At 33.0% G+C, this 72,089-nt stretch overlaps 1 protein-coding gene and 1 pseudogene across 1 annotated transcript; both read right to left on the reverse strand.

The window, feature by feature from the left end:
• Positions 1-5,758: 5,758 nt before the first annotated feature.
• LOC113002327 (uncharacterized) lies at positions 5,759-20,600 on the reverse strand (annotated as a pseudogene).
• A 25,890-nt stretch (positions 20,601-46,490) lies between these two features.
• On the reverse strand, positions 46,491-46,970 carry LOC106799587 (uncharacterized). The gene has a single exon (XM_014778482.1). The coding sequence runs from the start codon at positions 46,968-46,970 to the stop codon at positions 46,491-46,493; it is 480 nt and encodes a 159-aa protein (XP_014633968.1).
• Positions 46,971-72,089: the final 25,119 nt, after the last annotated feature.

A 72,089-nucleotide genomic window follows, 5' to 3' on the forward strand; every position in this document is an offset into this window, starting at 1 on the left:
ATAAAAATACTTTACAAATAGTATGTGTTGCAAACATAAGAACTTTCTAATATATCAGATATAATGTAGAAAGACACATTTTAATTTTCTTTTGGAAAAACACTTAATTTGATCTATTTACCTTTAAACTTTTGTTTATAACAATATGGCTTATCTACATATCTATGTACTATATTGAGTCCAAAAAATAAAATCTACATTAAAACTCCACATAAGCAGTTCATAGATTTAAGATATGTAAAACTAAAAGTGATATGAACTTTACTTGGAATATTTAGTTGTTCTCTCTTTGGTAGACAATTCCATTTGCTATCAATTTTCAAGTGGCAGTCCATACCACATCCGGTTTTGTCATTGTATTCATGAATAACATTGTAACAAAAATCTCCTCAATTGATTTCCAAAACCCATCTCGTTGGCTTCTTTAATTGCATCAATATACTCTCTATCATCCATTAGTAACCCTAAAGCATAACATGTATCTTGAAAATAGACAGATTTTTCCATTGACAGTTTTGATACTGTCGTAATCAACACAATCCTGCTGCATTGTGAGTATTCTCATGTAGTATAACTTGCCTACACCAGCAAGAATATAAGAAAGTCTCCCAATAGAATAACCTTTTTTCCTTGACTACCACATTTTTTGTTGATTCAAACATACAAATCTGGTAGGCAACTCAGCATAAGTCAGATCTTTACCCTCAACATATATTTTATTGGTCTCAAACCAAGCTAAAAGCATGGTTTTAACTTCTGTATTAGCATCAACAACATTATTTATTTGGTCATCATCATTGAAAAAAACCAATTGTTCATTGGGAAGATGAAAATTTAATCATTACATTGTTGGCCACCTCTCATGAATATCATATGAAAAAATTCTCCAAGCGACTTCGCATGGTGATAGGTATCTGCAATCATAGTACCTGTTGATCTCATCAACCACGATACAATTTTCAATAATACCTTTTGAATTCGTTATCTCAATTGTAGCCCGATCTAGACCATTGGTAACATATTTGAATAGGTACTTGGTTGAGTTTGATTTATTGCAATATTTTGTAATGATATGGCCTTTATACTTCATAAGTAGCAATGGATAATAAGGAATAACATTCCTATTATCCAAAGTTACACCATTTTTTTGCACAAACATTCTCATGTCTCGACGTCGGTGGCATGGATATCCATCATCATCAATTGTGGTGGAGTTTTCAAATTTCTTAGGAAAGTATTTAGAACATTTTCTCTCTTTTGTGCAAGGAGACTTCAAGTTAGCTAATCCATATGGCCCATGCATCATGTAAGTTGCAACTGCTTTCAACAATTTGGGATATAAATCAGGATTAGGCACCTCAGCTGAGATGATTTTATCAATATCACTTCTATTATGCAACTGGTTTTCACCATCCAACTGTAGTAATATATATGAATGTGGAAGTCTTCTTTTTTGAAACTCAATAATGTACATGCCTGAATATACTGAAGTTAAATTCTTAGTAATAATAAGCTAAAATATGGAATTTGCAATTATAAACAAATTGAATTACCAAAATTGTCGGTGAATAATTACCTGCATTAAATTTTTCAAATATGATTTTGTTTCTTAAAATCTAACATCAACTCATATAGCTTCATCTTAAACACCCTACAAACAATATCAGGTCTATCGGATGGCATGAGACCTTTTTGATGCATAAAATCACGTATCTCACTCCAGCTTTTGTTGCATGTAATTGTTATGAATAAATATGGATATCCAAACTTCTTACAAATTGATATTGCATCTTGACAACTATGAAACATGTACCTCATTCCACCAATAAAGGATGATGGTCAGATAACACATTTGTCAATAGAAGAAGGATCTATTTCTCCTCTTGAGATTGCTTCTTGCAATCTATTTAGAACATCAGATCTAATTGTCTTTTGATTGAATCTTATCCATGTTAAACATTGGGACTCAACCATAGAATAAAAATCGACCAAGAACTGTTGAAATAGTCTTGCACATTCAATATGGTACCGAATTCTACACTTTTGTCTTGAATTCTAAATGCAATCCACTCCTTGAAAGTTACACGCACTCTCCTATGGTTTTCCCTATCATTTGTCAACTAGCTTATTGGATTATCCTCTTGAAAACCATCTTCACCATAAGGAAACAATAGTGGATATTGTAATGGAATAAAAGAAGTATGTGTCTCATGAAGCCGTTGTAGTTAACCAGAAATGCTCTTGACACAATATCTCTCTCAAATTTCATATTGTCTTAATCCCCTACTATCAAAGCAGCAACCTCATCAATATCAAGGATATTATAAACACATGGATCCTTGCTTCGATCTGGGTACAAACTTAAACAAAATCTCTTACTTGCATTACCTTCAACAAAATCTCTAACTTTCCAAAAATGTTTAGCAAAATAATTAAATTGATCAACCATTTTAATTAGATCCTCAACCAATGTTTTATCAAAAAATTCAGAACCTTTTTCACCCCTGCAAACATATAATAGCAATTTAGATTTGAAATCAGTGTATCTCAATTTGTAATAAGAACAATTAAAATATGCAATGCGTAAGACAAAGTTAATAGTGAAAACAACTTAGACATAACATACATACCCAAAGTGAGATACTTTGTTCTATAGCTCATATATATATATATATATATATAGTTGTGCAAATTTGGGTTTACAACCCTATTCAGGCAATAAACTCCCAATACGGTGGTAATTTTGACCACTTAGTATAAATTGCAGAGGACCAGCTCCATCATTGATTAAAGAGTGAACCTTTCCTCCAATTGAAGTAAAAGAGAACATACTATTGTATGCTCTTATATTTTCCTTGAAATGAATACTTCTTGCATCATAACCATGTACCAATGAGTATAACAACTTTATAGGCTTCTGTAAAAATGGTAGTTGAACTTTTTCCTTTTGACAACATAATGAGAAACATACGTTGTTGTTTGTTGTTGACTTTTTAGATCTCTTTTGGAACCACAATTCAACTTTACAAAATGCACATTGTGTTGATGGTGTTCCATATTTCACACATTCTTAAACTAAGAATTAACTTTATATGGTAGGTATGGTTCAAACAAATCCATTAATGATATTTTATTTCATTAGATATTTTATATATTACCTTGAATTTTAGCTTCGTTATATAGATTAGATGCAAATTTTGCTTCTGTATTTATTTCATTCAGAAATTTTGTGCTTACACTGAAAAATGAATATTAAGAGTTCAATATGACTCTAAATTAACATAATAATCAACTACTAATACATTAGAAAAAAAAATTTAATAATTGAATACTAAATTTAACCTAAATGTTGAGGTTGTTTTTCATATATGCACTATCAAAATTCAATCTAGTTCTTCCAATAGATTGTAGTACATCAACAGATTGTTAAATATATTTGCAATGCTTAAGTCTACCCACAAAAAGTGTTCAAGTTTGAAGATTGAAGAGAATAATTTGCATTTAGGAAATACAGAGGCATAATTAGACATATGAATTATAGTTTTAATAAGGCAGAGGAGTAAAATGCCTCAATAGTAGGATAGTTTAATACTAATTGGAATCTTGTGTGGAACCTATAGTCCTACAACCACTGTCCAAATCTTCATAGAATACTAATCTTTTCTTAAGTCTGAGGTTAGTGTTAACTTTATTATTTTGGATATTTTCAAAACCTATGACAACAAACATTGTTAAACATTGTTATTGACAAAAATCCTATGACAGTATTTTTGATGAGCTGGATCCTCAAAAAACATTTACGTTGACACTACAAAAACAAATAAAAAATGTTACCATTAGACAATGTAGATAATGGTGTTCTACTCCAACTTTTGTTGTGTACATGGTATACATGTTCAACTCTTGTCATATGATAACAAAACATGACATGCATTTGTTTGCATGAAATTAAAATGAAAAAAAAACTTATATTCAGTTATCAACTGATGAAGTTCAAATTCCACCAATATGCTCTTCAGGTAGACTAAACTCTATTGACATAGTACTTTTAGTAGAATCTGGATTGTTTGGGGAAAAAATGATTGCAAAACTAGATTAGAAATATGATCTCAGGAAAAGAATTACAAAATACACTATGACTAATGAATCTACATAAACTGTTGATATGATTGTTGTTTTCTTTATTCCTTATTAGTATCTTCCTTGTCATTCTTTCTTTTTTAGATGAGCTTAACTCCATCTCCATGGAGTCTGATTACTGTTCTGCACTATTTGGTAAGAGGGTATGAGGGTTTATTTTTTAGCTGCTACAGTTTTCGTGTGTTTTTTAAAACCTATTGTGTTATCAATTAGCAGTATGTGTTCCTCAATGTGTGTGTGTGTGTTGACAATGGACCTGCTTTTTGGAATGCTTAAAATAACAACTGTTATGTGAGTTTTCTAATGTTCCTACTTGATTAGTATGCTAAGTCAAATATACTATGGTTGTATGTAGAGTCAACTTCTATTTCCATATAAACTTTGAAACACACAGTCTATTTTTTTTCCTTTCACTGGATTATTTATTTATCAACTCAGATTGTTGTGTTTTGTTTTAGACTTTGTCCCTATACATCCAATTTTAAAAATGACTCCAATTATACTACACTTTCACTGATATCAGTATATTTTCATTTCATCTATATATCATCTGTAATTCTAATAATGAAGAAGTCATTGTAAGTCATTTTATTGTTTATTTTTGTGTGGAACTTGTTGTACTACAACTACTGTCCAAATCTTCACAAAATACTGATATTTTCTTAAGTCCGAGGTTAGTGTTAACCTCACTATTTTGGATATTTTCAAAACCTGTGACAACAAACATTGTTATTGACAGAAATCCTATGATAATATTTTGGATGAGCTGCATTCTCAAAAAAAATTTATGTTGACACTACAAAAACAAATAAAAAGGTTACCATTAGACAATGTAGATAATGGTGTTCTACTCCAACTTCTACTGTGTACATGGTGTAGATGTTCAACTCTTGTCATATGATAACAAAACATGACATGCATTTGTTTGCATGAAATTAAAATGGAAAAAAAATTATATTTAGTTACCAACTAATGAAGTTGAAAATCCACCAACATGCTCTTCAGCTCAGATTGTTGTGTTTTTGTTTTAAACTTTGTCCCTATACATCCAATTTTGAAAATGACTCCAATTACACTACACTCTTACTGATATCAGTATGGTGTCATTTCATCTATAATTCTACTAATGAAGGAGTCATTTTAAGTCATTTTACTGTCTATTTTTGTAACTTCTACATAACTAGTTTTGTCATGGTGTAACTTCCATTATTTTTAATTTACTTGTTGAAATTTATATTCATACTATTCTAATATTCATAATCCATGTACTTGTAAATTTTGACTTTGAAACAATAAATATTGTGTTAGATGATTATTAACACTCTTGTTATTAAGACTCGTGTTATATGTCGTTTGAATATTTAGCCTAAATTTAACCTATAATTAGTTCAACATGGAAACTTTAATAACTTCAGTTTTTGAACATGAAATTTAAAAAATGATGCAAATTAGAAAATAAAGAAGTGGAGTTGAAATTGTTTACTAAATTTGTCACCCATTATGAATTAGGCGTCAAAAAATAAATACCTTGGTAAACAAACAATATTAACTCTTGAATCACATTACTTAAAGTCACATAAATTAAAATCTAACTTGACGTTAACAAAGTAGATTAGTCTCAACCATCATCAAATATTGTCTGCAATTTGATATCAAAAAACAATAGACAAACATAAACAAAACAAAACAACACTCCCTACATAACTCCACTTTTGCAATAGGTATAGTCCACTAAGTTGAAATCAAATTTTCTCAACCTTGATCCTTTTCTTCAAAGATTTTGGTGGCAAATGCATTTCTAAAGATTGACTCTGCATTGGTTCAACATCCATACCAACACCATTTGTCTTCCCTTTCTGTCTGAAATTTTCATTAGTTTAGACATTATCAAAACACCCACCTTACAGTTGCTTATCTTTACCTTCCATGTTTTCGGGCCGTGAATGTATTTCCAAAATACAGTTTCAATGGGAGTCAAATATCCAAAATTATTAAGCAAAACATCATTTTCCTTGTTTTGGGTTTGGGAGTCAATTCTCCCATAGTTGTGCTTCTTTTTCACCACATTGCAAATTATTTTCAACAACATTAGAAAACTTGGGCATCAAATCTTGTTAAACAAACACAACATAACCAATCAAGTTAGTATATAATTGAAGTTAACGTAACACATGCTGTGAATATAAGTATTTAATAGAATTTCGATTGATCATAAAACATCTGAGCTTGGATCAAAGATGTGTCATCAACCAAACCTTCTTTGAACAACTTGATAATGGATAAATCAATACAAATTTTTTTTACTCTAAATTTTTTTTCAAACCGTGAGTTGTATCCACTCTTAACCTTAACTTTAAAAAGGAAAGACTTATCCACTAAATTAGTAATCTCCTTTGGAAAAGTTCTAGCAAGACCTCTCTACAACAGAAATTTACAATGATGAATATTTGAAATGAAACAACAACCTAACATATATTAAGTACCTCTTATCAAAATCACAAAAGTTACTATAAATTTAAAATACCTTCTGGTATGTTTCAAACATATTAGCACATGACTTGCTTAAAAGGATAGTAGCATCCCGATCAAAAATCACAAAAGTGATTGAATCTGATTCATCAATAACACGAATCTTGATACGGTACCTAAAAATGCCGTCAAAAGACATAAAGGGTCAAATAAGAAGACAAAGTAAAATTGGAAAATAAGTGGCACAAATATTACCTTAAAACAACATTTGTGACATGTTTGTTGCATTTTTTTTAAAAAAAAAAAAAAACATCTTTGAATCAGGGTACACTGACTTGTTGCATGTGCAAGCAGTATACTGTCATTCCTCATCATCTACAACATGTTTCATAGTACCAAAAACTAAAAAAACAGGTATCTTGTAATTGAAAATAAATAATCAGACATAACATAAATATAATTATTTTTTATTTTCATATCAATAAGTTTTACCTCAAAACAATCTTTAGGAGCACCAATAGTCTTCTTGGGTGCATTATATAGAAAATCTTCTAACATACTTAATGCAATGGAATCAGTTAACTGGCTCAGACCTTGAGAGAGTGACTCAAGCATTCTTGAAAAAATATGAACAAAAAACATGAATAAATTAAATCAGCCAATAAAAAATGTTGTCATTACTATGTTTTCTGTAACGACCCGCTTCGTCACTATGATATCACCACTCTAAACTATGAGAAATTTCATTTTTTAAATGAAAACTTCGTTAATTTGCTTATGAAAAATGAACATAATTTTTTTTCTCGAATATACATTCACCAAACAATGCACCATTACTTAAGTGAATACATACATACATACATACATACATATATATATATATATAGGAATAGTAACTCAGTACACATCATTCACATAATGGAAAGTAAATTTGTTCATACATATAATTAAATTTGTGATTTACATCTTCAAATCAACAAAAAGAATTATAGAACCAGCTATAGAGGAGTTGATTAACAAAACACAACTCTCTCCCAAAATGATCCCAACGTCATCACGTCGGCTCGGTGACTCCACAAAAGAATCTCACTTCTTGTACTCTACTGCTATCATTCTGCTCTCACGAACAAAGGTTCGTAATCATCACAGGTACCAACCACATGGTACAAAATTGTGAGGGGTGAGTTTATTATAAAAGAAATTAATACAAAAATCAAATAACCATAATTAGTAAGAAAAAATTAACAAATATCATAAACTTACACAAACATTCACTAGTCCAACACATACTTAACAAATAGTCATCATCAGTCCATAGTTTCAATCAATCTTGCTCAGTATGATGCATGCACCTGACCTCAACTCTCAAATGCAATGTGGTACCATCCCCAAGGAAATAGCCTAAGCGTGTCCACACGACACTCTCACTTAGGAAAACTAGGCAGTAAGTGTCGAGGTCACCCTGTCATGCACAAGCAACTCCCCCCCTCCCCACAGTGACCAGCCTGAGTCTCAAGGGAGTTCCAAACTGAGTGACATGTCCCCAAGTACAAGTATTCCTCCTCATGAGAAACTACAAGTACTTACTGACAAAGTTTATACTATTTTCATGTCATATGAAATATGAAACATGGGCACCATTAATGCACTAACTATGGATAATTAAAGATTCTAAGCCATCCCCCTCTGGAGATGCTTAAAACTCTTTAACCACTCTATTTCCCTCACCAGGGATATCCAAAAAGGTCACTGCACCCCCCATGTACAAACACAACATACGACATATGAAACATGGACACCATCAATGCACTGACCGTGGATAATTAAAGATTCTAAGCCATCCCCCTATAGAGATGCTTAAAACTCTTTAACCACTCTATTTCCCCCACCAGGGATATGCAACAAGGTCACTGTAGCCCCCATGTACATACACAACATACAACGTATGAAACATGGGCACCATCAATGCACTGACTGTGGATAATTAAAGATTCTAAGCCATCCCCTCTGGAGATGCTTAAAACTCTTTAACCACTCTATTTCCCCTACCAGGGATATCCAACAAGGTCATTGCACCCCCCATGTACATACACAACATACATCATCATAATGCATTTTCAACATCATCAACATTTCATCTCGACATCATTCTGAACATCAACATCATCTCATCTCAATGACATTAACAACAACAAAAACATCATCTCATATTAACATAATCATCAATAACAACATCAACTCATGTTAACATAGTCATCAATAACAACATCATCTCATATCAATATTATCATAAACATCAACGTCACCTCATATCAATTAATGTCATCAATAGAAATATCATCAGTAAGTCACACTCCGCATATACATATATAGTTCATGCCTGAGATTCACACTCCCCAGGTCTTTAGACAACACAAGTCTAATAGAAACAATAATATTATTCATCAATAATAGATATATCACATCCCATTAGTCAAAAATATTGTTTTCTTGAAAACTAGCATGCAACAGGGACAGGCATACATCCCCATAGTTAGGTTCCCTGACCCCAACTATGATATTAAAAACTGTAGGCAATAATAAACTCCCATCACCTATCGTGAGCTCTACATCAGTTTCTCTTTGCGTTGCTTAGAGACCTCTCTCATTCATGTTTGTCAGTCCAAAAGCAAGGTTCTATATACCAAATTGAAGGAAATTTAGTATAGATTTCATAAACAAAGTTAATGACAACATTCGGAGTCAAATACCCCTGTCAAAACGTAAAGGGCTAAGGGATGTATCGGATTCTACTAAAAGTAGACATCATTTTAAAATTTCGATCATGCTAATGTGACCGGGGTTCAGTGAAGGTCACAAAAATAACATCAATTTTATAAAAATATAACTTTTATAGTGTCTCTTTCTCAAGAATTTTTCAAAGGAAGTGTAAAAACATCCAATAATGGTTCCCAAGTTAGAAAAGATGCAAAGATAGACTCAAACTAACAAGGAGAAGACTTAGAATCATGGTTACCTCAAAGAAACCGCGAAGAAAGGATTGGAGGCTTCGTTCTCTACCAAATTCTCGAGTTGAGTTTTGAATATTCCGCTCCGATTAAACTATTCTTCTCCGTGCGATGATTTGACGGTAAGCAAAGGCGGCTCGTGGCAGTCACCGGTGGTCAGTGGTGGTGGAGGAGGAGCTTGGGGGTGTTGGGGGAAGGTTTAGGGGAAGAGGAGGAGGAATAAGATGGCTCTTTTACCCTGCTGGACGTATTTGTAGCCTGCAACACTCGCCCAGGCGAGTTTGGCTTGCCTGGGCTAGCTGATCCAACTCAAATTTTTTTGCTTCGGTAAAAAATTATATCTCATACTCAAGATGTTATAATGCAAATCCCAACGGTCAGAATGCGGATAATTGTTTTAGTAACCTCCTAACAAAATTTGAATTTGATCCAACGGTTAGCAAATCCGGGATGCCGATTTTTCTGAAATAGGTTTAGGTAAAAATTTGAAATCTCATAATTTCAATTTAGCTCAACAAAACTCCACATAACTCAACTTCCACATCAAGAAATTCACACATAACTAATTCAAGTTATACCTCAACTCATTCAAGTCAACCATATAGTCAAATAACACAATAAATACAATTAAATATCGACTTATAATTAGTAATATTTTAGGATGTTATATTTTCCATTTTTGCGAAAAAATTACCTTGTCGCCAACTCCTTTACCTCTTCACATTCAGCATTGAACACAACTCTTGTACTGGGGAAGATGTATTTTGTCTACATTTTTTAAAAAATAAATATTAATTTAAATAGATGATAGTATTTTACATATATTATTTCACAATAACTCTTTAACAATTAGAAGATAGTATTCAACTACCTTAGAAACACTTCACTTTGGCTAGATGAACTATTACCACAACATCTTTAACTTCTCCAGATGCAAGAAATGCATTAAGTTCATCCACAAATGGACCACACAAAGTACACTCTATGCTAAACCTGTTTTTTTTAAAAAAATGTTAAACAACAAATACTTAATACCTAATAAAGTAAAAACCATATAAAACACCATATAAAACTAAATAGAAAGAGTAAAATACCACTTACTCATCATCCTCTATTTGGATGACATTCATTCTTGTTCTCCTTCCATTTTTTTCATTTTCTCTTTCAGTCCCAACACCTGTCAAAATACCCAAGACAACTATGCAAATGAAACATTAAATCATTTTAAATCGACAACAACTCAAAATACCAGTCAAAATGTTTGCATTTAATACAAACCTTACTAACTAAATAGTTGGTGTCATAATCACCACAAACAATGTCTCTTATAGGTACAAAATCATACACAGAGTTTGGAACACTTGCATTGTCCACCAATGCAACCTTAGTGGAGTACTGAACACAATTTTGTACTTGTGGTGGGTGGTTCTATATATACCTCCAATGTCAGTAACACCAAAAAATTGAACAGAATACACTTTCCCTTCTTGTAAGCTTTTTTCAAACTTATAAATGAGAGTCCTCTTTACAAAACCATGGATTCTATCTCCCTACATTCAAAACAGTGAGTAAAAAATTACAATATTATAAAATATCACAAACAAAAAAAAAACTGTAAATTTTTAAAATGAACAAACCTTTGAGTCCACCCGCACCATCTCCATGGATAATGGTATTTTGCTTGCATATGTTTGTTTGTGAGTTGAAACATTAGATACCATCCACAAACAAACAACCCTAACCATAATTCTCCAACTCTCTTTCTCGGCATTGATCTCAGAAACTGAGTTGTGTTTGTTAGCCATTTTTTAAAATAAAAACGATAGAGTTAAAAACTCCAAAAGAGTATATTGATAATGCAAATTGATTTTCAACAAATGCAATATAACTCATACATCAATTTATAATTATTTATAGATGAACATAGAAGAGAAGGACATGCTTAGCCTTTGGTGGGAAGACAAACAAATTTGAATTTCAAATTCAAATTAAAAAATGAGTTGATTTAAAGTATTCAACATTTCCTTCTTCAATCAAACATTTAAAGGTTGCAGAAAAAGATTCAGCTATGTTGACCTTAAAAAATGCCAAATACATGATACTTGAAAGACTTTGACTCTTCTTCTCTACTATGACTTAGTTGTTGTAGGTGTATGAAGCAAAAACTTTTGGATCATCCTCCCAAAAATTATCATTTGTTGTGTGTTGTTACTAGCTACACTCAGAGTATGATATGCATGTGATGTAACTCCATGTGGAGCTTGTAGGCCTTGGATCTTCTTCATCAATGGAGTTCTTTGCTTCTTGAAGTTCAATGGCAGCAGAATGGAGAAGGAAGAAAGATGATTGGAGACGCCACTTCAATGAGAAGATGAGTCAAGAAGAAGCTCACCATCATAGGAAATCATGGATAAAAGCTTGAAGATAGGAAAAGATGAATGGAGGGAGAAGGAGAGAAGGAGCACAAAATTGTGTGCCTCAAATGAGGTCTGAACTTTAAAGTGTAATTCTCAAATGATCAAAGTTGAAAAAAAATGCACACACAATGCTAAGTGTCACAAAATTAGAGGGAAATTTGAATTTCTATTCAAATTTCACTTGAATTTCTATTCAAAATTTCACTAATTATGATTAGTGAATTGTAGCTATGGTTCAGCCCACTAATCCAAGATCAAGTCTAAGATTATCCATTAAGTGTGCTTAGGTGTCATGAGACATATAAAGCACGAAGGACATGCACAAAGTGTGACTATATGATGTGATAATGGGGTGTAGCAAGCAAATGTTCACCTCCCCTTTAGGAAAGTCCAAAGTTTAATTGGATTGGGCTTCTCCCAATTCAATTAAACTTCTCTCCCAACACACACATCAAATAGTACACTTAATGCATGTGAAATTACAAAATTACCCCTAATACAAAAACTAGTATAGGTGCCCTAAAATACAAGGGCTGAAAAATCCTACATTACTAGGGTACTCTCTCCTATACTATGAAGCCCTAAATGCAAGGTTCAAAATAATGAAACTCTAATTTAATATGTATAAAGATAAGTGAGCTCATACTTAGTCCATGAGTCCGAAATTTTTCCTAAGGCTCATGAGAACCCTAGGGTCTTCTCTTGCATCTCTGATCCAATCTTCTTGGAGTCTTCTATCTAATGTCCTTTGGGGGGTAAGATTGCATCACATGCAACCTGTTATGTGTTGTTTCTCTGTTGTGTGTTGGTAGGAAATGCATTTGGTGTATATGAAAAACTGTTGTGTGTTGGTAGGAAATGCATTTGGTGTATATGAAAAACTGAACAATGGGAGTTTCTTTAGCGTGAAAAGTTATGAAATGGTTTTGTGCAATCGGAAGGCTTATTCTTTTGGTTTTAGTGTGAAAACGTTTTCCTTAAATGGTGGTTCATTTGAAAATGTGGAGTTAATCGTGAAGAAGCAAAATAGTTACAACCCTAGCATGAAACTATTTTCCTTAAATGGACAATTGTTTCAAAAGTTTTTTTCTTTTCAAAAAGTGCAATTGTTGAATGTGGTTCCTTTAAAGCGGTGGAGTTAATTCCATAAGAAGCAAAATAATTACAAACCTATTTTATTTTAGCAAATACACCACCTTTTGACACGTGTATTTTTTTCTTAACAAGAAATTTTTTTACATCCTCAAATGTTATTATTATATATTCAAATCCGTATTCATAATCCAATCACCAATTTCAGCATAATCTACTCAAATTAACAAATAAGTGTGGGTATGGATTCAAGCAAAATAAAGAAAATAGAGCACCGAAAAGGCTGCAACGAGGTTGAACAAATAAGTGCGGAGACTGAACCACCGAGAAACGCATCATAGCAGTATGGTCGTCGAATACACCAAGCACAAACACACACCATCGAAATCATTTTGTTTAAGTACGACCCAGTGCTAGTACCCACACAATCTTTTTTGAAACCTTGTAAACTTATGATTCTGCGTTCTTCCTCTGCACTTCGCTCCCTTTTTCAGTTTTTAGGAGAAGCAGGAGGGGCCATGCGAGTGGCAGAGCAATTGTGGATGTCGCGGTCTTTGACGAAAAATCAAATCTTGTCAAACAGAATCCAGATCTAATAAAACAAAACTCAGATCTGATAAACCAAAACCCACATCTGTAAAGAGTGAAGCAGGGTTTCACTGATCTTTCTTGTTGCAAGGAAATTGGGGGAATCACTCCTTTTTTTTTTCTCTCAGTTTTTTCTCTTTCCAAATTTGATCTTTATAATTTTTAAGATAAAATAAATATAATGACAGATATTAACTGCCACAATATTAAATTAATTATTTTAAAATTAAAACACCGATTATCTTTTAAAATTTAATATAATAAAACAATAAAAAAAATGAAACATAAAAAACTGTAAGTAACATTTTTCTGAAAATAAAAATATTTCATTTTAAAGATTTTAGAAGAAACTGTTGTTGTTAGATACTTACAAGAATTTTATTATTAAAAGGAATTATTATTTATATAATTTTTTATTTTGTTATTTTAGATTTAATTAAATTATAAACACCTGATCTAATTATTTTTTGATTTTTTTGTGATTATTATTCTTTTGGAATTAGTATACGAATAGGACGTTTATAGCATAAGCTTAAACAAGTATGGAAATTTAAAAGTTTTTTGAATTGACTCAATTTCTATTTTTTTTTTCTAGCTTATTTTCCTTGTAACCAAATTTAGAATATAATCTTTTTGCAAACGGACCCAGGTGTTATGAGACCAGACACACATAGACCAACTTAGCTGAAATCTTAAGTTAAAATACGAATATTTCTTCCTGCACGCCACAAATCTCCAACACCGCTCCATATATATTGGGAAAAGAAGACTATTAGCATAATTGGTATTGTGCTGCTTCAAACCTAATAGTAGGGATGGGTATATAAATCCAGATCCACAGACCTGATAGACGGCATACCTTTTTTGTTTTAAATATGCATAACCATAGGCGATTTTAGGTCTGTCTGGTGAAACCTGCAGACTTCACAAGCTTAATCCACGGGTTCACGGGTTAGTTGGCGGACTTCAAAATATAGTGTATTCAAATTTAATAATGTTTTATATTTTTTTAAAGATATTATCACTTTAATATTTGGTTGGTGTGTATTTTCCATTGGGACTATTGTTAAAACATTTTTATGTTTTAAATATTAAGACAATTATAAATGTTGGTATATTTTAGTATCAACTTATTTAGTGTTTAAGACTATTATGAATGTTGTTATCTTTTAGTGTGATAGATTTTAATTTAAAAATTGAAGAAAAAAATCTTCTAATTTTATACTTTTTTAAAAAAAAAATAATGTTTTTCCAATCATTATTTGGACCCAAAGATCACCCCATTTATCTAGGGGCTGAATATGGACTTGGAAAAAAAATCCATTTATTTCATGGACTGGACTTATTGACCTATATAAAATACGATTTTCATGGATTGGGGTTTAAACCAATCGAACTAGTCTATATACTCAATCATTCCTACAAACTTTCCACATCCAAACATATTGGACATGGAACCAAACATACATTATTTAGTTCTTATATTATGGAAATGATCAATTTAGTTCCCAATTATATATATGTATCGACAATTTAGTCTTACTGTCAAGTGATCTTCATTTTCATTAATGTTGAGTGCCTACATGACACCTCCTTGCTGACATGTCAAATTTACGTACAAGAGATGTTCCATGTCAGCCAACAGTGTTTTGGACTAAAATGGTAGTGAATTATTTTTTTTAATTTTTATTTTATGAGAAGAAGGTTTTTCTTCTTAATTTTGTGATAATACTTTCTTCTGAAACGAAAAAATGATCCCCAATAAATATAACATAATGACAAAATGTCTACAATAATACTGAAAATTTAAAAACGTGCATCTACCATTAAATTGTAAATTTAGTTCAATATATTACCAAATACTAATCAAATTTCTGATGTGCCAGTAAAAAAACAAAAAAAAATACAATCATAACATTCATGATACTTTCCACAAGTAGATCATGATACTATCACAGCATAAATTCCCAACAAACAGTTTAAGAAAGTAAATTGTTTTTATATATATATATATATATATATATATATATATATATATATATATATATAACTAAATAGCAGCTTAATTATCCATCACAACCTAATAATCCAAAATATCATAAAGTTTTTAGTCAAACAAAGATTTATATCATTTCATTTGATAATCTTTTGTTCAATACGAGTTGGAACATAGTTGAAAGATTGGTGACTAGTAAAACATCTTGCTCCCCTAGCTAAATTATGGGCTATAAGATTGACTTGTATCCTAATAAAATTCACCATTGAATTTGGAATGTTGGTCAGATTTTCTCTACAATTAGATAGAATAACATTGAAATCAGAGAAACTTGAGATGGGACTTGACAAATGATCAACTATTGATTTGCAATCAGTCTCAAACAAAACATTTTGGAGTCCAAGTCCTGAAGTCCAAGATATTGCATGGTAGAGGGCTAGAGCTTCAGCTTCTGGTGGTCTGATTCTGATGTAAACCCATTTGCACAAGGGTTGAAGATGGATCTTCAAAGGTTTTTCTTTCTTCTTTTTTTATGAAATTTATTGAACGAGAGAGAAAGTGACAAGTTTATGGAGTGTTGAATGTAAGGTATTTGGTTCAAAGTTTGAATGTGTTTGGATGGAAAATGAAGATAATAACAATGGTGTTCAAGTAGGATTAAAGAATGAAGGTTTAGAAAGATGAAGAAGGAAAATGAAGAAGGGGGTTGGAAGAATCACTCCTCCGGAATTGGTGTCACACACAAGGTGGTGTTCCTTGATAAACCAATTTCTTGAATCACTCAAGTAACTAAGGAGATTCACTCTCACACTTTAGAAGGTGATTAAAACTCAAATTCAAGGTCTATTTTTTTTTATTAGAAAATGTGCAGCCTATAAATAGGAATGACATCAAGTTGGTTACACAAGTGAAATGATCACCAATAACAACAATTGATGGTGCCATTAAACCTAATTAAAACTAGAATTGATAACAACAATTGATGGTGTCATTATACCTAATTAAAACTAGAATTAAGACACATAAACATATGGAAAATTGTGCAACTCCTTGGTCAGCCAAGAGGCAGCCACAATCCTAGAATTTTCACCTTATTAAACTTTAATTTATTTAAATTAAAACAAGCCCATAGGTGGTGCAAATCCCAAGAGAATTAACAACCACTTAAACACAAGTTTGAGCCTTTATTTCAACTAACAAAATGCTAATAAAACCACTCAACAAAAGTGGCACCCTATACTTTTCTTGGAACATGGTGCAATTAACAATCCGAAGCTTCTCCACTTGTAACATGGGTCTAAATTCAAATAGCATGGTTAATACTTGTTGAAGAGCTTCCTTGGCCTTCTTTGTTCTAGCCCTTGCCATAGGTCCTCCAAGTTCTTCTAAAGATTCCTTGCCCTTATTCCTTGCCTTGTCCTCATCACTCTCTCCCTCTTCAAAAGGATTTGTCCTCAAATCGACTTCTCCATCTACATCAAAAAGCGTTAAGTCAGACACATTAAATGTAGTACTCACATTATACTCATCGGGCAATTCAATCTTGTGCGCATTGTCATTTATCCTTTCAAGTACTTGAAATGGACCATCCCCTCTTGGTTGAAGCTTGGATTTCCTTTTCTTCGGAAACCTCTCCTTTCTCATGTGAACCCAAACCCAATCTCTGGGTTGGAAAACAACCTTTTTGCGCCCCTTGTTTGCTTGTTTAGCATAGCTCTCATTCCTCTTTTCAATTTGGGCCTTGACTCTTTCATTGAGCTTTTTCACATAGTCCGCTTTGGCTTGTCCTTCCTTATGCTTAAAAACTAAAATATTAGGCATTGGCAACAAATCAAGAGGAGTTAGTGGATTGAAACCATAAACAACCTCAAAAGGAGAACAACTAGTGGTGCTATGCACAGTCCTATTATAAGCAAATTCAATGTGAGGTAAGCAAACTTTCCAATTTTTAAGATTCTTTTTCAAAACGGTCCTTAGCAAGGTACCCAAAGTCCTATTCACGACCTCCGTTTGTCCATCCGTTTGAGGGTGACAAGTAGTAGAAAATAGTAGCTTAGTACCCAACTTCCCCCATAAGGTCCTCCAAAATTGGCTTAGAAACTTGGAGTCCCTATCACTAACAATGCTTTTTGGTAATCCATGGATTTTCACTACTTCTTTGAAGAACAAATCCGCCACATGATTAGCATCATCAAATTTTCTACAAGGAATAAAATGAGCCATTTTAGAAAACCTATCAACAACAACAAATATGGAATCCTTACCATTACTTGTTCTAGGCAGCCCTAAAACAAAGTCCATTGATAAATCAATCCATGGAGAATCCGGAATTGGTAAAGGGGTATACAAACCATGAGGCATTACCTTTGACTTGGCCTTTTTGCAAACAATACAACGCTCACAAAATTTCTGCACATCTTTCTTCATGTTAGGCCAATAAAAATGCTCTTTCAATGTATCTAAAGTCTTTTGGACCCCAAAATGCCCCATCAACCCTCCTTCATGAGCTTCACACACAAGCAAGTTTCTAGTAGAACACTTGGGCACACATAATTTATTTTCTTTGAAAAGATAGCCCTCATATTTATAAAAACCATCTTTAGAAAACTTTTCACAATTTTTCAAGATTTCACCAAAGGTGTCATCTCCTTCATACATTTCTTTCAAGCAATCAAATCCAATCATTTTTGTTTCAAGCATAGAAAGCAAAAAGTGTCTCCTTGACAAGGCATCCGCAACAATATTTCCTTTTCCCTTTTGATGTTTAATAACATAAGGAAATTGCTCAAGAAATTCCACCCATTTGGCATGCCTTTTATTTAGCTTACCTTGTCCTTTTAAATATTTTAGGGACTCATGGTCACTATGGATCACAAACTCCTTGGGATAAAGATAGTGTTGTCATGTTTTCAACCCTCTCACTAAGGCATACAACTCCTTATCATAAGTAGAATAGTTAAGGGTAGGACCACTTAATTTTTCACTAAAATAAGCAATTGGATGACCTTCTTGTAACAATACAGCCCCAATCCCAATATTTGAAGCATCACATTCAATTTCAAAAGATTTTGAAAAATTTGGCAAAGCAAGTATGGGGGCATTGGTTAACTTTTGCTTAAGAGCATTGAAAGCTTCTTCTTGTTTCTCCCCCCATTTGAAAATAACATTTTTCTTAATTACCTCATTCAAAGGTGCTGCCAAGGTACTAAAATCTTTCACAAATCATCTATAAAAACTTGCTAGGTCATGAAAACTTCTCACCTTAGTCACACTTTTAGGTGTAGGCCACTCTTGGATAGCCTTGACCTTTTCTTCATCAACTTGAACCCCTTTGGAACTCACTACAAAACCAAGAAACACAACATGGTCTTTGCAAAAAATACATTTTTCAAGGTTAGCATACAATTGTTCCTTCCTAAGCACACACAACACCGATTTTAAGTGTGCAACATGCAAATCAAGGGTTGTGCTATAAACAAGGATATCATTAAAGTACACCACCACAAATTTACCAATGAATTCTCTCAAAACATGGTTCATTAATCTCATGAAAGTGCTTGGTGCATTAGTCAAACTGAAAGGCATAACCAACCATTCATATAATCCATATTTAGTTTTGAAAGCAGTTTTCCATTCATCTCCTTCTTTAATCCTTATTTGATTGTAACCACTTTTCAAATCAATTTTGGAAAAGAAACAAGCACCATGCAATTCATCAATCAAATCATTAAGTCTAGGTATTGGATACCTATATTTAATGGTGATATTGTTTAAAGCTCTACAATCGAAGCACATCCTCCAAGAACCATCTTTTTTTGGAACCAAAATTACCGGGATAGCACATGGACTCATGCTATCTCTTACCCATACCTTACCAATGAGTTCCTCCACTTGTCTTTGGATCTCCTTGGTCTCTTGAGGGTTACTCCTATAAGCTGGCCTATTAGGCAAAGAAGCTCCCGGCACGAGATCAATTTGATGCTCAATTCCCCTCAATGGTGGCAACCTACTTGGAACACTTGATGGAAACACCTCCTCAAATTCCTGTAAAAGAGTTTTCACACTAGAAGGCAATTCAAAGTTGTCAAAAGTGTTAGTGGTCAAAACATAATTTTTGCAAATCAACAAGTATATGGGCTTTTTTGAATGAAACAACCCTTTGACCTCTCCTTTTGTAGCTAGAAAATTCTCCCTCACTTCAAGTGTTTCACTCTTCTTTTTCCTCTCTTGTGTTTCCCTCTTTTTGTCCTCACTTTTTGAACTCTCAAGTGTTTAGCTCTCTTTTTCTTTTTCTCTCTTTTCTTGAAGAATTTTCTCTCTCATTTTTCTTTGATCCTCACACACTTCTTGCGGACTCAATGGTTCGAGCACTATCTTTTTGCCTTGATACGTGAAAGAGATCTTGTTGGTGAAACCATCATGATAAGCTCTCTTATCAAATTGCCATGGTCTCCCCAAGAGTAAGTGGTTGGCCTCCATAGGAACAACATCACAAAGCACCTTATCATTGTACTTTCCAATGGAAATATTCAACTCCACTTGCTTCCTTACTTGCACCTCTCCATCCTCACTAAGCCATTGAAGCTTATACGGCCTAGGATGTGGTTTTGTGACTAAATTCAATTTAGACACAAGTCTTGCACTTGCCACATTAGTACAACTCCCTCCATCAATGATCATCATGCAAACTTTTCCATTGATCAAACATCTAGTGGGGAAAATGTTTTCTCTTTGACTTTCCTCCATAGACTTCAATTGATGGCCAAGTAACCGCCTAATCATCAACAATTCTCCCTCCAGTGTTTTCTCCACTTCCTCCTCATCATCCACACTCTCTTCTCCCTTTTCAACTTCGGAATCACTAATGTACTCTCTGTCTCTAAGAATCATGGCTTTCTTGTTAGGGCACTCATATGCATAATGTCCCAAGCCTTGGCACTGAAAGCACTTCACATCCCTACTTTTTTTTTTAGGATTGTTCTTGGAATTTTGGAGGATTTTTTGATGGTATAGGTGTTGCATTAGAGGTGGCAACCCCTTTACCCTTGTCCTTCCAACTAGAAGAACCATAATTAGCGGAACTCCTTTTGGCCACACCTTTTCTTTTCAATTGTTGTTCTACTCGAATTGTTTTGTGAAGCAAATCCTCCATTTCAACAAATTCTTGCAGCTCAACGATATCACGAATATCACTATTTAAACCATTAAGAAATCTAGTCATAGTTACTGATGCAATCCTACCCCCCAAGGGCATTGGATAGAAGACTCCAAGAAGATTGAGCCAAAAATGCAAGAGAAGGCCCTAGAGTTCTCATGAGCCTTAGGGTAGATTTCGGGCCCATGGGCTAAGTATGAGCCTACTTATCTTGGTACATATTAGATTAAGGTTTCATTAATTTTGGGCCTTGTATTTAGGGCTCCATAATGTAGGTAAGGTACCCTAGAAATATAGGATTTTTCAGCCCTTGTATTTTAGGGCACCTAGACTAGTTTTTGTATTAGGGGTAGTTTTGTAATTTCACATGCACTAAGTGGATATTTGTTGTGTGTGGTTGGAAATAAATTTAATTGAATTGGTAGAATCCCAATCCAATTAAATTTTAGAGGGGGAGGTGAGCATTTGCTTACTACACCCCATTGCCACATCATATAGTCACACTTTGTGCATGTCCTTCATGCTTTTCATGCCTCATGACACCTAAGCACACTTAGTGGAGAATCTTGGAATTGATCTTGGATTAGTGGGCTGAACCATAACTAAAATTCACTAATCATAATTAGTGAAATTTTGGCTCCAAAGTTTGGCTCCACAAATTCAATTTCAAATTCAAGTGAAATTTGAATTTTCCTCCAATTTTGTGTGACACTTAGGCTATAAATAGAGGTCATGTGTGTGCATTTTTTTGAACTTTGATCATTTGAATATTAAACTTCAGATTTCAAAGCTCATTTAGAGCACAAAATTTCGTGCTCTTCTCTCCCTCTCCCTTCATTCATCTCCTTCTTCCTCCAAGCTCTTATCCATGGCCTTCTATGGTGGTGAGCTTCTTCTAGACTCATCTTCTCCTTGAAGTGGAGTCTCCTCTCTCTCTCCCTTTCTCCATTCCGCTGCCATTCATCTTCCAAGGAGCAAAGGAATCCATTGATGAAGAAGATCCTAGGCCTACAAGCTCCAATGGAGCTTACATCATGTGGTATCAGAGCATCTTCATCTAGGTGATGTTCTTTTGCTTCCTCTATCTTTTTGTTCGGTGAATTCTCTTTAATTCCTTGTTCTTCATCTTATTCTCCATGTATATCCTCCATTGTCTTGTGGTTTGGTGCTGTTTAGAGTAGATTCAAAAAAAATAAACCGATTAAATCTTAGATCTACACTTGTTCTTGCATTTCCATGGTTCAAATTTTGTAGATCTACTCTTGAATCTTGTTTTTGTGTTGATTTTAGGTTCTATCATTTTTCATTCATAATATTCTTGTGCTGAACCTTAGATCTAAATTTTCTTCCAAAATATTGATTAGAAAAAAAAAACACAAAAATCTAAGTGTAAATCACTTAATCCATGTTGTCTTAGAGTCATGTTTAGTCATAGTAATTGTCACATTATGTTCTAAGTTTGTGTTGAATTTTTATTTTGTTGATTGAATTCTAGATACATTTGTTCATGTATTCTTGTCATTCTTAGCCTATCTTTTTTAATTTTGAGTCTAATGCATGCATGTTATTTAGTTCATAACATGTTCTAAATCAATTCCTAGAAGTAGTCTTGTTCTTGAACTTTTTTTTTGTTTTCTAAGTTTCCTACATGATGCCTATGATGAAGTTGAGTTGTGGTGCTGAGTTGTGGCTGGATTTGTGAATCAAATAAGTCTTAAGCTCTCTTGAATTGTGTTATTCAAGATAATTGAGCATAAGCAAACACAAATTGTAACTATCCAAGCCTTAAGCAACATAAACACTACTCATGATTTCTAGGTTGAAATCGCTGGTGCTGGCAGCTTGAATATACAAAATTGTATAAATTACTGGGAATTGGTCACTACGAGTTTTGAGCTGAAATTTTTACTGAAGTTTCTAGACATCTGGAAAAAAATTATAAAAAAAGAACCAAGCAATTTGGATTAAAGGAAAAAATAATAAAAATCACACAAGTTGGCAGAAAAATCAGTGTCCAGGAAAAAAAAAGTGAAAGGGAAGTGTGCTTGTTGTTTTGGCTCAAAAATTTGTTCTATAATTGGTGCCTTTTTTATACCAATTCTAGTTCTGAAATTTAAATTGAAAATTATTGTGAAAACAAGTGCCAAAACTAGAGGTTTCTTGAGTCTTTTTTTTTTTTAGTTTTTCTACTCTACTCTAGAGCCATTCTAGGTTTCTCTTTGAGTCCTAGCTTGCTTTTTTGTGCTTTTCATTGCTTTAATTGTTGAATAATCCTTGAAAATTTGTCTTGTTAAAACTCTATTGGTTTAGCTTTCATTTCATTTTTTTTTTGTCTTTGGTTATTGCTTGTCTCTTTGTTTCCTTGTTTGTGAGTTGCCATATAGGGAATTGGAAAGGAGGATTGGTGCCATATCTTGAAGAATTTGAGTCAAGAAGAAAGGGGCCAACCACCTTAAGAGCTATTGGACTAAGAAGCACTTCAAATTGAGTGAAACACTAAAGAGAGAATAGCCACCACAATTGAGGACTTTTTTTTTCTTTGTAATTTTGTAATTGGCAATTTGCTTTGCTTTCAAATTTTGTAACAAAAAGGCCTTTCATTGGAAGTAAGTTGGGAGCCTCCGCTAGGTCACCCTACTTCCATTTGTGTGTAATAATTTTAGGCAATTTTCCCTTAGGATAGTGAGTGCTTTGTTGGGAACCTTAAATGAGGTCATCCAAACACTCTTAGGATCCGCCTAGTTTGCTTTTCTTGCTTACTTTCATAGCTTATTTCTTTTACCCTCCATTGTCAAACCGCCTAGATAGCTTGCCTTTTACCAATTAGTTTTTACCTTATCTTTCACACCTCTTTTAGTGTTTATTTTGGCTAGTTTCAACCATAGTTTCTTTTACCTTTTTTTTCAAACCCCCAACAAGAAAGAACCATAACTTAGGAACCAACATGAGTCTTCATTCTTCATCTAGTGTTAATGGTGAGGGTTCTACTCCTAAGGACCCATTGTATAAGATATTAGATGAGTTGAGATCCCTTAAGTTGTGGAAAGAAAAACAAGAGAGAAAAGAAAAAGGTAAAAAAAGAGTGGAAGAAATAAGTCAAGATGAAAGAGAGAAAATAAGAGAGGAAGAAAGAAGAAAAATAATGAAAGAAATGAAAAGGGAAAAACATGCCTCCTATAGTAGTCATGACTCTTGCAAGAGTTTAAGTGAAGAACTTAGCGACTATTATAGAGGGCATCATAGTTCATATACTAAACATCACTCCCAAAGAAGAGAAAAGGATAAAAGGCCTCAAGAGGTTAACATTAGCCTCCCATATTTCCATGGAAAAGATAATGTTGAGGCTTACTTAGATTGGGAAATGAAGGTTGAACAACTCTTTGCTTGCCATCATATTAGCGAAGAGAGAAAAGTTCCATTGGCTACCCTTAGCTTTCAAGGGTATGCCCTCTATTGGTGGACTTCCCTTGTTAGGGAACGAAGGATTCATGGGGATCCTCCAGTAGAGTATTGGAATGATCTTAAGAGTGCCCTTAGGAAGAGGCACATTCCCTCCTACTATGAAAGGGAGCTTATGGACAAGCTCCAAAGGCTTAGACAAGGGAGTATGAGTGTTGAAGAATATAGACAACAAATGGAATTACTCCTTTTAAGAGCTGGACTTAGGGAGGGGGAAAGAACAAGCATAGCTAGGTTCCTTAGTGGGCTTAATATGGAAGTGAGGGACAAGGTTGAACTCCTTCCATATAGGGACCTAGATGAGCTAGTCCAACTTTGTATAAGAATGGAGCAACAACTTAAAAGAAAGCCTACTTCAAAATCTTATGGCTCTCACTCTTATCCAAGGAAGGACCAAGCCCATGGAATTTTAGGGGCTGCACCTTCAAAACCCAAGGAAGATAAGGGTAAGACCATAGAGAAATACACCCCTAAGGCTAGTTCCCAAGAAAGGACTAGCAACATTAAATGCTTCAAATGTCTTGGGAGAGGTCACATTGCCTCTCAATGCCCCACTAAGAAAACCATGATCATGAGGGGTCAAGACATTTATAGTAGTCAAGAGGAGACTACTTCTTGCCCTTCCTCTAGTGGAAGTGAAGATGAAGTAAGGGGTGAAGAGTCTAGTGAGGAAGTCTACCCCCATCAAGAAGGTGACCTCTTAATGGTTAGAAGGCTCCTTGGAGGTCAATCTTGTGATCTATCTCAATCCCAAAGAGAGAACATCTTTCATATAAGATGCAAAATTTTAGATAAAACTTGTTCTCTCATTGTGGATAGTGGATCTTGTAGCAATTGTTGTAGCACAAGATTAGTTTCCAAGTTGAACCTCACTATCATTCCCCACCCAAAACCTTATAAACTTCAATGGCTCAATGAGCAAGGGGAAATGATAGTTAACCAACAAGTGAAGGTACCTTTCTCCATTGGGACATATAAGGATGAAGTTAATTGTGATATAGTTCCCATGGAGGCAGGACATATTCTTTTAGGAAGGCCATGGCAATTTGATAGGAAGATCATTTACAATGGCCTAACTAATGAAATTACCCTCACCCATCTTGGCACTAAATTTGTGTTGCATCCTCAAACACCTTCACAGGTGGCCAAAGATCAACTAACTATGAAAGATAAGAGGGATGAGGAAGAAAAACTAGAAAAACAAAAGAAAAAGAAGGATAGTAAGGCCTTGTGTTCAAAGGCCAAGGGGAAGGAAAAGGAGGAAAAGGATTCCTCCAAGAAGATTGTTAACAAGGAAAATCATTTTGCAACAAAATGTGATATTAAAATAGCACTTCTTCTTAAACAATCTTTCTACCTTCTCCTATCAAGGGAAACATCCCTTAGCACCGCCATACCTCTTGAGCTTGAGGTTATTCCTCAAGTAAAGGAGTTGTTGGATGAGGGTTTGATTCGCAAGAGCTTAAATCCTCGTGCTTTGTTGGTGCCTAAAATAGGTATTATTAGGCACCAAATCCCTATGATAGGTGGTATAATGAATGTGTTGAGTGGTGCAACACTCTTTTGTAAAATCATTCATGCACCCAACATCTTCATGATTTGTGTACATAGGAACTCATTAGGTAGGTTTGTTCTTATTTTTTTGTTTCAATGCAAACCTAGGTGCTCATGTGGGACACCTTAGGTTTGTCGTAATTTTTTTAGGAATAATCAACATGAAAATAAAGAAAAACGTATGTATTATTCCATTACTTTCCTTAACTTTTTAAATAGTGATCAAGGCCTTCCCATGGACCCTAAGAGAATAAAGGTCATTCCTAAGTGGCCTACTCCACCAAGTATAAGGGAAATTTGGGGCTTCAATATCTTAACAAACTTTTACAAAAAGTTTGTCCCATATTTTTCTATACTTGTAGCACCACTCATTGAGTTGGTGAGGAACTATATTCTCTCATGGGAAGATGACCAGGAAAGGGGTTTGCAGTCCTTACCATACTCTAACATACCCAACATCACTAATACATATGTTTTCATTCTTTTTATAGGTGCTGAGGAAAGAATCCATGAGTTTCAAGAACCTCTGGATTTGAGGTCAAATCCTTTTCAAGGGGGAGGGAATGATGCAATCCTACCCCCCAAGGGCATTGGATAGAAGACTCCAAGAAGATTGGGCCAAAAATGCAAGAGAAGGCCCTAGAGTTCTCATGAGCCTTAGGGTAGATTTCGGGCCCATGGGCTAAGTATGAGCCTACTTATCTTGGTACATATTAGATTAAGGTTTCATTAATTTTGGGCCTTGTATTTAGGGCTCCATAATGTAGGTAGGGTACCCTAGAAATATAGGACTTTTCAGCCCTTGTATTTTAGGGCACCTAGACTAGTTTTTGTATTAGGGGTAGTTTTGTAATTTCACATGCACTAAGTGGATATTTGATGTGCGTGGTTGGAAATAAATTTAACTGAATTGGTAGAAGCCCAATCCAATTAAATTTTAGAGGGGGAGGTGAGCATTTGCTTACTACACCCCATTGCCACATCATATAGTCACACTTTGTGCGTGTCCTTCATGCTTTTCATGCCTCATGACACCTAAGCACACTTAGTGGAGAATCTTGGAATTGATCTTGGATTAGTGGGCTGAACCATAACTACAATTCACTAATCATAATTAGTGAAATTTTGGCTCCAAAGTTTGGCTCCACAAATTCAATTTCAAATTCAAGTGAAATTTGAATTTCCCTCCAATTTTGTGTGACACTTAGGCTATAAATAGAGGTCATGTGTGTGCATTTTTTTGAACTTTGATCATTTGAATATTAAACTTCTGATTTCAAAGCTCATTTAGAGCATAAAATTTCGTGTTCTTCTCTCCCTCTGCCTTCATTCATCTCCTTCTTCCTCCAAGCTCTTATCCATGGCCTCCTATGGTGGTGAGCTTCTTCTAGACTCATCTTCTCCTTGAAGTGGCTTCTCCTCTCTCTCTCTCTCCCTTTCTCCATTCCGCTGCCATTCATCTTCCAAGAAGCAAAGGAATCCATTGATGAAGAAGATCCTAGGCCTACAAGCTCCAATGGAGCTTGCATCAGTTACCTCTTCATCCTCTTCTATCTTGGCTTGAATCATGAGCACCTCCATTTCTTTATAGTGTTCCTCAACACCTTTGCTACCTTGGAACAACTTTTGAAGTTTGAATTTTAAGTCCCTAGTATAGCTTGCCAGCACATACCGCTTCCTCATGATCCGTTTCATCTCAACCCAAGTTTCCATCAAAGGCTCCTCATTTCAAGCTCTCTCCCTTTGCAATTTGTTCCACCACACAAGAGCATAATCTGAGAATTCCACAACTGCTAGCTTCAATTTTTGGGCCTCCTCATAGGTGTTACATGAGAAGATATGCTCTATCTTGAGCTCCCACTCCAAATATGCCTCCGGATCACTTTTGCCTTTAAAGGGAGGAATGTTGAGCTTGAATCCTTCAATTCGGTTTGGCCTTGGACCACCACCATTTCCTCCTCTCCTTTCTTCCTCATGACGTTCACGATTCTCTAATCTCTCAATTCTTTCATACAACTCATCGTTGTTCTCCCTCAATAGTCTTTGCATTTGAGCATTGAGAGCATCCAACAAGAATCTTTGTGCCCCATCCAATTGATGTTCACCACCTCCTGACATATTCAAAATAAAAATAATAATAGTTATAAAGAAAATATAACCTCACCACACTCAAGTGTATCTCTCAAATATGGCTTTTTTTAAAAAAAAAAAAATTGTACACTCTTGCCTTTTTCCACTCTAGAATTCTCCTTGAGTTCTAAAGCAATTCAAGATAAAGTTTACACAAAGTTCAACCACCAATTTGTGACAAGGAAAAGACTTAGGGTTAGGCTAACAAAAGCTTAGAACAAGGATGAAAAATTCCAGCAACTACACAATGAGATTTTTTTTTTAAGGAATTAAACTTCATAATTTGGTAATTCAAACCTTCTAACAACCAATTATATTACCTTCAAGAATTTTTGAAAGCTATTATAGCATGAACCATTCAGCCTAAATAATTTTTTTTAAAATAAGTTTCTATTTTTTTTAATAAGAAATTAAAGGCCTAATTTTTGCAATGGTTCAGCCTCAATAAAAAAAATAGCATGACCAAGGTAATATAAAATGGCAAGGAAGAAATTAGAAGGATGTTACCAAGAAATTTCAACCCAAGCACTCTTGAAAAACCCTTGAACCGGAGCTCTGATACCAAAATGATGTAAACCCATTTGCACAAGGGTTGAAGATGGATCTTCAAAGGTTTTTATTTCTTCTTTTTTTATGAAATTTATTGAACGAGAGAGAAAGTGACAAGTTTATGAAGGGTTGAATGTAAGGTATTTGGTTCAAAGTTTGAATGTGTTTGGATGGAAAATGAAGATAATAACAATGGTGTTCAAGTAGGATTAAAGAATGAAGGTTTAGAAAGATGAAGAAGGAAAATGAAGAAGGGGGTTGGAAGAATCACTCCTCCGGAATTGGTGTCACACACAAGGTGGTGTTCCTTGATAACAACAATTGATGGTGTCATTATACCTAATTAAAACTAGAATTAAGACACATAAACATATGGAAAATTGTGCAACTCCTTGGTCAGCCAAGAGGCAGCCACAATCCTAGAATTTTCACCTTATTAAACTTTAATTTATTTAAATTAAAACAAGCCCATAGGTGGTGCAAATCCCAAGAGAATTGACAGCCACTTAAACACAAGTTTGGACCTTTATTTCAACTAACAAAATGCTAATAAAACCACTCAACAAAAGTGGCACCCTCTACTCTTCTTGGAACATGGTGCAATTAACAATCCGAAGCTTCTCCACTTGTAACTTGGACCTAAATTCAAATAGCATGATTAATACTTGTTGAAGAGCTTCCTTGACCTTCTTTGTTTTAGCCCTTGTCAAGGTCCTTCAAATTTTTCTAAAGGTTCCTTACCCTTATTCCTTGCCTTGTCCTCATCAGATTCTCCCTTGAAATGTCAGTGATTTAGCCTTAAGGTATTGGCCAAGGTGGTTTCGAAAACACATGGAAGCAGCAAACTTGTTTTCATTTGAAAAAGTTGCAGCATCTGTGTTACATTTGATGCTCCCTTGAGTTGGTGGCTGCCACAGATTGCGAAGGAGTGTTGGTGTCTTCGTGAGTTACCTTCGGAGTTCTTGCAACTGTCCCTTCATGCAGGAATTGCATACCTCGAGAGATAGTTATTGCAGCTGGTTGATCCACATTCCTCCAGAGCTTGTCATTTCTATCATTCCAAATGCTCCATAGAGAGGTTGCAAGTTGAGGTGAATTCAGTTGGGTTATGGATAAGTCAATTTTAACTGATAGTTGGGTTATGGATAAGTCAATTTTAACTTATCAGTAAGAGAGACTTATTTTATTTATGCTTTTTATTTTGTTATGCTAAAAGTGTTTATGGATAAGTTTACATCAATGGAAAATTTTAATCATAAATTATCATGTAAAATAAATTTATTGATTTTATAATAAAAATATAAAATTTATATATTAATAATATAAAATAATTTTAAGTTATCATTCAATCACTAATTATGTTAGATATGATTTTTAAGATTATTATTATAAAAGTTAAAGATGATCACACATGAAAATCTCTATTAGTGTGCAAATTCTTTACACTAATAGTGTATAAATTCTTTACATTATTACTATTTTTTTCTTATAATAATTAGAGCAAATTATACCCGTATTTCTTGGATTTTTTTTTTAATTACTTACCATATCGCTCTTTTTTCTATTCCTATCGTCCTAACTAGTTTTCAAAAAAAAATATCACACTAATGTTATATATTAACTATCCCCTAGTGTGTTTGAAAAAATTACATTGTAGACACCCATAAAAGAGGTTATTATAAACTTTAAGCAAAGAAGAATATTATGAGCTATCTAGAGTCGCCAACAATAAATAAGGCTTAAAATAAATTTAAAAAATATATATATTTTAACTAAAGTTATATGTCAGATTTTTTTATCAAGTGTCTTTTTTGTCAACATATAAAGTTTTTTTTATTTGACAAAAATTAAGAACGAGTATTTTTATGAATATTTTTTTTGTTATTGGTTCTAAATCTTTAGCTTCAAGTGCTTTAGCTTGTGTTAACCCTATTCTAAAAAGAACCTTTATGCTATAATTGCTCTAATAATGATTTTACACGGGATAGTAAACATGAATGTAAAAACTTTTACAATAACGTTATGTGCCAATTAAACTCTAAAAGTATATACAGAAATTGTTTTCCCATTTAATACTAATGTCTAAGGAATATGTTAATTTATCATTCAATTTTTAAAATTTTACAGTAAAAGTATCAGTTAATAATGATATTTTATTTTTTGAGAAACAACTTTATCAAACTTGATTGATGAATTATAGTGCAATTATGTTATTACATCAATTTATTATACCTTTGATGTAAATATTTTAGTTTTTTTCTTAACCCATGAGGAAAAAAAAATTCTGACTAATCCAGAATTTAGCTTATAAGTAAATAAAATTTAATCAATAATTTTTTTCCCTCAAGAATTAAATTCAAATATCCAAATAATTTAATTTTAACTTCAATATAATAATCATTTATACACAATCAATTGATTATAAATATTTTAGTTTATATAATTAGTGATTTTGAATTCAAGTTTTGCGATGAGTATTTAGAGAAAGAAGTTTACTCCTTGTACTAAATATATTTGGCTTCACTAAAATTGTCTTCATTGAAAAAAATATTTGTGGTCTAAAATAAAAAAAATATTTTGGTACGATTCTGAATAAATATTGTATTATTTGACAAATTAAAACGGACAATTTTTTTGTATTTCTTTATATATAAAAAAGAGCAAAATCACTAAAGTTGACCTAGTGTGTGTGAGATGTGGGATATTATGCATGAAATCATAAGTTTCAACCTCAGATGATTGTATAAAAAATAATATCCAAAAAAAGAAAAAGAGATGTCAGTCATTATTATCCTGAGAATGCTTGTGCTCTTTATTTTATATATATATATATATATATATATATATATATATATATATATATATATATATATATATATATATATATATATATATTCCGTAAGTCATTTTCTTTTTAATTCTTAAAATTTAAAATTATTTTTTAGTCTTTAAAGTTAAAAAAAAAAATATTCTTTTTAATTCTTTGACAGTCAAAATCGTTTGTAACAACCCGTTAAAATTTTGTTTTTTATTTTCTATCTTCTAGAGATATAACGAAAACTGTTATAATCGAATCAATAAAAAAATTTAAAAACTCATTAACCACTTTACAAATTGTTTTAATTTTTTATTTACTTAATTTTGACCGTTCAAAACCAAAAAAAAAAAATCATATTTTAAAATATAAAATAAAAAAACAAATTTTGACCATAAAAAATGTTTAATATTGTGACTTTATGTTTGACTCATATTTTGTAAATTACTAAAAAAAATAAAAATAAAAATATTTTGTGAATTCTAAGACTAAAAAAAATAATTTTAAATTTGGAGTATAAAAACATATTTAAGTTTTTTTTTTAAGGATGGAAACTGGATATATCACGTGTCTACCTTATAACTTGTCCCGTCACTTAATATGGTTTAATTTATTTTTTTGAAAGGTAATATGGTTTAAGTTAGAGCATAATTAATTATGAATATCGAGATACCTCACGTAACGTAATCTCTTATCTAATCCTCTTCGTAACCACTATAAGTATGTTTTTGAAATTATGCTGATTGTCTATTTTTAATAGGTGACAAACTTGGGAATCAATCAAATCGCGCAACAATTTATTGTTGAACAACTCTCGTTTTGTCTCAAGTCTTAGTTGTCAAAATATCTAAGACTCTAAAATCTATTGGTTATTTATCTCTCTTTTTCTCTTTCACATGCCTGTGCAAGGGACTATAGATCAATTGATAATGGTCCTGTTGAGATGGCTTTCCCTATCTCTTGTGAAAAACATGAGGCTGAAAAGGATAAACACAAAATCTTAAAACCATAACGACAAAAATGACATATCCTTTGCCCCTTTTCTCAATATGATATTAAATATTCCTTCTTAATATCCTAAAATAGTGCCAAAATAAATTAATCGCGGGTCCCACAATACTGCTCTAGCAGCAGCTCATCAGATTAATTACAAATCCAAATCTCTTTTTTTGTTTTTATAACAGAAAAAATTATGTACTAATAGTATAAAAAATATAAAATTTTAAATAATCATTTAATTATAATTTATCATATATAATAAATTTATTAATTTTTGAAATAATTATTTTAAACTAAGTTAAACAAAAAAATTATAATTAAATGATAATATAAAATAAAATAATTTTATACTATTAATACATAGATATTATTTTTTTTTTATAAATACTGCAACATGTAATAAATAATAGAAATCTGAATGATTCGGGAATGGTGGAGAAGGCTAGCTCAAGTGCATATATTGTACGAGGAATGATGGTCTTACAGAATCAGAAAGTACATACGATTTATTTTAGTGCATTTGGAATTTATTTCTGTATCTATCGTTTAGATAATTTTCCAACTAAAAGTTACGACAACGGTGTCTGTCATAATTCTTTAATATAATATATATATAGCTTTATAAAGTTTTTGTCTTACTAACAGTGGTCCTGTGAATGATGTGCTGGTATCCGCAAAAATGGTTTTGGTCTGTGATTTTTCTGTACTGCAAGAGATTAAAGTACTAATCTGATGATTGTATTGTAATTTGTAACAATGGTAAACTGGATAAGCATCTTGATCAGCTTAACTACCTTTTTCATGTCATTCTGATGGTACTTATTTTAAATTTATTTTCTTCCCTAGAATTCATACAACTCTCGTGTCAGTTAAATCATGTAATTTTTTATTTTTTTTAAATCACCAATTAAAATTGTTTTCACATCCATTTAGTGGATAATAACTTTATAAAATGAGGTGCAGTAAAAAAAACTTTATAAAATGAGGCTAAATTTATTAAAACTTCAATTGGTGAAATTTTGGTTAATAATATTGTTGTTATAAGTTAGTTTTTAGTTTTTTTTATTAGTAAAAAAATTTATCTGACTAATTGGTAAACAAACATTTTTAGTAGTTTCTCAGTTACTTCTAGTGTTTTTTGAAATGTTACTTGAAGCAGCGTTTTTTAAAATGTTAGTTTTTAGTTTTTAATTTTTTATATTTTCTTCTATAATATATTTGTTCATTTTCCTTGTTACATTTTTTTAAATAAATCATGGTTTTATTGTTTTTATTTCTCATTTTACACTTTTCAGCAACAAATAGTTTTATTGAACACTTCTAGTTCAATAAATTATCTTTTCAGCTTTTAGCTATCAGTTAGTTTTTCCGCCAACTAGCTTCTCAATTAGTTTTGTCAAACATAGCTTAAGTCTCGCCTAGGATTTACAAGACCTAACCTAGTCCAAGAGCATTCAACCAAGATCAAAAAGGTAATTTGCTTCTTAGTTCAGCCATGGGCTCTGTTATAAAATACCTCTTTGTTGGTTGAGAAATTAAGTGCACTCTTATACTTGGGTTTGAGTAATGAAAACATTTGTTGGTAGTAATAGACGCAATTCATGATTGTTTGAGTGAATTGTTATAAAATAATGCGTGAATTTCTCTTCTCTTTGTTGGACAAGTGACCTAAGAAATTTTAAGAATTGGGGGTTAAATTAAGATTTTGTTGACTATTCCTAATTGAAAATTTCCCTTTCTTAGATATTCCCTAGATTCAATTATTCCTTTAATTATAAGTTACTCGAATAACAAATAAGGAGAAGTAAACTTAAAGAAATATAAACACAAAAGAAAGTAAAAGAGATTAAAGAAAGAGAGAATACAAAATCGGATTTATACTGGTTCGGCCACAGCTCGTGCCTACGTCCAGTCCCCAAGCAACCCGCTTGAAATTTCCATTATCCTTGTAAAATCCTTTACAAGCAATGAACCACAAAGGAATCCCCTCCTTTGTGTTCAGTGATTACAACCAAGAAGTTATGCCCACTTCTTGCAATGAACCCCAAGGAACGTTGGTCTCTTGTGTATAACAACCAAGAAGTTGTAGCCACTTCTTGCAATGAATCCAAAAGACGTTGGTCTTTTGTGTCTAGTGATCAACCAAGAAGCAAATTCCGCTTCTTGCAATGAACCCAAGGAACGTTGGTCCCTTGTGTTCAGTGTTCAACCAAAAAGACCTTCTCTTGAAAAACAGTCACCAAGAGTAGGTCTCTTGAAAAGCTTTTTGTAAGAATGGAGGAGGAGAGGAAAATAGAATAGCACAAGTTTTTGCCCAGTGAACTTTTCTTGACAAAGCAAGTATTGAACAAAAAAACTCTTAGAAAGATATTTAGAATGAATGAATGAAATCCGTTATAAAATTGGTGCCATGGTGATGTGAACCTGACTAGGAGCGGATCGCTTGATACAGGCTGTAGAGTTTTTGGATGACGCCACTTCCAGTTAAGGAAGATAAGTCAGGGTAGACGTCACTTCCGGTGAAGGAAGATAAGTCAAGGTAGACGCCACAAGGATTACCTTGATAAGTCTGATAATTGGTTCAACAAGGAACCCAAAGAGAAACTCTCACCAATTTTTATGAAAAATGCCAAAAGTTTTTTTATTGAAAACAAAAACCAATACTTATAGTGTATCTGAACAAAAAGATAAAAATACACATGGGTCTTCTAAACAATTTGGGCCAAAATTACAATAAATAAAAATTATAACTAAAAACATATTTAACTTGGGCCTTTAAATTAGTTTGGGCCTTCAACAACAATTAATAGTCTTGGTAGTGCCTCTGCCTCTAGGCCTTCATCTTTCTCCACTTGGGCCTTCAATCATCATCAATGGCAGCTATACAAATGACCAGCCTTGTCTCTATGACGTGTTGAGCCTGTTTAAGTCTGCCTCTGGTCATGAGCCCTTCAAGTGCTTCATGGTCCTTGTCCTTAGTTGTGTCCTCATCACATGGTCACATATTTATAGTCATTTGATGGCTCTTGAAGAAACCATGTTAAAAGTTGTGACTCTTGGCAATTTCTTCAAAACTAGTCACTTTAAAAGTTGTAACTCTTGGAAAATGCTTCAAAAACCAGTCACTTTAAAAATTGTGACTCTTGGCAATTTATTTTTCAAAACTAGTCACTGGTAATCGATTACTATTATAGTGTAATCGATTACACATCAATAGTTGTGACCCTTCATGTTTAGATTTGAAAACCAACGTTTAGAAACACTGGTAATCGATTACAAATGTTATGTAATCGATTACACAAGTTTGAAAATATTTTATCACAAGGTGTAACTCTTGAAATTTGAATTTCAATGTTCAAAAACATTGGTAATCGATTGCATGCCCATGGTAATCGATTACTACTTTGTAAATCAATTATAAAATTGTTTTGGGCTTCTGGTAATCGATTGCGGCCTTCTGGTAATCGATTACCAGAGAGTAAAAACTCTGGTAAAAGATTTTTCTTTGAAAATTTTTTTTGGACAAATTGTGCTATTCAATCTTTTCTTTGAAAAATTCTTTTTATACTTATCTTGATGTTTTTCTTGAGGTTCTTGCATATCTTGAGTCTTCTCTTGAATCTTGCACTTGAATTGAGTCTTCTCTTGAATCTTCACTTGAATCTTCTTGATTTCTTTAATCTTGTTTGAAAAATCTTTGGCATCATCAAAATAATCTTGGAAGCTTTGCTTCTACAATCTCCCCCTTTTTGATGATGACAAATCCTGAAATCAAGAGAATATATGCAATATTTGATCTATCGTTCACTCATTTCTTTCTCCCCCTTTCTTTTTGAATTTATGCTTAATTTAAAACTTAGTAGATATAATATCTTGATTTCTAAAATACCCATTTTCTCTCCCCTTTTGGAAACATTAAAAAGCCAAAGTGCGTAAAAAATAAAATCATACATAAATAATTTTAAAACATACACAAAGCATAATTTTAATAACACATTCTTAAATTTCAGTCATAGTCATATATCAACATAATAACCAAGTTTAAACATATCAACTTAATAGCCAAGTTTAGTCATAATCAACTAAGTACCAAATAAGTAAATAAGGTAACCAAGTTCAAAAAACAAAAAACTAACATAATGTCATAAAATATAGCCAAATACACGGCAAAGAAATATTAATCTAAATCTATAAAGACGGTAGTGGAAGATTGAAGCACTGACAAATAAAACTCATGTCCTCCTCAAGTTGAGTGATGCGTGTATCCATTCCTGCAAACCGTGCATCAATGGCATCAATGCGGCTGTCCAAGGAGTCAAAACGCTCACCAACGAAGATGTATAGTCCATCCAGTCTGTCAAGAACGATTTGCATAAGGGATGAAGAGTCATCTCTTTGAGGAGGTGGTGATGGAGAGCGGTCCTCTGCTGCCTGTGCAGGAGCGTCCTTCTTCACCCATGAGCCATCACGCTCTTTGCGGTATCCGAAGGAAGTAACTACCCCCACCCCAATAGAAAATGATCTCATGACTTGAACAAATGGCTCAGAGTCAAGAGGGACATCGAAATGATGCAAGAATAGAATAATCAAATGGGGATAAGGAAGAGGAGCATTTGATCGCAATGCCTTATGCATGCGATATCTGACAAGGTGGACCCAGTCAATTTGACGACCGGTTAAGAAAACCCACATAACTATCAGGTCTTCCTTAGAGACCTGAGCAAGATTAGATGATTGGGGAAGGAGGATTCGCAAAATCAAGTAGTGCATGATGTGACATTCAAAGGTCAATGATCCGGCAAGTAATCTTCCGGTCATATCCGCTTGATTGGTGCAAACCATCCTGCGGGCATCATGACTGGAGAAATCAAACTTCTAGTCTTCATTAATGGTGCCCTCAAATGGTACACCATCACTAGACAATTGGGTTAACTCAAAGAAAAGAGATTCATCAATGATCATCTTTATGCCATATACTTCAGAAATTAGAGTACCATCCTGAATATCTAAATTTGTATAAAAGGCTCTAACTAAATCAGGATAATAAGGAAGTTTTAGAGACATAAAATGGATTATCCCAGAGTTTTGAAATGCTTGAAAACAATCAAACATTTCATCATCAAAGAATGCCAAGTCTATAAACTTAGGGTCTACGATGGAACGAGAAGAGAAAAGGGAAGTGTACCGGATACATTGTTCTTCCGAGGAGAACAACGTAGAAGATGATATAGAAGGAGGAATTGATGCTGGCTGTGCTCCAGGGGCTCCATGGCGTCGAGTTTCGGTGGCCACGGTAGAGGTTGAAGCCCCCTTTCGCTTCTTTGATGGTTCTGCCATTGTAAGAGTTTTCTAAGGATTTTAATCGGTTGAGATGAAAGAGAATTTAAAATGATGAAGAATGGGCTTTGTGGGAAGTGATTTGGTTGAGAAATGAAGAAGTTATGTGATTTTGAAGTTTTGGGTAAAAGAGGTATGTCGCGGAGAAGAAAGCACAAAGGTTGCATTTCTGACGTTTTGTATTTATAGAAGGAAACATGTTGTAATCGATTACATAGTTATTATAATTGATTACCAGAACTAATACTATATATGTAATCAATTACGTGTGAGCTGTAATCGATTACAAGAAGTTTGTTCTGCTATAATCGATTACTCATAGTGGTAATCGATTACCAGAGAATCAAAACTTAATTAAAAAAAAACACATACATGATAACTCATAACATTTCAATTATTTTAGCATATCAATATAATTTTAATAGAATTCAATCATGTCAAATCATACATAACCAATTTCAAGCATAATCAACTAAAAATTCAATCAATCATGTATCAAATCTTTAAACTAAATATAATTAATTAATCATAATAAATTTTAACATAATCAAACAATTTTGGAATTATCTTCAATTAGCCACAATAATAAAACTTAACTGAATGCAATAATCAAACTTTGAGATAGTTCAGATGTTACCTCTTTTGAAATGTTACTAATAATGTTGTCAAAAAGATGCTTTTAGGAAATATTCTACTCTTTTGCTTTAGTCTTTGATTTCTTGGGAATCATCTTCTTTGCTTTCATAGTTCTTTACTAAGAGGTTAATCTCTTATTCCTCAGAGCCTTCAGATGAATCATTATCGTCCCAAGCAATGTAGGCTTTCTTAGCCTTCATTTCTCCATAATTTTTCTTTTCAGTTTTATCAGTCCATTATTTAATACAAAACATTTGCAACCAAAGACATGTAAATGTGAAATGTTTGGTTTTCTACCATTGAATAATTCATAAGGATTATTCTTTAAGATGGGTCTTATTAAAGCCCTATTTAGGATGTAACATGCAGTGTTAACGGCTTCCGCCCAAAAAAATTTTGGAAGAAGAGTATCATTTAATAGGGTTCTTGCTATTTCTTCTAAGGATCTATTTTTCCTTTTAGCAACACCATTTTGTTGAGGAGTCCTAGGTGTAGAGAAATTATGTTCAATACCATATTCATCACAAAACATTTCAAATTCTTTATTTTCAAATTCTACCCCATGATCACTCCTTATAGAAATAATTTTGAGATTTTTCTTATTTTGAATAACTTTTGCAAGTTTCCTAAATGCTTGAAATGCATCATTTTTATGAGTGATGAACAATGTCCAAGTATATCTAGAATAATCATCAACTATGACAAGTGCATAATAACTTCCACCAAAACTCATGACTCTAGATGGACCAAACAAATCCATATGTAATAGTTGTAAAGGCTGAGTAGTTGAAATAATATTTTTGGATTTAAATGATGCTCTAGTTTGTTTTTCCTTTTGACATGCATCACATAGTTTATCATTTTCAAATCTTAGTCTTGGCAAGCCAACAACCAAATCTTTTGAAATTAATTTGTTTAAATGTTCCATATTTATGTGAGCGATCCTTTTATGCCATAGCCAAGGATCATTGTCTTTGCTAAGAAAACATTGATTATCATCTGATTTTTGTTTTAAATCTAACATGTAAACATTATTTTCTCTAAATCCTACATGCTCTATATCCTTATCATGTTCATGTTTAATGACATATTTTTGAGAATCAAATGATACCCTATAACCTCTATCACATAATTGACTAACACTAAGCAAATTATGCTTAAGCCCTTCAACAGGTAAAACATTTTCAATAGAGGTTGAAGAATTCGTACCTATTTTCCTGACTCCCAGAATTTTACCTCTGTTGTTGTCACCATAGGTTACATGCCCACTTTTCTTAGGAGAGATAGTTGTGAACTCTGAGGCATCTCCCGTCATGTGTTTAGAGCATCCGCTGTCTATGTACCACTTTTTCTTCAAGGGCTCCTCCTCATTGCTTTCATGATTCTTGGTCATTAAGCATACGTTTGCTTGCTCTTTCTCATTTTGATTAAGTCTTTGCAATTCTATCTCATGTTCCTGCAACTTTCCAAATAATGTGGCAAGAGACATACTAGATAGATCTTTAGATTCAATAATGGCAGTTACCTTTGGCTGCCATTCTCTATTTAGACATCTTAGAACTTTATTTATTAAATCCTCATTAGGAAATGTTTTTCCTAGTGATGCAAGATGATTAACTATGTGAGTGAATCTTTTCTGCATATCTTGTATGTTTTCATTTGTTTTCATCCTAAAAAGTTCATATTCATGGGTTAGAGTATTAAACCTAGATCCCTTAACATCAGTTGTGCCCTCATGTGTGAGTTAAAGTATGTCCCACATCTCCTTGGCACTTGTACAGTTTGAGACTCTAAAATATTCATCTATTCCTAGGGCAGAAGTAATGATGTTTTTGGCTTTAAGATTATATTGAACTCTTCTTCTATCTTTTTTAGACCATTTATCTCTAGGTTTTTTTGTTGTTGTGCTTGTGCTTCCATCTACTATGGTAGGTACATAAGGTCCTATTTCTATGGCTTCCCAAATGTTTAAATATATTGCTTCAATGAAGATTTGCATACGGGTTTTCCAATAGTGGTAACCCTCTCCATTAAAGATAGGAGGCCTATTGATGGAATTTCCTTATGGGAATAAGAAATTTGTTGAGGCCATATTTCTTGAAGTTTCTAAACTTTCTACAAGAAACCTGCTCGGATACCACTTGTTGGACAAGTGGCCTAAGAAATTTCAAGAAGGGGGGTTGAATTTAGATTTCATTGACTATTCCTAATTGAAAATTTCCTTTTCTTAGATATTCCCTAGATTCAATTATTCCTTTAATTATAAGTTACTCGAATAACAAATAAGGAGAACTTGCCAATGTTCTTAATTATTCCTTTAATTATAAGTTACCTTGAATATATGTTTCACAACTTGCCAATGTTCTTTCCCAAGATTACCCATATACCTACTCATAACACTTACTTCTTGTGCTAGGTCCAGTCTGGTGCATGCCATAGCATAATGAGACTATCTACAACACTTGAATAGGAACATGAGACATGTATTCCTTCTCTAATTCTAACTGAGTAGTATTGAGTTTAGATAGAAGAATGGACATTGTCAGAGGAGTACATACTTTTTTTTTTGCGAATTTCATCCCAAAACAATTCAACACTTAATCAATGTATTCCTTCTGACACAAAAAGAACTTCTTCTATACTTGATCCCTCTTGATCTCCATGCCTAGAATATTTTCAACAACTCCCATGTCCTTTATCTCAAATTCACTATCGAGTAGTGACTTCAACTTCTGAATTGCCAACAAATTTTGAGATGCTATAAGCTTGTCGTCCACATAGAGCACTAGACAAATGTGGGAACCATCCTCCACCTTGCTATGATAAACACATGAGTCATAACTTCTGATGTATCCATGAAAGACATTGAAGTCTTCGAATCTCTTGTAGCACTACCTTGGTGATTGCTTCAGCCCATAAAGAGACCTCTTCAATCTACATACAAAATTTTACTTTCCTTCCACCTCAAAACCTTCAGGTTGTTGCATCACAATGTCTTCTTTCAGTCTTCCATTTCAAAGATAGTTTTGACATCGAGTTGCTCTAACTCCATGTCCAGAGTTGCCACTAGAACCAACAAAACACATATAGAGGTATGTTGAATTATTGGAGAGAATATATCGTTGTAGTTCACTCCTTTTTCTGACTGTAGCCTTTAGCAATCAAACATGCTTTATAATGGACAACTTCTTCAGTAGGTGATCCAGATTTCCTCTTGAAGATCCACTAGCACCCCATTACTTGTTTGCCTTCAGGTAGCTCAACTAAATTTCAAGTCTGATTCTTCCAAAGGGATTCCATCTCTTCATTCATAATCACTGTCCACTCCCTGGCTTCAGAACAAGAAATTGCTTCCTGATAAGTAGATGGTCTGAACACATCAATGTCATCTACTACCTGTAGCACATAAGACACTATATAAAACTCATATCTTTCAGGTGATTTGGTTTTCCTTTGTGACATTCTAGGTGCTATGGTTCTGGGATGCTTTGGATGGTTTTGAGTCGTCCAGTAAGTCCCCTCAACTGGTGTTGAGTTTTGATGTTGAGGGTGCATTTAAAGATCTTAATCAGTCTCATTAGGTGATTCAAACTATTTTTGACCACTAATGTTTTTGATTGTGGAGTTCTCAAACTCCACCTTCTTAGTGAAATCCTTAGCTTTGCCTAAATCTTCACCAAATTTAGAATCCAGTATAGTGAGTTTGTCATAGATGACATCTCTACTCAGGATGACCTTTCTTTCAGATGGAGACTAGACTGAGAATCCTTTTACTCCATCTCCATAGCCCAAAAAGAATCCTTTCTTGGCTCTAGTCTCCAGCTTGTAGGAAAAAAGGTGTTCAAAAAACACACATTGTCGAATAAAAAGATCTATTATGTATTTAAATTATATTATAAACAGATGACATATTAAAAAGTGTACATGTTGATGAGCTCTTGAAGCATAAAAATTCTTCAATAGTGTGAAGACTCTACGTGTATCCACATCGAGACTGACCTCTATTCGTCAACAACTTTGACAAGTGGAAAAATAAGAATAGCGAAGTGACATTGGGATCGTTTCAACGTGCAGCCTAAGGCTCTATTTATAGCACACTAAGGATACCAAATTTTTTATCAAATCAAAATCATTATTGATAATATTCTTTTTAAGCTATATTATTTCTTGTTACCTTTTATTGCTAACCATTTAGCAATTAAAATTGAAATAATAATTGACTAAGTCAAACTTGTATCTAGCTTCTTTTTCAACCCAAATTCCAAATACAAAATCATACATGTTTGTTTCTCTTCTTTCACCAAATCTTTCATATTATTTATATTTTTAGTGCTAGCAAAAATATAATAATATTCCACCTTTTTGAAATCAATTAATCATTTAATCATATTAAATTCTCTAATTTAATTAATCATCAAATTTAATATAATTTTTTTTAACAGAGATTAGAACACTCGTTTGTGTGTGACCCCACAGGTTCAATACTAAGTCGGTAATATATTAATCAAATTAATATACTAATCAAGGTAGGCGTCTAGCAACACTCCTTAACATCCGGATAGCATGAAGTAGCATTTTACTTTCAAGAACCATTAGAAGAGTAGTGTAATAATTTCTTCCATCTTTACAGCTCTGAGTTAACTCTAGAGTATGGTATTATTGTCCAACACTTTTGAGTTAACTCATAATGACTTAAGAAACTCATTTCTTCTTTCATTTAATTTTCCTGGCCAAGATATAATTTTATTCATAAAGCTCAAAATCATTACCAAGAGTTGATGAATTCATTCTTGATTAATCATTAATTCTACAGGTATTTAATCATATCCAATATTCATTCAACAAGTGCTCTAAAGCATTAGGTGTCCAGAATCAAAATACAACAAATAACCTGTTAATTACTATGACAATCTCAGGTCAAAGAAAGCTATTATACCTCTTCTTGAGAATTTTCTATTGACAGTTTATGGTAAATCTTAACCATTAGAAAATTTTCATTGAGTCAGTTCAATGATCACATCAACATGTGACTCATCTATATATGCAAATTAATAAATGAGATATATTAATATTTATCCAATAAATACTATCACATATATATTAATCTATTCGGATCATTGATATCCTATTTACTATAATCCCATGATCAAGAATGGTTTAGATTAAAATTAGACCAAACTTGTTTCTCATTATCATAATCTCTATTATAATAACAAATCTTTAATTTTAATCAAGGACATTATCAAATGGACCATTTAATCAAATAGTGAAATATGACAATGAAAATAAAATAATACTTTATTTTTAAAATTAGAATTGATTACATGATGACTTGGATCGTGGGCATACAAATTTATTCCTAACAATCTCCCACTTGCCTAGAGCCAATCATTCATGAACTTCATTCCTAATTCCCATTTGTGCTTGTCAAACTCTTTTATGCCAAAAGCCTTGGTGAAGGGATCTGTTGCATTCTCTTTTCCATCTATCTTTTCAATCTTAACGTCACCACGTTCTATTATCTCTCTAATCAAGTGATACCTTTGCAAAATATGTTTGGACTTCTAGTGTGATCTTGGTTCCTTTGCTTGAGCAATAGCCCCATTATTGTCGCACAATAATGGGACCGACTCATCTATTGAAGGAACCACACCAAGTTCAAATATGAACTTTTTCATCCAAACAACTTCTTTAGCGGCTTCACTTGCCGCTATATATTCTGCTTCAGTAGTTGAATCTGCTACTATAGCTTGCTTGGAACTTTTCCAACTTACTGCACCACCATTTAAAGTGAAAACATATCCTGAAATGGATTTTCTATCATCCAAATCTTTGTGCCTTGCAATGTTGGTATGTCATTTCCAATTAGTAATATGTCATCTACATATAACACTAAGAAAATAATTGCACTCCCATTGACCTTTTTGTAAACACATGGCTCTTCCTCACATTTAACAAACTCAAACTTTTCAATTGTCTTATTAAAATGAATGTTCCAACTTCTAGAAGCTTGTTTCAATCCATATATAGATCGTTGCAACTTGCAAACTTCATTACAACCAGCCAATGATGTGAATCCTTCAGGTTGTGTCATGTACACTTCCTCTTTCAATTCACCATTAAGGAAAGTTGTTTTCATATCCATTTGTCATATCTCACAATCATAGTATGCTGCAATGGCAAGTAGAATCTGAATTAATTTGAGCATTACCACAGGAGAAAATGTTTCGTCATAATCTATTCCTTCCTGTTGACGATATCCTTTAGCAACAAGGCGAGCTTTATAGGTCTTGACCTTTCCATCTGCTCCAATCTTTTTCTTGTAAACCCATTTACAACCAATTGGTTTTATATCCTTTAAAGCTTCAAATAAAGTCCATACTTTGTTGATCTTCATTGATTCTATTTCAGATTCCATGGCTTTTTGCCATTTGTTGCAATTCGAGCTTCTCATGGCCTCTTCATAGCTCTTAGGGTCATCATCATTATGATAAACCTCATTGGACATGTCATCTTACACCATTAAGTTTAATTTATCAGGTGCACGATGCATTCGAGTAGATTTTCTAAGAGGTTCTTGTGTTGGGTTCAAAGGTTGCTGCAATTGTTCTAAGATTGGTTCATTAACTTCTTCTTGAACAACGACTTGTTCTTGAACAATAGCTGGTTCTTGAGCCATAATTGTTTGAGTTGAAGAGTTTTGTCCTAATTTCAAAACATCAAAGAAAGGCCTCTCAGTTTCCATCTCATGTTCTTGAGTTATGTTATCATTGGTGACTTGAGTCTCATCAAGTTCAATTTCTTTGCTATGGTTTCCTTCTACAAGAAACTCTCTTTCCAAAAAGTTTGCTCCTCTTGCCACAAACACTTTATGGTTAGAAGGTTGGTAGAAATAATATCCCATTGTTTCTTTAGGATAATCAATGAATCTACACTTATCAGACCTTGCCTCAAGTTTATTTGTTTGCAATCTTTTAACATAAGAAGGGCAACCCCAGACCTTGATGTGTTTAAGACTTGGTTTCTTTCCTTTCCATATCTCATATGAAGTTGTAGAGACTGCTTTTGTAGGAACTTTATTTAGCAAGTAGGTTGCTGCTTCTAAAGCATATCCCCATAAGTTTAATGGAAGATCGATGAACCCCATCATGGATCTAACATATCTAGTAAGGTTCGATTTCTTCTTTCAGATACACCATTGTGTTGTGGTGTTCCCGGAGGTGTCCACTGAGAGAGAATCCCATTCTCCTTTAGATAGTCAATAAAGTTATCACTAAGATATTCTCCTCCTCTATCAGATCTAAGCATTTTGATGCTCTTACCAGTTTGCTTTTCAACTTCACTACGAAATCTTTTAAACATTTCAAATGATTCAGATTTATGTTACATAAGATACAAAAATCCATATCTAGACATATCGTCAATGAAGGTGATAAAATAAGAATATCCTTCTTTGGCTTGAATCTTCATGGGCCCACAAACATCTGTATGAATTAGTACCAATAACTCAGAAGCTCTTTCTCCACTTCCAATAAATGGAGATTTGGTCATTTTTCCTTTGAGACAAGATTCACAAGTTTCATATGATTCATAATCATAATTATCAAGGTAGCCTTCCTTGTGCAACTTGTTAATTCTTTTCTCGCCAATGTGACCTAGCCTACAATGCCAAAGATATGTTTTATTTACTTGATTATCTCTTTTTCTTTTGAAACTAGAAGAAACATGCATAATCGAGCTATGATTCACATTGAGTAAGACATAAATGCCGCATCGCAGATAACCATTCACATATAATGTGAAAACCTCGCTTGTCCAACATGGAAATTGAAATAATGTTTGAAATAAATTTTGGAACATAATAACAATCTTCTAATACTAGTACTTTGCCAGTAGGCATTATTTAAGAAACTGATCCTAAAGCTCAGACGACAACATTTGCTCCATTCCCTACTTGTAGATTTATTTCTCCTTTCTTCAACCATCTAGTTATCTGTAGTCCCTGTAACGTATTACAAATATTAAAACTAATGCCTGTATCTAATACCCACATTGAAGAATCAGTGACAATTAAAGAAATCATGAAAACATTTTTCATTAATGTCTTACCTTGTTTCTTGTTTTTCAAAAAATCAAGATACTTCTTTCAATTCCTCTTCCATTGACCTTTCTCCTTACAGAAGAAACATTTAGCATTAGTTTGGTCAATCTTGTTCCTTGTGTTCTTGGGTTTGGTCATACCACCCTTAGGTCCAAGATGCTTCCTTTTTGGTACTTTGCCTTTCTTCTTGGAGCTCTTGCCAACTACCATGACAATTCCTTTCTTCTTCTCAGAAGCAATTTGATTCTCATAATCAATTAGCAGATTAAGCATCTCATGCAAGTCACAACTCATCTTATTCATGTTGAAATTCACAATAAATTGTGAAAATGAATCAGAAAGTGATTGCAGAATCAAATCTTGAGAAAGCTCTTTCCCAAGAGTGCACCCCAACTTCTCAAGTTGTTCTATGAGACCAATTATCTTAAGAACATGGGGTTCAACCTTTTCATTTGCAGCAAGTGAGGATCTAAACTGGGCCTTAGATAACTGAAATCTAGTCGTCCTGCTTTGACCATCATACATCTTCTTAAGATGTTTGACGATCTCATAAAGCCTCTTAAAAAATTGTGAGCAAGCCACTTGGTTATCAAGTTGTTTCTCATACACATTCTAAGACAATGAATAATATACATTTTCAAATCAAAATAAGAAATATCATATCACATAAGTTCCTGGTTGTCAGGCGAATCCTATTGATATCAATAAATTAATTTTAATACTTCCCTAGGTTGTCTAGGCGCTCAATATATAATTAATTTCAAAAACATGCATCTTATGCGGAAAAAAAAATTGCACAAAAAATAATTATTAATTATAAGTCTCCTGTTCGTCAGGTCGTTCCTTATTATTAATCATTAAAAAAAATTACATCATATGTCTCAATTTATCTTTTTTTCTCTATAAGTCCCCTGGTAATCAGATCGTTCCTTATGATTAAACAATTTAATATGTAAGCTAAATCAGATGACCAACATATTTATCATTTAGATATATAACAATTATATAATTATGCACATAGCATAATTTTTTTCTCTCTCAAATAATATAACAATTTAATATGCTTGAAGTGCATACCTCTTTGATATCACATATCCTAATCCAGTGTATTTCCATTAAATTAATATCTAGAAATTTGAAATAAAATAATTAATAACAAATTGCTCAAAATTGAAGGAAAGGTTTAATCTTTTAAAAGGAATCCAAATAAAATAAAATAAAAATTTATTCTCCCTTATATAAAAATACCAACATATATGATATGGAACATCTCCAGCAAATCAAACACCGTATTAACAACCAATTGCAAACATTCCACCGATTCAAAACAACATCCACGTAACAAGATTACAAATTGCACAAAAAAAATTAATTTGATTTGACAATGTAATCATGCAATCATAAGAGGCAGCATTACGTGTAAGAAAATAAAAATTGAAACTTTTTCAAATTTTGTTAAATATAATTTAAATACAAAAGAACCATGCTCTGATACCAATTGTAGGAAAACTGGGTGTTCAAAAAATACACATTGCGAAATAAAAGGATCTATTTTATATTTAAATTATATTATAAACAGATGACATATTAAAAAGTGTACATGTTGATGAGCTCTTGAAGCATAAAAATTCTTCAATAGTGTGAAAACTTTACGTGTATCCACACCGAGACTGACCTCTCTTCGTCAACAACTTTGACAAGTGGAAAAAAAAGAATAGAGAAGTGACATTGGGATCGTTTCAACGTGCAGCCTAAGGCTCTATTTATGGCACGCTAAAGATACCAAATTTCTAATCAAATCAAAATCATTATTGATTTTACGCTATATTATTTCTTGTTACCTTTTATTGCTAACCATTTAGCAATTAAAATTGAAATAATAATTGACCAAGTCAAACTTGTATTTAGCCACCTTTTCAACCCAAATTCCAAATACTAAATATTACATGTTTGTTTCTCTTCTTTCACCAAATCTTTCATATTATTTATATTTTTAGTGCTAGCAAAAATATAATAATATTCCACCTTTTTGAAATCAATTAATCATTTGATCATATTAAATTCTCTAATTTAATTAATCATCAAATATTAAAATAATTTTTTTAACAGAGATTAGAACACTCGTTTGTGTGTGACCCCGTAGGTTCAATACTAAGCCGGTAATATATTAATCAAATTAATATACTAATCAAGGTAGGCGTCTAGCAACACTCCTTAACGTCCGGATAACATGAAGTAGCATTTTACTTTCAAGAACCATTAGAAGAGTAGTGTAATAATTTCTTCCATCTTTACAGCTCTGGGTTAACTCTAGAGTATGGTATTATTGGCAAACCCTTTTGAGTTAACTCATAATGACTTAAGAAACTCATTTCTTCTTTCATTTAATTTTCCTAGCCAGGATATAATTTTATTCATTGAGCTCAAACTCATTACCAAGAGCTGATGAATTCCTTCTTGATTAATCATTAATTCTACAGGTATTTAATCATATCCAATATCCATTCAACAAGTGCTCTAAAGCATTAGGTGTCCGGAATCAAAATATGACAAATAATCTATTAATTACTATGATAATCTCAAGTTAAAGAATGCTATTATATCTCTTCTTGAGAATTTTCTATTAACAGTTTATGGTAAATTTTAACCATAAGAAAATTTCAATTGAGTTAGTTCAATGATCACATCAACATGTGACTCATCTATATATGCAAATTAATAAATGAGATTATTAATATTTATCCAATAAATACTATCACATATATATTAATCTATCCGGATTATTGATATCCTATTTACAATAATCCTATGATCAAGAACAGTTTAGATTAAAATTAGAACAAACTTGTTTTTCATTATCATAATCTCTATTATAATAACAAGTCTTTAATTTTAATCAAGGATATTATCAAATGGACCATTTAATCAAATAGTGAAATATGACAATGAAAATAAAATAATACTTTATTATTAAAATTAGAATTGATTACATAATGACTTGGATCATGGGCATGCAAATTTATTCCTAACACAACTTACCTTCACTTACGTGATAGTATGATGAACATCCAAACACCTTCAACATTAAGTGTTTAGCTGGTTTGTTAGACCATACCTCAACAAGGGTTTTAAAGTTTATGGTAGTGGGCCATGAATGATTCACGAGATAGCATGTTGTGCTATTTGCCTTGCCCAGAAACTTCTATTCAAACCTGAATTGGATAACATGCATCCGACCTTTTCATACAAGGTCATGTTCATTTTTCAACTACTCTATTTTGTTATGGGGTATAATGTACAATATGTTGTATTGTTATGCCTTTATCTCTTCAAAATTCATTGAATTCAATAGAACAAAATTTCAAGACATTGTCAGTCCTAAGACACTTTACTGTCTTTCTTGTCTGATTCTTCATAAGACTTGTCCAATCCTTGAAAATTTTGAAAGCTTCATATTTTTGTTTTATCATGAGTACCCATGTCATTATGGAGTAACCATCGATGATGGAGAGGAAATACCTTGCCCTCCCAGTGATGGAACTCTCAAAGGCCCCCAATAGTTAGAATGGACGTAGTCCAAAATGGCCTTTGTTATGTGCACAACCTTTGAGAACTTCATCCATTGTTGTTTCTCATAGATGCAATCCTTACAAAGTTGAAGAGATTCCACCTTATGATTTCCAAGTAAGCCTCACTTGCTTAAAATATATATACCTTTTTCACTCATGTGGCCCATACGCAAATGCCATAGAGAATTATCAGTGGACGAGCCATTGGACGCATGACTCCTAGATAGTGAAACAGGAGAGACAAAGCCTATCATAGTGGACCCCTAAAGGATATACAAATTTCCTTGCTTGGTCACCTACATTACCACAAACTTCCCTTTCCCTATGACTTTCATAACTCTATCTTCAACCCAACAAGAAAAACCTTTTGAATCCATGGCACCTATAGATACAAGATTTTTCATAAGCTCTAGAATGTGACAGACTTCAATTAAGGTTCTAACAACACCATCATGTATTTTGATTTGTATAGAACCTACATCGACAAACTTATAAGGAGCATTGTTACCTATGAGGATGTTGTTGGATCGAGTGGCCTCAGAATAATTAAGAAGGGGGGTTGAATTAATTATTCCTAAACCTTTACTAATTAAAAAATTACTCTTCTAAGGCTTTTACTAAATTGTTAAAAGAATGAGGAGTAGAAGAGAAACTTAACAGAAAGTAAAAGCGGAAATTAAATGCACAGCGGAAAGTAAAAGAGTAGGGAAGAAGGAAACAAACACACAAAAGTTTTTATACTGGTTCAGCAACAACCCGTGCCTACATCCAGTCCCCAAGCGACCTGCGGTCCTTGAAATTTCTTTCAACCTTGTAAAAATCCTTTTACAAGCAAAGATCCACAAGGGATGTACCCTCCCTTGTTCTCTTTGAACCTAGTGGATGTACCCTCCACTAGAACTGATCCACAAGAGATGCACCCTCTCTTGTTCTCAGTCAAACCCAAGTAGATGTACCCTCTACTTGTACCACAAAGGATGTACCCTCCAATGTGTTGAGACAAAGATCTCAGGTTGTTAAACCTTTGATACTTTGTGAATGGGGATACAAAAGAATTCTCAGGCGGTTAGTCCTTTGAACACTTTTGTATTAGGGAAAGGGAAGAATCAAAAGAATTCTCAGACTGTGTCATTTTGAATTCTTTGACAAGGGAGAAGGGAGACACAAAAGAATTCGGGCGGTTAGTCCTTTGTTCTTTTGGAAAAGGGAGAAAAGAGACACAAAAAGAATTCAGGCGGTTAGTCCTTGGCGAATTTTTTTTGGCAAAGGGAGAAGATAATGAAAAGGATGAATAGCACAAGTTTTCAAAGTTTAGAAAACCAGAAAACTTCAGAAAGCTTTTGGTACAAAGAAGAAGAAGAAGTTTCAAAGAGATTCAAGGCTTGTAAAGGATTGTATGAAATAAGTGTTAAAGATTTTTTTGAAATGCAAAACAAAGCCTTGCTTTTATAGACTTTCCATGTCTGGTCAACAAGACCATTCAGAAGAGTTATAACTTTTAGAAAAACTTAAAACCAATTTGAAAAAGTCAAAAACCTTTTTGAAGACTTACATCTTTTGATTTATCAGAAACAGTCACTGGTAATCGATTACCAAATTAGTGTAATCGATTACACAAAGCTTTTAAGTGAAAGGATGTGACTCTTCACCTTTGAATTTGAATTTCAACGTTCAAGGGCACTGGTAATCGATTACCAAAACATTGTAATCGATTACAACCTTTTGAAAATAATTGGAACATTGTAAATTCAGTTTGAAAACTTTTTCAAACTCATTTTGCTACTGGTAATCGATTACAATAATATGGTAATCGATTACCAGAGAGTAAAAACTCTTTGGTAAAGGTTTTGTCAAAAACTCATGTGTTATTCAAAGTTTTGAAAAAAAAACTTTTTAATACTTATCTTGATTGAGTCTTTTCTTCATTCTTGAATCTTGAGTCTTGAATCTTGATCTTGATTCTTGAGATCTTGAATCTTGAATCTTGAACTCTTGACTTGTTCTTGATTCACTTGAGTTGTTCTTTGATCTTTGAGCTTTTTGTTCATCACCTTTGTCATCATCTTTTGTTGTCATTATTGTTATCATCAAAACACCTTTGAATCACATTCACCATGAAGCCTTGCTTCTACAGATGTTGCCACTAGACTTCTTCTCATATGTCACAAACCAATGTCTGTGTGGACACATATGATAAGAATAACTTGAGTCCAACACCTATTGTTCAGAGTGTTACTATAGTTGTTCACTAACAACTAGAACTAAGTCATTTTTTAATGAGGAGCATTTCTGAACTTGATTAACAACAAAATCTTTCTTTGGACAATCTTACTTCGAATGACTCGATTATTTGCAGTAATTGCAAATGTCCTTAGGATCAACTTTGCTTTTCTTGCCACCTTTGCCTTTGTTCTTCTTCCGCCTTTTAGCAAAATCATTCACTAATAATCTAGACGTAGAGGCTTCATCACCATTCCCATACGCCTTTAGTTGAAGCTCTCTAGAATAGAGACTAAGTGTAAAGGAGTTCTTGTCTACACTAAGAGGACTCACAAAATTCTTATAGGAAGGAGGAAGAAAGGCTAACAAAATCATTGTTAGATCTTTGTCTTCCATTTTTACATCAATGTCACGTAGCTCTATTAGAATAAAGTTTAGCTCATCAAGATGTTCCTTCAATGGCACCCCTTCCCTCATTCAAAGGCCAAACAACGTTGTCTGCCTTTAAGTAGCTCAAATTAATTAATTTCTTTATCAAAATTTTCTTCTATTTAAGCCAAGGCCTAACAAGAGTAAGTTATTTAGAAACTTCATAAAGAACCTTATCAAACAGAGATAAGAGAGTTAGTGAATGTGTCTTTTCCTTTTGTAACTCAAGCACTGACTTATCAATCTTTGACGGTTGACCAGAGAGAGGAGCCCAAATGCACTATTATTTTAACAAGGCTCTCATCATGATGCACCAAAGGCTGAACCTATTCTTTCTTGTGAATTTCTCAATCTTGATTATGTGGACCATCATCTTGACAGAATCTTGAAGACACAACACAATCAGATAACAAACAGAATGGTTGATCACTAATGATTTGATCTGCCATGAAATAAATACAGAACTGATCTTGAGTCGAAGTTCGAGATACCAATTTGTTAGGAAAGATTCGAGAAATTTTATTCAGATAGCAAATTTCAAATGATAGAAGGAGAAAAGAGATATCACACAAAGTGTTAGTTTATTGTTAATCAACATAGTTCTAATGAAGGGGTTCAAAGCACTTTCTAGCTCTTTAAATCCATAATACAAAACTTCTTATAAAGGAGAAAACCACTAATTGTCTAGCTGAAAACATTTATAACACAACATATGTTAGTGAACCATCAGATTGAATGTTCCCTTCTAAGTGACTGGATGATCCAATATTGTAAGACAAAAGTACTAGACTAGACAACCAATATTGTCTTCCACCCTATCTCTATTGTCTTATCATCCAACAATCAACAGTTTCTCTAAAAATATGAGACACCACAAAATTCAATGAATTTGTGTAAGTGCTAATCGTGGAAATTGTACTTATTCTTCGAAAAAAATTTATTATTATAAAAGAGTAATTTTCACTAAGTGATTCTATTAACAAATAAATATTTAAGGATGAGACATAAAATTCATTCTCGATTGTACGTTCTTTTTAATAAAACAAGGAATTTCATAGTTTTCAACTTATTAGAGAATTGTCTAATATTTAATACATATGGTGATAGTGATTTCAATAAAAATATCCATAGATAATTATAATTGTGTCATATAATGATTTGTAAGATAAAACTTAAGTAGATTTTATTATAGTATTTTCGATATGAAAGTTGATTTGGATAATAATTATAAGAAATATAGATTGGAATAGTAAAGGTTTTGCAAAGAAATGGGGATTGAAAAAGTTAAGAGTTTAGAGAAATGCAATAAAGTAAAGAAACATAAATTCATTAAAAGTGAGAATGAATGCATACATGATCACCTTCTGAACCAGTAGCCAATTTCAATGTGTGGCGTTGTCGATGCTTAGGAGTTTAAGTGATAATGATTTAATCTACCGAAAAGTGGTAGTCAAAGGTCTTATTTATAAACTTCTAATACTATTAGTTGAATTCTATGATTTTGACAATATACAATAGTATTTCTAAATACAAAAATCTAATGTTACTTGATGACTTCATATAACTTCTTCCATAACTGCTTCAATTGATATTTTGAAATTTGAAATGGTCTTGCTTCTTAGCACTTTTAAATTAAACATGTGCTTTAATAGAGTCGTAAAAAATATTATTTTTTATCAAAATGAATTCTTTCGATGAGTAATACAGTTTCTCGAATTTTACTCCAAATGTTGATCATTCTTTAACGCACTATTCGTTTTCCACCAAAACAAGTTCATCAAAATTATATAAGTTCCATAACTTAAACAAATTTTATATAACAAAGGTAATAGATGCCCCCCAAAAATAATGTGTTTGAGTACTATCATTAGAGAACATAGTGTTTTTGTATGAATTATTTTGAGGTTATTTTAATATTTTGCTTAATTAATGCATAGCATATCATTAAATATCCTTGAGAACATAATCCAATCATGGTTGCGATTTTCATGCTTAACAATATAAGCATGATTACCTTTATTGCAGCCATAATTGCCTATCCCTATTAATGTGTCATACTAATATCATTATTAATTCAAAAGGACGTTTAATTATTCAAATTTTGAATTTTATTTTATCTCTAAAACCTTATATATAAAAACCAAACCTTTCCTTTGAGCTCTTACTGCTACTCTTTGTAATCCTTAACTTATAGACTTCCATTATCTGCACTTAAGTAATCTTCTTCCAATCCTTCTTCATCCTCCTCAATGGTCTCCTCTTCATAACACAACTCTCCATTGATCAAGACATTTTTGCTAACATTGAGAGAAGCACACCGTTGTCAATACCATCATTGACAATGACAACAATGGATAAGGGCCTTGAGTTTATTCTCATTCTAGGGCATGAAGAAGAATGCAAGAAGGTGTGGGAAACCCAGGTACTATTCCCAACCTCTTTAAACACTCAAAACATTTGCTTTGCATGTCCTTACCGCCTTACACTAGACTATGAAGCTATTAGCAATTGGTTTCCTATCTACAAGAATGAACACCCTATAATTCATAAAGAAACTATTAGGAGTGACTTTCTGAAGGTAAAAAATGGAATTTTTATAGCTTCCTCTCCTAAAGATAGGAAAACATTTTTTAGTTGGCTTACTCATGTTGAAACTAAAAAATCCCGACATTGGAAAAACATAAGCATCTATGACTTGATTCAACTAAGTGAATATGATATTGTTAGTTTAGATATGCCTATGTTAATGGCCTCCTTCTTGTTCTGGAATCGTAGCCTGCATGCTTTGGAGTTTCCTTGTGGTCTAGTTACTTTAACCTTAATGGACATAGCTGCGATAATTGGCCTCAAACCTTTGGGTAAAACCTATGCTTTAGTTTTAATTGAAAATCAAATCAAAGGAGGGAAGTAGATATAGACTTTAGTGTTAAGTATTATGGTGCTTTTATCGAAAAGAATGCAAAAGACACCGAAGAGGTCTTTGATGAAGTTTTTACTAGCTTTTGTTTGCAAGGTAATGGGCGAAGCTGTCAAAATTATGGATACTCCAGGGAAAATGAAACATATTGTTGAACTCTTATGGATTGTGCAATTATGGTTGAATGTCATTCTAGCCGATCACATAACTCCTAAAAGGAATATTTTTTATGATCTTGATCTAAAAATTGAAGGAGCTCGATTGACATTCCTGACTCCTAGTAGATAATTTTGTACATATGAATGCTACAACAAGTATATTAAGGCTTTTCTCAATTTTGATAGTTTCAACAAAAATTTAGCACCTTTTTTTTACTACAAATTTGGTAGGACCATAATGGTTAAATCAAAGATTTCTTTGTGAAACTCATGGTCAACAGTCAGATTTAGTTGAAATTTGGAGTAGTTTCTGACTTAAGATATCATTTTTGTTGGAACTACTTCAAAAGACGTAAGGTTTTACCCTTATCAATTTGGTCTATGTCAACTCCTTCTAGTACCCGTATATCAAAAGAAGATTACACCTTCTCGAATTTCTGGAGATAAATCTTTGATTCCCAAAGTCATTATAAATGGCATTTATAAAGTGAAGTTACAATTTCAACCATATCCCTTCGAGAATTGTTTCTTAAGCACACACAATTTTTATTTATGGTGGACAAAGTATTACTCTTAGAGACCTGTATTTTTCATGACTTGCTTAGAGAAACTACTCAAATCTTGTGGTTCTGTGAAGGACACTAGCAAAAGGAGTAAAGTTAAACACGAATTATCTGTTGAAATTATTCACTTCAAATTTTTTTTTATCATATTTGTTATCACCTAAGTTGCCCTAAAGCCACTTCTCGAGAAGTAGTATTTGGCCTTAGAAAAAAATGGAGAAAAACAAAGCCAATGGCAGAGTCATTAACCCAAAAGGAAACACCAAATTTTCTCAATATTGTCCAAAAAATATTCTACTCTTTCCAAAAGCTTGTTTTGGTCTAAGTAAAAGTTTTCGAAATCCTCCTAGGGTTCGAGAACTATTACCATTTTTAGCCATGTATAAACTTAAAAACACTCCTTCTTCTCAAAAAACTACTTTTGCCAAAATTTACCTTGGGGACTACCTTCATTATCGAAGAGGAATAATACCATAAGAATGTGTAGAAATTGAAACCAAACAAATAAATGATAAATTTCATTTTTGTCATATTAAAGTATTTGAAATAATCCTAGCTGAATATTTTAATGTTTTTTATTTCAGTTTCAGTTATCCCTATCCAAATCCCCCACCAAGGTGATAATGAAGATTGGGAGGATAATGATCAAGGGAGTTTGCAAAAATCTTCTCAAAAGAGAAAAACTCCTTCCTCTAGCAACACAGGAAATAAAGTATTTTGAATTTCTTAATGAATTATATTTTGTTGATATTGATTTTTCTATTAATACAATTAACTCTACAACAGGTATCAAAGAAAACCACCAGTACCAAGAATGATGATCAAGTGAAACTTCCACCAAAACCACCCAAGTTCCAAAAACCATCCAAGGTTTGACTCATTCAATTTCGATATATCTCATTTTTGAATTTGCATAATCAAAAAAATTTTATAATATTTCCGTCTACTGTCTCTCAGTCCAACAAGACTAAAATTTCAAATGAACCAGATGAATTTGACGAAGACATGCCCATTAGTTCTTCGATTAAAGAAACCCCTTCAGAAAAGATCAAGAAAAAGTATTTGATTTTTTTTTTATCTCTTCTTAACTTTCATCTTTTAGATAACAAAATTTTAAAACAATATACGTCATTTTTTGGAAAACCATAGACAAAATTTCGCTAGTAATCTTTAAGGAAAACTTATTTCACACGTTCTAGATCTAGAAACTTCTCGAGATACATCTTTCGAATAGAATATTGAAGGATAAGTCTTGGCTCTCTTCATTACAGGATAAGGATATAATGGATCTCTATTCTTCTCAAGGTCTTATTGTCTCTTCATTGCAAGATGAGGATATAATCAATTGTTACATTTTGATAGGGAGAAGAAACTCAAGACACTCTTGCTGTTAATTCAAACACAAAGAGTGTGAATAAAGAACCAATAGGTAAATAATTTTTACATCTTAATCATTTTCATTATTTTGGTTCGATTATTAAGAATCAATTTAAACTAGATATGTTTTATTTAAAACAAAAAACATATTCAAATATAGGAAGAAGAGGATGCTCAAAGTCATAGTGAATCATCTCCATCAAAACAACTAGCACCTCCAGAACCAATGGTTCAGGAAAATACTATCAAGGTTGACTCGAACCCTAATATTCCTTTCCATCATGAGGCTTCTCAACACACTCCAATTAAACAAGAAAAGCCTTTATTCATAAAACCTTTTGCTGTTATTGTTACTATTCCGATTGTCGAGACAAATGAACCACTTATTGATCAAGGTACATAAACATTAAGAATACAACTACCCAATTCTCTTCGCTTCGATCATTGAATCTAATTATATTTCGAGTTTATTGTAGCTATTGTAAAAAAAAATCTCTAGTTATGCATGTAGAAAACATTCAAGGAGAAACAAATCCAACAAATGTTGATCCATTCACCTTTATTGATGTTTGGTTTTTTGATTTGATGTTATTGAAAGCTTGTAAATCTGGCCACAACAGGTCGCTCATACATTTTCATGAAGTTGTGGCAAAATTTTGAAGGATGACTTCGATCAAAACCTTGAAGATTCCCTCTCAAATCCATATTATAAGTCTCAACTTTAACAAGTAATTAATGAAGTATTCAATTTTAATGACTGAGTTGTTGATGAGCTTCGTAAGGAGATATAATCATTTCTTAATTTTTTTTAACCATGCCTTCGAAGCTCATCAATTACTTAGTTAACATATTGTTGATATTACTGAAATAGAGTCTTCGACATAATAAGATCGGAAAATATTGATTCAGGCTTGAGAGGGATTCCAAAAGACCAAAGAGAACCTTATGTTGATCCAAGGATCAATCGAAAATGTAATTCATAAAATAAATTAAAAATGATTTTATTTAAAATAAATAGAAATTTCGGAAAATAATGAGCCTTTTGTAATTAAATAAATAAGAGAGATAGTTTTATTAATTAAAATAATAGTTTTAAGGTAAATAAAATAAGTATATGTTTTTAGAAAAAAAAATATTTTATTTATTCATTTAATAGGGACTAAAATAGTTTTTCTTTATATAAAATGATAAAATAAAGAAAAATAGAGTAAATAATAGGCTAAGAGTATCCTAGCTATAAATAGAGACGTAATAGGTCACTTTTTACATTTACGACACGTCTCTACGCTTTCTCTTCCTCTTAAATCCATTTTTCCTTCTTCTTTTTCCAAAACCCTCTCTTTTTCCCACATACACTCAAACCTGTCTCAGTAAAACGACGATTCTGAACTCGTTAACTGTTGGATCATTGTGAAATTTGAACACCAGGTTTGGAACTTAATTTTGCACACACCTACCATTTTGATATAATGTCTATGGTGGAAGAAAGGTCCCTCGCACTGAGCTTTCTCTTTTCCTGCATACACCCAAACATGTCTCAGTAAAACTACGATCCCCGACTCGTTAACCATTGGAGCATCGTGAAATTTGGACACCACCTCTAGAGCTCATTTTCACACATTCTCACTGTTAGGATTTTCAAAAAAATGTTTTTGCAGAGAGAATTAGTCTCGCACGTTGACAGTAAAATGGAGGCTACAATCTCTTCTTCTTCTCTGTAACGATTGGAAATCCTAGCAAAATTGTAGAAGCATACTTAATATGAAGTTTTGATGATGCCACAAGATAAGCACTTCTCAAGTTTAATACAAGTCAAGGACTCAGAAATTCAAGATAAATGATGAAGTTAGTCCTTAGAGTCTTAGACAACATTCTTTACTTGATGATGCAAAAGGTTTGGCCAAAGGACATTTTCCAAAAAGTTTTTTGAAATTTCAAAAATATGGTATTTACTCTCTGGTAATTGATTACCAGTGGCCAAAGTAGTTTCTGAAATGTTCTTAAAATTTTGAATGTTTTTAAAAGCCTATAATCGATTACACAAGACTTGTAATCAATTACCAAAAGTTTTAAACGTTTTATAACAATCTTTAGAAATTTGAATTTAAATTTCAAATCCTGTAATCGATTACATCTTGTGTGTAATCGATTACCAGAACTTAAAATTCAAATTTCAAGTCCCAAGAGTCACAACTCTTCAGAAAATAACTCTTTTGGAAAATAACTCCCAAGAGTTACATATGTTCAAGAGATTTTTGAATGGCCATCAAAGGCCTATAAATAGGTGACTTGGGTTACGAAATTCCTCAGAGAGTTTTTTCTGAACTGAAATGTCTTATCCTCTCAAAAAGATTCCTTAGTCAAACACTTGTATATTCAATAAGGAATTTTGATTGATCTTCAATTGTAATATCCTTCTCTTAAAGAGAGAAACTTCTTCTTCTTCTTATTCAAAGAGATTGATTAAGGGACTGTGGGTCTCTTAAGATGTAAGGATTTCTGAACACAAGGAAAGGGTTGTCCCTGTGTGGTTCAGACTTTGTAAAAGGCATTTTACAAGATAGTAGAAATCTCAAGAGGGTTGCTTGGGGACTGCACGTAGGCACAGGGTGTGGCCGAGAACCAGTATAAAAACTGAGTTTGCATTCTCTCTTCCCTTAAACTTCTTTTAATTATTGCAATTTATCTTTTACATTAAAGAAGTTTATTTTTGAATTGTTCTTTGAGTAATTCATATTAAGGGTGCATTGTTAATCCAAAAAGAGAATTAAATTTTAATTAGGAAAATTTTTGTATCTTAATTCAACCCCCCCTCCCCCTTCTTAAGATACTGAGGCCACTTGTCTAACAAGTGGTATCAAAGCCTCATTCTTGTATAAAGTTTAGAAACTTCAAGAATAATGGCTTCATCAAACTATTTATTTCCCCAAGGGAATTCTCTAAATAGGCCTCCTATTTTTAATGGTGTGGGTTACCATTATTGGAAAACCCGCATGCAAATTTTATAGAGGCTATAGATCTGAATATCTGGGAAGCCATAGAAATTGGACCTTACATCCCCACTATGGTGGCAGGAAATACAACCATAGAAAAACCTAGGGAAAAATGGAGTTGTTGAGAGGAAAAATAGATCCTTAGAAGAAATTGCTAGAACTTTACTAAATGATATATTTCTTCCAAAGTATTTTTGGGCTGAAGCTATGAATACTAAGGTGCATGTTACATCATGAATAGAGCTTTAATAAGACCCATCTTAAAGAAAACTCCATATGAGTTATATAATGGAAGAAAACCTAACATTTCACATCTTCATGTATTTGGATGTAAATGTTTTGTGCTAAACAATGGCAAAGATAATTTAGGAAAGTTTGATGCTAAATCCGATGAAGGTATTTTTTCTTGGCTATTCATTGCAAAGTAAAGCATTTAGAATATATAACAAAAGAACTATGATTATTGAAGAATCCATTCATGTTTCTTTTGATGAATCTAATGCAATTTTGCAAAGAAAAGATACACTAGATGAGATTTCAGAATCATTAGAAGACATGCATATTCTTGGAGAAGATCACAAAGGAAAAAGAGATGGAAATAATGAAGATTCACAAATTGATGAAATCAAAACAAATGATCTTCTAAGAGAATGGAGAGCTTCTAGACATCATCCTCTTGACAACATCATTGGTGATATATCAAAAGGGGTAACCACTAGACATTCTCTTAAAGATATATGCAATAATATGGCTTTTGTTTCTATGATTGAACCTAAAAATTTGAAAGAATCCATAATTGATGAACATTGGATAATAGCTATGCAGGAAGAGTTAAACCAATTTGAAAGAAACAATGTTTGGGAGTTAGTTGAGAAACTTGAAAATTACCCAGTTATTGGAACAAAATGGGTATTTAGAAACAAGTTAGATAAAATGGCATAGTTATTAGAAATAAGGCTAGGTTAGTAGCCAAAGGATACAATCAGGAAGAAGGGATAGACTATGAGGAAACATATGCTCTTGTTGCTAGATTAGAAGCCATAAGAATGTTGTTAGCCTATGCATCCATTATGGATTTTAAAATTTATCAAATGGATGTGAAGAGTACCTTTTTGAATGGGTTTATCCAAGAGGAAGTATATGTAGATCAACCCCCTTGATTTGAAAACTCAGATAAGCCCAGTCACGTCTTCAAATTAAAAAAGGCTTTATATTGGCTTAAAGCAAGCCCCTAGGGCTTGGTATGAGCGTCTGAGTAAGTTCCTCTTAGAAAAGAATTTCTCTAGAGGTAAAGTGGATACTACTATTTTCATTAAGAGGAAATTAAATGATATTTTGTTAGTTCAAATCTACGTTGATGATATTATCTTTGGATCAACTGATGAATCTTTATGAAAAGAATTCTCTCAAGACATGCAAAGTGAGTTTGAAATGTCAATGATGGGAGAACTAAATTTCTTTCTTGGGTTGCAAATAAAGCAAACCAAGAAGGGTATATTTGTTAATCAATCAAAGTATTGCAAGGAATTGATTCACAGATTTGGGATGGAGAATGCTAAGCATATGACTACACCAATGAGTACTGCTTGCTATTTGGATAAAGATGAAACCAATCAGTTAATAGACATTAAGCAATATCGAGGCATGATCGGATCACTTCTTTATTTATCTGCTAAAAGACCAGATATTATTTTTAGTGTGTGTATGTGTGCTAGATTTCAATCAAATCCCAAACAATCACGTCTTAGTGTCGTTAAGAGAATTATAAGATATCTATTAGGCACTACGAATATAGGTTTATGGTATTCTAAAAATTCCACATGCAATTTAATAGGATATTTTGATTCTGACTTTGTCAGTTCTAAAACTGATAGAAAGAGCACCAGTGGAACTTGTCATTTCATTGGATCTGCTCTAGTTTCTTGGCATAGTAAGAAACAAAATAGTGTTGTTTTATCTACTGCAGAAGCGAAATACATTTCTGCTGGCAGTTGTTGTGCCCAAATTCTTTGGATGAAGCAACAACTTTCTTATTATGGAATATTACTTGACCATATTCCTATAAGATGTGATAACACGAGTGTTATAAATCTATCTAAGAACCCTGTTCAGCACTCAAGAATCAAACACATAGAAATAAGACATCATTTCTTGAGATATCATGTTCAAAAGGGAGATTGTGTTCTAGAATTTGTTGATACAAAGAATCAGCTTGATGATATCTTTACAAAACCTCTCTCTAAAGAAACATTCTTTGCAATTAGGAGAGAATTAGGTCTTCTAGATATCAATGATCTAGACAATAGGTAACTCAAATGAGTTTTATCCTCCTTATGATCAATAGGATTGTCTGTGAGTCTAGTTGCTTGTGTGTTATTGATATTTATATTAGGTGTTATTTGCCATATAAATAAATTATTTTTCATTATCATTGTTTGAATATTTTTAATAGGAATATAAATTATTGTGTATAGTTAGTTTATTGTTAAATTTGGTTGTGATTGATGATTGATTGAATGTGTTTGATTGTGTGTGAGGATGAATATGTTTGATTGCGCTTGATTGATTTGAATGCTAATGATTGTGATTGATTATAATAGATAGATGAATTTTAGACATAGAAATAGTTAGTTTTTAAGAGAAAAAACCTTGTTTAAGGTTCTGGTAATCGATTACCATTCCTTGTAATCGACTACACTAGAACAGCAAGGTTGTAATCGATTACAGAAGCCTGTAATCGATTACCAGTAGACATATTAGTTACAGGACAACTCCTGTAATCGATTACAACATCTTGTAATCCATTACAATGCGTCTTCATCTATAAATATCTGCATTTTCACATAATACTCAACCCCCTTTCTCGAGCGACGGTGCAAACCCTTCTCTAAACTTCAAATCTTCGTATCTCACTCATTTCTCAACGAAATCACTTCAATCAAAGCCCAATCTTCATCTTTTTCAATTCTCTTTCAAACCTATTGATCAAAATTCACCGAAACACCTTCAAATGGCAGAACCATCCAAGAAGAGAAAGGGTTCTTCCTCCACCACCGTTGTTGCTAGCCATCGCCACCAAGGAACCGTCGAAGATCCAACAGCACCAATTCCTCCCTCCCTTTCATCTCCTCGACCATATATATTGTTTTCTTCAGATGATCAACGCCAAAGGTACAATTCTCAATTTTGCAATAGAGTCATTCTAGACCCTAAGTACCTTGATCTTGATTTTTTTGATGGTGAAACATTTGATTGTTACCAAGTGTTTCAAAATTCTGCTTTGACTGAGTTTATGTCTTTGAAACTGCCTTACTTTCCTGAATTAGTTAGAGTCTTCTATAATAACTTGAAAATTCATGATGGTATTATTTATTCTGAGGTGCATAAGATTCCAATTATTATTGATCAATCCTTGTTCTTTTCTTTGACAAAACTGCCCAGTCAAGGTGTACCTTTTGAAGGCACCATTGTTGATGACTGAAAATTTGATTATTCTAGTCATGATGCTCGCTGCATGGTCTACAATGACCAGGCTGACATGACTGGTATATTACTTGTTGGGTCATTAACTTTTGATTGTCACATCATGTATTACATCATTGTTCGCATTTTGCTTCCACGATCCTCAAACCTTGCTCAAGCCTCTGAAGAGGATTTGATTCTGATGTGGGCTTTTCAAATCGGTCGTCAGATCAACTAGGCCCATTTAGTTCGGTACCGGATGCATAAGGCATTACGGGCCAATGCACCTCTCCCTTATCCTCACCTTGTCACTCTTTTTCTTCATCATTTCAATATTCCTTTGGATGACGAACCATTTGTCATGGTCATGCAATCTTTCTCTATTGGTACTGGTGCGGTTACCTCCTTTGGTTACCGAAAAGATGTCGATGGTCAGTGGGTTCGTAAACAAGACTTGCCTTTGCCTATTCCTGACGAACGTACCCCATCTCCTCCACCACAAAGGGCTGATTCCTTTTCTCTTCTGACCGATGTCCTCACAGAACTCTGTTGTCTTCGAGCGTTTGTAGGTGAACAATTTGATGCAATGGATGCACACTTTGATGGGATGGATACGAGGATCACTCATCTCGAAGATGATATGAACTTCATTAGGCGTTGCTTCGATCCCCGACCGACTCTTAGTTTCTATTTTCCTAGTTTCTATAATTTCCTTAGCCTTGTATTTTGGCTTTTATTGCTTTAGTACTTTGATTATGGTTATATTGGTTATTTCTCATTATGTCTTGCTTTGTGTTTGGATAATTTTAGACTTTGCTTTGGTTAATTAAGACTTGTTTGGTTTATTTTATGGACTAATTTAGTCTATGGATGACATTTGATATGGTTTTGATGTTGCCTTCGCTCCTTCTCGACGCTTTTGGATTTTTGAGGTTGCCAAAGGGGGAGAGAACAAGGGTAGAAATCATAAACCTTTAGGCATAAATTCCAAACTTAAGGGGGAGTAAGTGTTGTGAGCATGCTTTATCAATTGTATATAGTTTATCTTGATTTCAGGTTATTGTCATCATCAAAAAGGGGAAGATTTTGTAGAAGCATACTTAATATGAAGTTTTGATGATGACACAAGATAAGCGCTTCTCAAGTTTAATCCAAGTCAAGGACTCAGAAATTCAAGATAAATGATGAAGTTAGTCCTTAGAGTCTTAGACAACATTCTTTACTTGATGATGCAAAAGGTTTGGCCAAAGGACATTTTCCAAAAAGTTTTTGAAATTTCAAAAATATGGTATTTACTCTCTGGTAATTGATTACCAGAGGATGTAATCGATTACCAATGGCCAAAGTAGTTTCTGAAATGTTCTTAAAATTTTGAATTTGTTTTTAAAAGTCTGTAATCGATTACATAGAAGTTTTAAACGTTTTATAACAGTCTTTAGAAATTTGAATTTAAATTTCAAAGCCTGTAATCGATGACAGCTTGTGTGTAATCGATTACCAGAACTTAAAATTCAAATTTCAAGTCCCAAGAGTCACAACTCTTCAGAAAATAACTCCCAAGAGTCACATCTATTCAAGAGATTTTTGAATGGCCATCAAAGGCCTATAAATAGGTGACTTGGGTTACGAAATTCCTCAGAGTTTTTTCTGAACTGAAATGTCTTATCCTCTCAAAAGATTCCTTGGTCAAACACTTGCATATTCAATAAGGAATCTTGATTGATCTTCAATTATAATATCCTTCTCTTAAAGAGGGAAACTTCTTCTTCTTCTTCTTATTCAAAGAGATTGATTAAGGGACCGAGGGTCTCTTAAGATGTAAGGATTTCTGAACACAAGGGAAGGGTTGTCCCTGTGTGGTTCAGACTTTGTAAAAGGCATTTTACAAGATAGTGGAAATCTCAAGCGGGTTGCTTAGGAACTGGACGTAGGCACATGGTGTGGCCGAACCAGTATAAAAACTGAGTTTGCATTCTCTCTTCCCTTAAACTTCTTTTAATTATTGCATTTTATCTTTTACTTTAAAGAAGTTTATTTTTGAATTGTTCTTTGAGTAATTCATATTAAGGGTGCATTGTTAATCCAAAAAGAGAATTAAATTTTAATTAGGAAAATTTTTGTATCTTAATTCAACCCCCCTTCTTAAGATATTGAGGCCACTTGTCTAACAAGAACAATCATAGAAAAAACTTAAGGAGTCTCACAGAACAACTAGAGATGCCACTATCACTATCAGACTACAGCCATGAGACTACTTAGAGGTAAGGGATGAGTTTATCGCAATTGGGGTTAAAATGAACATGTGTAGGGATCCTTAAGGGATCAAATTAGGGTTTATTTTGGGATGTTTATTGTATTGTAATTCTTCATGTATGATTATAGTTACGAGATTGTTAAATTGGGATCATGAAATTATGATTGAAATTGTGTGTATGTGATGAATTGTGAGATAACATGTTGCTTGGAGAGTCAAATCATTAGCTCCTTTTTTTGTTCTCTACACACATGTTCAATCTACTTAACAACTTGGATGCATACAAAAATCATTTTAGCATATTACTTTTAATGCATTTAAATTTTTAAGTTAATTGATTGATGACTAATTCAAAATCTTCTCTTATTAATACGTGTTTTGAACTTAGATTCAATAATGTTTCTAAACCAGCAAATAAAGCCTCGTATCTTGTTTCATTATTGGAACATACATGTTTGATTTCGAAAAGGATCTTCAAAGGTGTGTTATTTGGAGAAATTAAAACAATACCAATTCCATAACCATCTACATGTTTCAAACCATCAAAATACAATACCCAAGGTTTAATATTTATATAACATTCCAATATTTTTATGTTTGAATGATTAGCCACAAAATCTACTACAATTTGATCTTTAATAGCTTAAGGTACAAAGGTAAGTAAAAATTCTATCATTACAAGGGTCCATTTCCCTATTCTATTATGCAAAATAGACTTAGATAACATAAACTTGATAACATTATTGTGAAGATACTTGAACATTGAAAGGCTTTATATAATGTTTGAGTTTAGTACAAGAATAATACATGCACAAACTCAATTTTTCTATAGCACTATATCTAATTTCAGCATCATTAAGAATTCAACTAAGATAAGAAATAACACATTCTATGTCATTATCATCTTCTTGCACCAGTATTCTTGCAATAGTCAAATCTAATGCTAAAATAGACAACTTTAAGTCTCTTCCTTTCATAGAAGGTACTAGAATTAGCAGATTAGCTAGATATCTCTTGATGTCATCGAAGGCTTCTTAGTGTTCCTTTCTGATCGAAATTCAACTTCAACTTTCAATCTGAGTAAAGGTGAAAACACTTTAGTTTTGTTGATATATTAGAAATGAATCTTCTGAGAAAATTCACTTTACCTAACAATGACTAAAGTTGTTTCTTGTTTTTTGGAGTGGAAGTCTCCAAAATGGCTTTCACCTTATTTTTATCTATTTCAATTCCCTTCTAATGGATAATAAAATCTAAGAACTCACCTACAGAGACACCAAAAACACATTTCAATGGATTCATTTTCAATCTGTGTTTTCTCATTCTTTTGAATGATAAGCTTAAAGGTTCTAGATGATTGTCTTTCGATTCAGATTTCATAACCACATCATCTATATACACTTGCTTAAATCTCCTAATTAAGTCATGGAAAATAAGATTCATTGCTCTTTGATATGTTGCACTAGCATTTTTTAGACCAAATGGAATTACCATCCATTCATATGTTCCCAATGCCCTCGGGTACTGAAAAGCAATTTTAGATACGCATTTTCAGCAATATATATTTGACTATATTCTAAGTAACCATTTAATAAACTTAAAAATTTCATTTCTTGTTGTTGAATCAACTAAAATATTAACAAGTAGCATATAATATTAATCTTTAGGTGTTGTTGCATTTAAGTCCTTAAAGTCTATACACACACACATTTTCCCATTCTTTTTAATCATAGGAACTATATTAGAAATCTAGTCAACATACCTTGTAGTTTAAATGAAATTGGTCTTCAATAGCCTTTTTATCTCTACTTTGATGACCTCCATGACATAAGTAGAAAATCTCCTTGGTGCTTGCTTCATTGGTTTTTTCCTTCATAGATAGGCAATCTATGTTCCACCAATTCTCTACTAACTCTAGACATATATTTGTAGTCCCATACGAAACAATCCTTGACCTCTTGTAAGAGAAAAACAATATTTTCTCGAAGCCTGGTGTCTACTAGTTTGCGAACATATGTAGGCTTTTGATTTTCTTCAGTCCCCAAGTTAATTTCTTCTAAAGGATCTTGAGGTTCCATATTTTTTAATCCAGAGGACATTGGTTTCTCAAAGCCTAAAGGTGAATTGTCATAAATACAATCCAATCTTGATTCTTCACCTTTCTCCTCGTAAATATTTTCTTCTAATTTTTCTTTTTCTACCAATATTTTCTTTTTGTTTTGGATGGCCTTTAGTATTGATCTTTCTTTTTATCTCAACATTTCTTTCGATGACTTCAATATTCATCCTTTTTTTTCTTTAGCTGCAGAAGTCGTACCTTTTATTTTGATGGCCACAATAGCCATTTTTATATTTTCTTCACTTAATTCTTCATGGACTTAGTATCCATCTTCATTTTTCTTTCGACTACAGTAGTCATACCTTTGATTTCGACAGCTGTAGTGGCCATTTTTTTATTTCAGTGAATGCAATAGCACTTAACTCCTATTATCGGCTATGTAAGCCGAAACTCGAGCCATAAAGCTCAAATATGCTTCTAAGGAAGTCATATCTCTTCAAAAATGGTAGTTTTCGATGGCCTTGTTAATCAAAAGGAAACCCCTAGTTGAATCCAACAAAATAACTTGTTTTTATCTTCACCTGACTTATTGTTTACATAAAATGAATCATTGATTTCAAAAGGAGAAGTAGCAGCCAACACTTGGTTGCTTTCATTTGCAAATGCAGTGTAGAATTCATATGATGATTGGTCTGCTTCCACCATTTCAAGTTTTCCATCTTCGTTACAAAAGAAAAGCTTTTGATGAACTGTTGATGGAACTGCTCCTACCCTATGTATCCACTCTCTTCCCAGCAACATGTTAAAGTTGGCTTGTTATGAAATCACTAAGAACATCATAGGTCTTCTCCTGCTACCCACAAAAATATCTAAACAAATAACCCCCTAAGAATTTGAAGGCTTTCCACATAAATCAGATAGCACTATATTGTGAGGTATCAAATCTTCTACATTTTTACAAAACCTCCATAGCATGAATCATGGTAAGATGTTGATTGCAACTCCTCCATCTACCAATATCTTATTAATGATTTGTTCTTCCTCCATTGTTGGTAAATAGAGTGGCTTCATGTGACACCTCATGGCATCAGTAGGAGGATCAAAGACTGTAGCATTTCGATGAGGAGTAGAACGAGAAACTTGAGTGACACAAATGGCTTTTGGGCTTAGAAAAAGGCCATCAAAGTAATCTTCCCTAACATAATCTCTCAAGACATGCCTATTTTGATAATCTTCAGCTTACCTGATAGGTAATATCAAAATTACTCCATAAATGGCTTCCAAGGAATCTTTGAAACCAGACTCAAAGTAGTCTGTTATCACTTCCTTATCTTCCTGCTCCTTGCTTAATATTTTATTTTCAAAGCCAAGGGGTGGACCTTCATTATTTTGTTAAAAACTAAAGGTCTAACACCATTCTTTTGTTGCACCCCTTTACATTCTTTGATGCCTTCTCCACTAGGTTTTCGATATGTTCCTATTCACCCATGGAGGATTCTAATACTCGTAGTACCCTTTCTTGGAACCTTCAGTAGTTCCTCCTCTTAGAAATGCCAAATCATTAACTTCGAATGCTTTGAAATGGGAACTAGATCCTTTATTCCTCTGTCAAAACCATCTATTTCAACAAAACATTTGCACAAGGAACATACAATTTCTTGTAAGAAAAACTATATGGCCTTTAAACTTGACTTTAGGATCTATCTCTTGGACCTTCTAAAAGCTCTTTTGAATTTTTGAAGCCCCAAAAGCTTTAGCACCAGATTTGTCAAAGATAGCGCTACAATGAGGGCACAACATCACTTCTTTTTCAACTTTGTGTTTCTTTGACAAAATTTTGACCAATGACTTCCCTGCAGGTGGGAAAATTGATTCTTTTTTTTCGAATTATTCTAGAGCCTGGTTTACCTCCTCTTAAGACAAGGAAGCATTCACTTTTGGTGATCCTATCGAAGCTCCAATCATCATGATCTGCATGGGTTTGATATAATTAGACTAGATGTCAAATGGATCGGTATCCACTTTCATTGGTTTCTCTTCAAATCAACCTTCCTTCGTCTATTGTTTTTTGAACCATGTCTCTGAAACGTAAACAACTATTAGTCCAATGTCCAAAAATATTATGGAACTCACAATATCTTTTCCCTTTTCTTTGCTCAAAAGAAGGATTTTTATGATCATCGCTAAGAGGAATTTGTTTATCTTTCAAGAACACATAAATTACTTTATCTGCCCTAGTAACATCGAAATTATATTTCAAATTAGGAAATTTGTTTTTCTTGTAATTTTAACATTTGAAAATTATAGGGAGGTCCTGGTTGTAATTCTGTCACACATATTTCATCTTCTTTATTGAAATCTAAATCTTGATAATTTATAGCATTATCATTATCTTTGTATGCTTTTACATATGTTATTTTCTCCTTCATATTCTTATCAAATCTCTTATTTCTTTCTTTTTCATATTTTATTTGCTCAAATTTTCTTACTCTATCTATTAAGTGTGTCATATCCCTAAGTTGTTGATTTACCAATTTCTTGCAAATTGAAAAATATAAACCTGTAGCAACCATCCTCACCAATTCATGTTTAGGAATTTGAGTATAACAATGAGACTTCATTTGTCGAAATCTATTTAAATAATCTTCGATTGTTTCACTACTAAAACATTTCGTAGTTGTCAAATCTATGAGACTAACCTTAGTCTCTCCTCTAAAGGAATGTTCATGGAACACTCTTTCGAGTTGTGCCCTAGTATATATTGAATTTGGTGGTAATGTGGTGAACCAAGTAAAAACATTTGTTGTCAAAGAACTAGGAGAATATTTTATTTTAAGAAATTCATCGATGGCTAAATCACCATATTCTGTTTGAAAATAGGCTTCATGTTCTATAGTAGATTTTTCTAATTCTCCTACAAATTTCAAAAATTCTGGCATCTTATAACTGATGCAATCCTCCCTAGGAAGGGACCAGTCACTAGATCCATGAGCAAGAGACTCCAAGAGGATTGGGCTAAAGTTGTTGAAGAAGACCTTAGGGTTCTCATGAACCTCAGGGTAGATTTCTAAGCCCATGGGCCAAGGTTGGGTCCAATTATCTTTGTACACATTAGATTAGGATGTCATTATATTTGGTCCTTGTATTTAGGGCTCCATCATGTAGGTAGGGTACCCTAAAAATATAGGATTTTTCAACCCTTGTATTTTAGGGCACCTAGACTAGTTTTTGTATTAGGGGTAGTTTTGTAATTTCACATGCACTAAGTGAATATTGATGTGTGTGTTGGGAAATAAATTTAATTGAATTGGTAGAAGCCCAATCCAATTAAATTTTAGAGGGGGAGGTGAGCATTTGCTTACTACACCCCATTGCCACATCATATAGTCACACTTTGTGCATGTCCTTCATGCTTTACATGCCTCATGACACCTAATCACACTTAGTGGAGAATCTTGGAATTGATCTTGGATTAGTGGGCTAAACCATAACTGAAATTCACTAATCATAATTAGTGAAATTTTGGCTCCAAAATTTGGCTCCACAAATTCAAGTGAAATTTGAATTTCAATTCAAATTTCCCTCCAATTTTGTGTGACCCATAGGCTATAAATAGAGGTCATGTGTGTGCATTTTTTCAACT

The sequence above is a fragment of the Glycine max genome, chromosome 8, assembly GCF_000004515.6.
Source record: "Glycine max cultivar Williams 82 chromosome 8, Glycine_max_v4.0, whole genome shotgun sequence".
Classification (NCBI taxonomy): Eukaryota; Viridiplantae; Streptophyta; class Magnoliopsida; order Fabales; family Fabaceae; genus Glycine; species Glycine max.

Bases quoted from the DNA above. Each gene is read 5' to 3' on its own strand.
- LOC106799587 (XM_014778482.1), bottom strand. From the start codon at position 46,970: ATGTATGATGGTCAAAGCAGGACGACTAGATTTCAGTTATCTAAGGCC.